The sequence below is a fragment of the Amblyomma mixtum genome, chromosome 1, assembly GCF_055824585.1.
Source record: "Amblyomma mixtum isolate Tamu chromosome 1, ASM5582458v1, whole genome shotgun sequence".
In the NCBI taxonomy this organism is placed as follows: Eukaryota; Metazoa; Arthropoda; class Arachnida; order Ixodida; family Ixodidae; genus Amblyomma; species Amblyomma mixtum.
Window position 1 is genome coordinate 262,904,814 of NC_143012.1, and position 72,089 is coordinate 262,976,902.

At 47.4% G+C, this 72,089-nt stretch overlaps 1 protein-coding gene across 1 annotated transcript; it reads left to right on the top strand.

The window, feature by feature from the left end:
• The first annotated feature begins 13,938 nt into the window (after positions 1 to 13,938).
• On the top strand, positions 13,939 to 40,841 carry LOC149371598 (uncharacterized). The gene is made up of 9 exons (XM_089580694.1): positions 13,939 to 13,992; positions 18,956 to 19,082; positions 22,190 to 22,278; positions 26,722 to 26,823; positions 28,185 to 28,244; positions 33,418 to 33,537; positions 34,770 to 34,820; positions 36,359 to 36,412; positions 40,572 to 40,841. Exons 1-9 carry the CDS (start codon positions 13,939 to 13,941, stop codon positions 40,839 to 40,841), a joined length of 927 nt encoding a protein of 308 aa, XP_089436820.1.
• Positions 40,842 to 72,089: the final 31,248 nt, after the last annotated feature.

Sequence of the window (72,089 nt, forward strand, 5' to 3'; positions counted from 1 at the left end):
GGGTTAGAAGTAACCAACAAAAGATGTGCGCAGGCGCCAGGTGCGGTACTTTTCTGCTCTTTGTAGTGGGCCGAACTATCAGTTAAAATGGTTTAGCAGCAGAGATGCTCTGCTACAGGCGCGAATTGTTACGCTTGCCCGCAGAAATTCACGCTTCCGCTCAAACACTGCGAGCTGCTAGCATGCAGTTCTGGGGTTGAGTGGTAGCCTAAGCATTGGTTTAACAATAGAGTGCTACGAGAGGTTTTGACGTAGAGATGTACGTACATCAAACGAAGTGAGGCAAGTTCTCGTGGAACAATAAAAGGTACCTAAGAAGTAAAGCAATAAAAAATGCCATGCGAACAACGTGGGACACTCGTGGCGAACCTTCGCCAATAGAACAAAGAGAGTAATGGTCTCTGCAGGAGAACACTGCTTTATATCTGAATAACACCTCGGGCTGTGGAAACCTGTTCGTTTCGGCAGAGGCAGCTGTGAAAGAGGCGTGCTTCTTTCATGGAAGGTACGCGCCCGCTAAAAGTAAGAAAGAAAGATTTGTGTGGGGAGCAAGGATGTCCACAACTCCGGGTAACCCGTTTATTTCTCGGAATGAAAGAAGTGGCACGCCGTTTGAAAAGAAAGAAGGGGGCGCATGGGTATATGCCATGTTTACTGAGGAGAAGAAAGAGAAGAAGGGGAATCTGTTTCCGCCCTCTCAATATTATTGCCCCTTTTGTTCGCTGTATGGTGTTCCATTCCGCGTTTACTACTTTCGGACAGAGAATACAACACGAGGAAAATTTTTCTTTGAGGGGACAGCCATTGTTTCCATCTGTCTTTAAGGAAACACCTCCCGCTGTTCTCCTTTTATTTCGTTATGCCGTTTGGCTAACAATGCAAATATAACAGCGAATACAGACACACAGCTCACAACTGGTATGGCTTGGTTTCTGGGTTTTAAAAATGCCTTTGCAGGGCTCTAGAAACTGTTCGACGAGAAAGTTCTAATTTCCAAATTCAGTTGATTGCGGGTGAACGCTCTGTACGCACCATCGTATTGAAATCGCTATATTAAATGCTTATATTGCCTTTTTTTTACGCTTTTGAGGCATTTTTTGCCTTTTTTCACAGTTATTGTTTTTTACGCGGATGCACCGCACACAAAGAACTGTGACGACTACTGTTTTAAGTTGTTTCGGGAGAATCTCATGACCTGAATAATGCAAAAAAGTTTTTTTCCAACTGTACTCCTTTTCTCCAGTTCTCATAGAATGACTCGCCTCCACTGCCTCCTTATTTCCGCGATAAACTTCTCATGTGCTGGAGAATAACAGATGAATACAATCTAATAGCACTAATGGTTAGATTTCACGAACAGTGCGCTCGGTTACGCTTTTAAAGAAAGTTCAGAAATGTGTGGTTTTAAGAGCATGGTCTCAAGACACACACACTTGCACCTGGGAGCTGTTTCTCAGGCTGTGAGCAGCAGCACGTCTGTGTCTTACGGGGCAGTGCCGCAAAAAGCACAGTCCCGACAAGCGTCAGCAAGCAACACTCGAAGTCCGGGCGCTAACGCTAGCGTAGTCAGCGACGCCTCAGTGACGACTCTCGAAGTACAACGGATTGGGTTTCAAGCTGCGGTAATTAAGGAGAATTTGATGATTCGATGAGCCAATATGACACATTTAAGTAATACCTTTGGGAACCTCTATTACAATATTTCGAACCCCTGCGCTTTTTGCAGACGCTAGGCCGTCGGCGCAAGACTGGGGTAAAATACGCACTATCGGCAGGCAAAGTACAAAATAGACTACAGAAGAAGAGGTAATTTTTTGCTGTGTGACCAGCCTAGCAGGAACGGTTTACACTGCCGATAGATGGCAACTACGAGGGGGTACCGAAAAGAAACCGGACTAATTTTTGTTTGAACTTATTTGTTCACATTTTAAGCACAGACCTTCAATCTCCTTCAAAGTATTCCCCACTTGCAATGATACGCTTGTCGAATCTTTCATTCCATTTTTCAAAACATTGTTTAAATTCATCTTTTGTGATGCTTGACAGTGCCTCCGTCGTTTTTTTCTTCACCTCAGCAACATCAGCGAAACGCTTTCCATTCACCTATTTTTTTCATTCTAGGAAACAAAGAAAATAGCACGGGGCAAGGTCGGGAGAGTATGAGGGTTGAGGAATAGGGGCCATGCCATTTTTGGTCCAAATTTGTCGTAGAGAGAGGGCTGTGTGAGCAGGGGCATTGCCATGATGGAAAAACCAGTCACCCGACCGCCACAAATCTGGCCGCTTCCACCGCACACTGTTGCCCAATCTTTTCAAAACATCCAAGTAGAAAGCCTGGCTAACTGTCTGACCCGGCGGAAAAAATTCTCAATGGACGACTCCTCTCACGTCGAAAAAACAAATCAGCATTGTTTTGAGGTTTGGTTTCACCTGACGAGGTTTCTTGAGGCTCGGTGAATTTGAAGTTTTCCACTGGCATTATTGTTGGTTTGATTCAGGATTCGATTCAGGAACACTTGAGTTGTCCCCATAGCATCGTCCTTGTACGTCTTTCTTAATATTTCAAGAACTTCCATTCAACTTTTTCCGAGCAAAAATCACAATTTCACCGGCGCACGCTGTTCACGAAAATCAGCCATTGCAAAAACGACATTCACACAAAACAGTCGTCACTCTAAAACTCTGCCTAAACTAGTCTGACCTCCTTCAACGACGGCACTCGGCCTACTGACTCTGGAATGTTCGTTCTATGCGCTCCTAGTGCCAAAACGCGGTGCCACTGAAGCTTTGCCGACCAAAAAATTTAGTCCGGTTTCTTTTGGGTACCCCCTCGTATAGTAGACCGCTTCAGTCGTTCTCATCACTGCATCACTGCTATGATAAGCAGTGCATCAATAAAGCTTAATATTAGTTTTCGTAGACCACACAGTTTTCTTGTCGATACTACGCCTAAAATGCACCCCACGGTAGTTCCAAGACGCGGAAGGCAGCGGAGTGGGTTGCGGTCGTTGATCCAACATATGATTAGAGTTCCATCTACGTTCAAGTGTTTTTTGCTCTTCGTCTATAGGTTAGCCACCACTACGCCTCTGTTATCGCCGAAATCATCGTCACCGCGGCGGATGACAGCGAAAAACCAGAATCGAAAAAAAACAGTTGTTATAGTATATCGACCCTACATTACTGTTTTCGAAAGGAGACATTACACGATTATGAGCGCTTTATTTGTTGGAAGGCATGAAGCCAGCCATAGGCAAAGATGGAAAACACTCCTAGGGCGCATTCTGGCTAGCTGCGCGGCGCAGGCATCGTAGCTGTGGGATTGTGCGAATGCCTTTGAGACAACCGTGTGGCAGACCTTGCTCAATGAGGCTCTGCAAAGCATACTATGCAGAAGGCATTCGCCTTCCAGGCCGCTCTTCGCCTCTTCGAAGCGCCGGCATTCCTTGATTGCAGCGTTAAGAAACGCGCAGGTATTGTAGACAAGGAGGTTCAAGGCATCGTTACCGATGCCGTTGAGGACGGGCCAAACCTTGTCGTTTCGTACACGACTTCGTGAACTATGATGCACAGGTCGAGGACATGTGTAATGTATGACACGAAAGACTCCTTGCAAGCATGGGCGTGGCAGGCGAGCTCTTTCGTCGCAGTTAGTTGCGACCGACAGCTTTCCCAAACAAGTCGGGAATCTTCTTATAGGCCTCCCAGCACCTCACTTTGATTTTGTGGGTGTCAGATCGCACGCGTGCTCTGGCCTTCAGGTAGAACATGACGTTGGTGAGCATGAATGCGATCCAACATATTAAGTATGCTCGCACGCTCATACGTGCTAAGCCAGCCCTCCCAAGTGAGGTCTCTCTGTGGAAGGCATACCAGGATCTCTAGGATGTGAATTCAAGACCGTAGCGAAGGCGCATGCCGGTGCAGTGTACCCTTCGTTCGGCGGGGCAGCAGAGCTTGTTAACGGCAGACCAATGTGGAGCTGCATGTTGACGCTTGCTGGAGAATACATCGGCACCAAAATAATCCAACATAATTAAGAGTACGTGATTAATCGATAGTTTTGAATGATGAATCAAATATTCTCGTAACCGATTCGCTCGATGAATTCAATAGAGCAGATTCAAAATTATTCAGTCAATAAAATGCGCTTCTAATTTCTGGATAAGGTTTTGAGCAATAGCCACTAACTCGGAATCGGGCAGGCTGTAGTCTCGGGTGGCAGACGTCGAATCAGGGAGCCGTCTGTGTGAATGGTGTACCGGTTCCTGCAGAAATTTATTATGGCACCGAATTGTCTGTGCTAATCTCCCATTCAGCTGCCTTCTGAGGAAAGCGGTAACACCCACAATATACCCCGTTCGCTGACACTAGGCTTGCGCCAGTAACTGGCGTGTGCACTGCGCGAGTAAGCACTGCCGGTCTTCAGCCCCAGTCAAACCTCAACCGGGGAACTGAAAATGTCACTTTCAGCAGGACATTTTAACCGCCGCTCATCCATTATCGATTGCTCCTCGGACCTTGTCCGACAACAAGTACCCGTCTTCGATGACGGCCGCATACCGCTTCCCCTCAACTGATTTCGCACGCCAGTCGCCTGAAGGTGGCGTATGCGTCCCTGTGTTTCCTTTTCCTCTCGTCTCTGATGGTGACTACGTTGCTTCCTCTATTGTTGCTCTTATTCTTCAGCGCACCGTCTTTCTGTCGCACATCTTGCTGCATGTCACCCAGAACCGCACCTACTTCCCTGTCCTTAACTTCAGCTTTTCGAGCTATGCTCTCCTGGAAGCAATTTTACTAGCTGTCCAATCCACACGACCGAATGCGCAATTTCTGCCATACACCTGATCCCGGTGCTGACTTACCAAAATCACCTGCATTTCCTACATCCAAATCGGATCCTATTACTGGAATCCGCTTTTCGATAGTTGGCTGCCTGCCGCCGCCTCTACAAGAAACTAGCTCGGGAGGGAAGCGCCCGCGGCGACGCAGTCCGGTCTGTAGCTCGCAAAAAGTTATCCAAAACGCAAGGTTCTTAGAAACTCGGTCGTGACAGCCGCCTCTACGATGCCCGCTTCTTGCTGGGCTTCCTTGTCTGCCCCTGATTGCCGCTGTAAAGATCAGGACTCTGTGAAAAGCACCTGCTGCATGCTACGGGCCATTCCCTATTTTTAACCCTGCGGTCCCTGCCCGCTGTACAACGCGCCGAGATCGCCCATAACAGGTTGCTAAACTTAATACCAGAACTGTAGTTGCCAGCGTAGTGGGTACATACAGCGTGCTTTTGCATTGAAAGGGGGGGGGGGGGGGGGGCGTTGAGTTCTGTTGCGTACGGTTCCTGAACCGTTAGAGGACGATGAAGGGACTCTAGGGCTTCTTGCCTCGAGAGTTTCATAACGATCCGATCGCCGAAGCCCTCATTAGAAAGCACCAGTGGTCCAAACTGCTTCACAAACCTGGTCGACGTGCTTTAGCTCATCTTCCAAGGATGTTTTAGTCGATTGAGGCTCCCACTGCTCGTAAGAAGTGCCTTCTTCACAGGTTCAGGTTTGTCTACACACCCCTACAAAACATAGAATTGTGTGGGAATTGCGTGAGACCAGGGAAGGGTGCCAGGGATGTGTTTTTGTATGTTTGGAAACCAGATCGTCTATATTCGGCGCCAAGCTACCACTTCTAATATGCTTAGTTCTTTGGGCAGTGGAGGGTATTTGCTACGATTCAGAGGTGGTGTTTCTAACCGCTAGCTATATGTGGCCGGGAGTGTGGTGAGTTGAGGGCGTGAAGGACACGATGGGTTCACTAAAGGGCGAGGAAGGTTATGAGCCACCTTCGTTTCCGTGTAACCCGGCACGACCCAATATCCAAGTAATTCGGTGACCTTCTTGTGGGGGGGCGGGGGGGGGGGGGGTATAACTCTGATGTAATCACTACACGCTAGCTGCGGGCCTGTAATAAGGCTGGCCGTTTTCTCCTCTCTGTCGCGGTGTTTAATAGCGAAGGCCGCTGCTAAGGCTTCAGGTGTGGTGCGGCTTTCTACCCAATTGAAAACTTGAGCTAGTTGGTTCTATACGCTGCCTACCGCAGCTGTCGCTGTGCGCTATGTCACTATGCGGGGGTGGGCAGGAACGTTGTACTGATTTTTTCTCGAAAACGCTGCACTCAATCCTTGCGCCTTTACATGTGCATTTCATGGTGCATGTGATTAGATAACTGGTGCCGCCATTTAGTGATGCATAATCTAATGCGGTAGCGTTTGCTTTGCTTCCAAAACTTTTCGATCAACCGGGATGCTAGTCCTGTCAAGGATGGTTCTGCTTACTACCCTGGATTTGAGCATTGTGTTCTGAGAGACAAGGATCGCATCTCTTTGTTCTTGATAGGTGTTGTGAACACCGAGGGCTTCTAACCACTCGTTTTAAGTGGTGGTAAAGAGGCCTAGGACCTCATGGTGTCGATTTGGGCTAATGCATAGGTTCTGTCGAGTGATGCGCCTTATCATGCCTTATCAGCAGTTGTTTTGATTGTTTGAATTCTATGCAAAGAAATTATACTGCTTTGTGTCCAGGACCTGAGTACCCGAGCTAACCCATGATCTGAATATAGAAAGAAGTTTGATTGCACTGACAATGTAAAGTTTTGTGTTGAGTAAACGTGCACTTTCAAAAAGGTCTTCAACTGAAGCTGTAGTAAATGATAAATTTCATTGAAACTGAGGCAGGCGGGGTAGCTGCCTTTTGAGGCCATTTGGACGTTATTTATTACTCAAGGTGTAACAGCAGACTGGGGCCCTAAATACGGTTACTTCTTGAAGGCGCCTTGAGTTGGCCGGAATATAAAGCTAAATTTACATTACGTAGTAGACATTACACTTACTCGACGCATTTTGAACCGTTTGTGTTTTTCTACAGCATGGAAAATCAGGATATAACAATTTTATGTCTTTTTCAGTATTGTAGCTCGATATAGGCACTGAGGAAGAATGAAACGAATGACCTCAGCCAAGACCAAGCCTACGCTCTGCCTAACAGGAATAGCGATCTATCCTCGTTTAGTTTTCATTATCAGTCGTGCGGGCCAGAAGAATGATGAACGCAAATGAAAATGCGGAGGTTATGCGTCAGAATTGAGGTCGGAAATTTTAGAAAACGCCGGCAGACAATATGCGCTCCTTCCTGACACTACTGTGTGTTGACTGCGAAAAGATGACTAGCTTACTTACAGAAAACTCGTCGGTTTATCAGTGCATGTTACACTTTCCTAGAAAGGTGTTCATAGGTCAACTGTCACCGAGATAAGAACCAGCAGATTGCGGTAAAGAAGAAGCAAACCCACAAGATGCGTCGCGGATCTTTCGTAAGGAGCCGGATGTTCACTCTTGCGCTGTTTTGATGACCCGATGGGCTGGAAGGACGCTACTCGCCTTCTGGCTCGTTGTTGATGGATGAAGATGGAAGCGGTCGATTTCCTCCACTGTCTTTGCCAGCGGCGTCCCGCAATCTACTGGCGCTGGGGACCCGTGACGGGAAAATTAACTCTCTCTGTAACCATTGGGAGTTTTTATTTGTTTCCTTATTCATTTTTGTCGTTCCATAGCCTTGCTTATGAGGCTTTCTTCATCATACATTTACTCATATCTTTCTCGGTGCGATGTTTCTTGCTACGTATGAAACAGCAAAGGTTGCTACACACAAAGTGGGCATTATAAAGTGCTACATAATATATTAGTCAATGTGTGGGAAGTGTCCCTGCTACGGTGGCTGCACATCGCTCCAGTGAAAAATCTCGCCATCCGCGTAAATACGTTCCTTATACCAAGAGAACTGACTTCATACCATCTGAAGAAGCTCCCGAAGCTCGTGCGCCGTCTGGCTGTGTGGCATTGACAGAATGTCCCACAGTCATCCCTGCAACTGGACTGTGCTCCGAGACTAGGCCTAGGGCCTCCGGTGACGCGCTGGCGGGGGTAACTCAGCCGGTGTCGCTCGTCGCGACGGCTTCAGCGGCACCTCTTCTGACAACTGAGCCTGGGTCCCAGCTCCTGGTTCCTGCTCCCGGTCCATCAGCGGCAGCGCACATCCCGCCTTCTCCAAATGTTTCTCAGCCCGTGAGCGATCAGCCCTCTGGGCGGAACACGGCAATGGCTACCCAGCCTCCGCTTTTGGACGGGGCCTCAACCGCGCTGCGTGAGGAGGAGAGCTCTCCAATGGACATGACTTCAGCACCTGCACCCGTAACTCCGGCTTCTCGCGGTTCTCAAAAGCGTCCATCAGGGGACACTGCACAGGATTCATCTTCGGCCAACAACAGCTCACAAGGCAAGCGTTCCTGCCTAGCAAATGCCAGCCACGTTGTATCGACGCCTGGATCGACATCGTATAAAGTGGCCATTAAAGCTCTGGCAAACACAAGCCTCACAGACATCCCGAACAGGATCCTTCAGGCAAACCTGGACGCTTGTCTTGGAACCAAAGGTTTTCGTGGCTTCACGGCTAGAACGAAATCCAATACCATCGCTGTGTGGCTCCCGACTCTGGCTGCTGTCGAGCGTCTGCAAACGCTCAAGTGTATATCGATTACAAGCGAGATTTCGGTGCCTGTCCAGGTGTACCTTGTAGAAGGTTCGGACCTACAACGGTGTGTTGTGTACAACGTCGACGTCGCCGAAGACCAGGCAACCCTACAGCGTGAGCTATACTGCCCTTCGCACCGTGTTATCCAAGCGCGGTATATGGGCAAAGGGCGCTCCTGTATCGTCACACTGCAAGGCCCACCAACTCCTCCAGAACGCCTTTACTATTATGGCTGTATTCTGCGACCTCGGCCATACAAACCGAGCGCTGTCTACTGCTACAGTTGCTTCAGATCTGGCCACATGCGCCGATCATGCCCTTTTACAACTCAAGATCAGGCTACGCCACAAGGCACACCGTCTTACCGTTGCGGACTTTGCAAGACCGACGACCATGAGATCACCTCTCCAACCTGCCCAACAAAACAAAAGGCAACTGAAAAGGCTCGGCGTAGGATACATAAACTCGTGCCTCCACCTGAAAATGCAGCCCCGATACAGACATCCAACAGGTTTGCGGCCCTCCAGTGGGATGACGACGACTGGCCAGAGCTTTCTGAGTCCAATCCGCCTGCAGCCTCTGTTCAACTGTCTTACAGAGATTAAGTGCGCAAGGATCGCCGTCGCCTTCAGGCTACAAACAATACCAGCATGCTGGAGCCACTGCCTGAGGACATGGCAGCAGTTGACGACCAAATCGCACGCCTTTTAGCCGAGGTTTCTAAGCTACGACAGCGCCGTGAGCTGCTTGCTCGTCGCAGACCAACAGCAGAATCCAACCCCGCGCCACTGAGTGCTGCCGCACCGTCGACTACGTCCAGCCCTCACGCATTGTTTGCTGACTCTACCAGGTCTTCTGCTGCACTGCGGGATAATTCTACAACATCCCTCCTCCGATTTATGGTAACCCAGTTATCTAACCTGACATCCGTTCTTTTACAACGCTTGGACGCTTAATCGAAAATGGCGAGTACACGTTGTTGCGGCGTGCTCCAGTGGAACTGCAGAGGCCTCTCCACAAAGGTGGGAGAGCTCAAATATCGACTTCGCATGAACAAGCTCCAGGTGTGGGCCCTGCTACTGCAGGAGACCAATGCCTTGCCATCCATTCCGGGCTTTAATGGATACATGTCTCCATCAATGACCGACCGTCGTGTGCACACTGCAGCCCCTCCAGGAAAGGCGGCGGTATATGTCGATACGCGCTTTCCTCAAGTTCGCCTCTCCCTAGAAAAATGGTGCACCTCATATCAGGAGGTAGTTGCAGTGGCCGTGAAGTTTCCCAAGACAACTGTTGTGGTCGTGTCATGCTATGTAAGGCCCGCCGGTGGAGCTTCCTCCCGCATTAATCTGGGGTGGTTATTAACTCTGCGACGACAACACCCAGGGTGCCCTATTTTAGTCGGTGGTGACTTTAACGCCCCTCACCCAGACTGGGGATACCCCACTTCTAGCCCCCGTGGTAGGCGTGTGCGGGACGCCTTCGCGGATGCGTTGCTTGTATTACTCAACCATCCCGATTCAGCAACGCGGGCTGTGCACCATGCTCGCAGTCCAACGTATGCTCCGGACCTTACGTGGTGGTCCGGTCCCGGCACTCCCTCGTGGCACCTGGAGCCTGACTGCTGGGGTAGTGACCACCACCCTATCATCATCGGTCTTCATCCGTTACGAGCCCGCCGATTACGCCGTAGGTGTTCTGTGGTCAATTGGGACACCTTTCGCACCACGCTCGAAGATCTCTCTGTGCAGTCATCTACACTACGTATGGACTGCATACAAACTGCGCTCAACAAGGCTACAACGGTCACCTGGACAGACGTCAATCGTCCGGCGCCGGATGTGGGTCTGCTTAACTTGTGGGCTGCTCGCCGACAAGCGGAGATGGCAGCTTCCCGAGACTCGACTTCTGCACAAGCACGCACAAGGCTGAATTACCTTACTGCCAAGGCTCGCAGATATGAACGTGATCTATCGCGAAGGCAGTGGCATGCGTGGTGTGACCAGTTTTCAACACAGTCATCGAATGCTTCTTTATGGCGAACATTTCGCGCTATGGAACGTGGTTCTCGTCGTCCTGACGCAGCGGCCACAGCATGCTTCGCTGCTAACTTAGCTCCGGATGATTTCGCAAGAGAAGCAGCGCGGAAGTTTTTTCCGAAGTATGACGTGTTGCCTCCAAGGACCGCAGGAGCCTCCTTGGCTGGCATTCCAGCATATGTCGACAGGCTTCCATCTACAGCCGACGCCGAGGGTATCGCAAGCCCATTTTCCATGCCCGAGTTGCTTGCAGCAATAGATGAGGCCCGTCGGAAGACTGCACCCGGCCCGGACTCCATTCCGTACGAGGTGTACAAGAACATGAGTTCCGCTCTACTGCCTCAACTCCTCGCCACCATCAACAAGGTATGGATAGAAGGCGTCGTACCAGAAACTTGGAAATCGGCTATTGTGATCCCCATCCCAAAGCCAGGGAAGCCGCCGACAGACCTTGGTAATTTCCGGCCTATATCACTTACGCCCACTTTGTGCAAGCTTACTGAAAAGATGCTTGCCACACGCCTGTCGTGGTGGCTTGAGCACCACGGTTTCTATCATCCCGCCCAAATCGGCTTTCGAACGTCCATAGGTACAGAAGATGGATTGGCTGTCTTGGCGTCATCAGTTCTAGCATCAACACGCAGCCACAATGTGCGTACCGTACTGGCCATGGACGTTGAAAAGGCGTACGACAATATCAGTCATGCTGCTATCCTGGAATCACTTGACATGCTGCATTTCCCCGTTAGAGTGCGCAATTTTGTAAAATCCTTTCTGGAAGGCCGACACTTTGCCATACGCCTCAGTGGTGAGGCCGTCGGATCCTTTGTGCCTCTTCGCGGCGTGCCCCAGGGATCGGTACTATCGCCAACATTATTTAATATTACTTTTATCCCCCTTGCTTGGCGCTTACATGAAGTGACTGATATTAAGTTTTTATTGTATGCTGATGACATCACTGTGTGGAGCACCCACCACGACCTGTTGACTCAAGCCTCCGCCCTACAGTCAGCCCTAGATATAACGTCGACTTATGCCTCTTCAATTGGTCTTCAGCTTTCAGTGAGCAAAACTACGTATGTGTCTGTTGCCAACCGCTGGGGACGCCGTAAACTCGCTGCGACACCAATTCGTCTCCATCTATCCGGAACTCCACTTCAAGAAAGTTCGATAGTCAAAATATTGGGCTTGACGATTCACGAGTCAGGAACAGGGACGGCTTGGCTTTCTCGAGCTAAAAAGCAAGCGATTCAGGCGTTAGGTCTGATTAGACGAATTGCTCCTAAAACAGGCGGCGCCCGCTCTCATGTTGCAAGGCAGTTGGTGCGGGCGGTTGTGCAACCGCGCCTCGTGTACCAAGCCCAATTCCAGCATTTGACGAGGGCTCAGTGGGATCGCCTTGAAGCCGTAAATCGAGAGGCAATGAGGGTCATCACTTGCCTTCCCCGCATAACCCCGATCGTGGCGCTCCAAGAACATGCGCAGCTGAATACTCTAGATGAGCTGGTGCAGCAAAGACGTGATGCTCGCCGGCTTAAGTCTAACCTTACACACGCAACGTGTGCACTCAGGGCGTATGCTTCCTCGCACTCCATTCGACAGCCGCCTCCGCCAGTTCTCCCTCCCTGGCATTTTGTGCAGCTAAGCGATAATAAACCAACAGATCTACGCCGGCCATCATCTACCCTCGCGGCGGCGTCGTTTCGCGAACGAATTACACAAGAAGACGCCCATCTGCCGCATGGCTCCATCGTTTTATACGTTGACGCAGGCATCCAGGCTTGCGAAACCACTACTGCAATTTACTGCCCTTGCAAGCCTGCCCTCAACAAAACGTCTAGGTTTCGCTTCTCAGAACCTCCTTCCTCCTTCTGTGTGGAGATGCTTGCCGTTCAAGAGGCACTATGCTCAGTGGCCGCCGTTCCCCTACTACCTACGGCTCGCATTGTCATCCGCACCGACGCTCTTCAAGTCATACGCCTACTACGACGCGTCAGTCGCACCCCAGGCATTTGCCAGGACATCCATCGTCTCGCGGCACGCATCCCGCAGCCAGTCCGAATACAGTGGGTCCCACGAGACCTCCTGAGTTCGCAAAGCCGTGCAGATTCTGCGACCCACCTTGTGACCCCAACTTCGTCTTCGCCTCGAGTCCTAACACTGGATGACACCACCCTCCTTTTAACAAAAAAGGAACACCTCCGGCGCCGACACGTGCTCTAATCCCTCCGTGTGCGGTAACCCTCCCCCGTGGTCTTACCCGTGCAGAGGAGGTTGCGCTTCGGAGGATCCGGGTCGGGGTTGCCCTAACTCCAGCCGTTACACGAAAGTGGCCGCAATTTGAAGGTGTATTTCCCCGCCCCGGGTGTCCAGTCTGCAAGAACAGAAATCTTGAGGCTGACATTCACCACCTGCTGTGGGTTTGCCCGGCGCTGAAGCCTACAAGAATTCGGCACCTGGCGGCCGCGGGTCTTTCGCCCGAGAACAGTGCGTCATACACCGCTTGGACACAAGGACCTCATCATCGTTCACTGCTCGATTTCATTAGATCAGCGAACCTTTACTCATTCATTTAGGCATCCTCATTTATCATTACATGCCGTTTTATGCCCTGAGGCAATAAACATCGCATTAAAAAAAAAAAATTAGTCAATGTAGAACAGAAGACAACTACTTCACATGATGATTACAATCTCTCTTAAACAAAAATTTATTCAAAAATAAAAAGAACATGGCGGCCACCACATTTTCACTTGACTTTTTTTAAATTGAGATTGCTTTAAAATTACTTTTTTATACGAGTAGCAATGAGCCTCGGACTTCATTTTTTTGTTAGTTACTCTCCCTGAAACTGCCGGCTAGGCTGGGCTTCTCTTTGTAAGCGTTCTGCACACGTGCCATAGCTGCTATCCGCCTCACTGTGTATTTCTATCTGCCTTTCTGTTAGCGAAACAATCACACATTTTTAGTTTCTTTTTCGATCTTGTATTACGCTGTCATATTATTTTTATAGATATTAAAAGTTTAATGCGTAGACCATCTAAGAGACGAATGCGCTGCCACAATCCTCTGTCCCTTTCTAAAGAAGAAGACGAAAGAGAAGAAGACTTGCTGATGCTGCAGCGGTGAGTTTCTTTGCACTGCCGCTAACGGAAATACCGATCAGTTATTTTGCTATCCCATAATAAGAAACTTAGCATAGAAAAGAACGCAAGGAACCCAGTGAGAACCTGGTCTATATAAGGCTTCCGTCTCAAATGGTTTCTTTCAGATATTTGACGATTGCTAAGCTGTTTGTATCTGCATCGCTTTTTCTAGGCCGCGAGATGTGCTTCATCAATACTCCAGGTACAATCAAGGTTTTGGCGGCCTTCTGCTTTGTAAGTCAATCTAGGCATTCTTTATACTTGCAAAAACCATTCATCTATTTTAACATAGCGCCGCGGTGGCCCAGTGGTTACGGTGCTTGGAGTCTGACTCGAAGAAAGGGGATTTGATCCTGGCGGCGGCAGTTCCATTTCAATAGAGGCGAAATGGTAGACGCCCGTGCACTGTGCAATACCAATCCATGATTAAGAACCCCAGTTGGTCGAAATTATCTGCAGCTCTTCACTGCAATGTTACTCACCCGAGTCGCTTTGGAACGTTAAACTCCATGCACCAGTTTTTTGACAGATGAATCGAAAAGATAAACATCACTTGCATTAGCAGCTCAGGATGCCCTAAGGTGCTGAAGGGGTCAAAACGCATGTAACAGTAAATCTGGAACGTGCCAGAACATTGAAACGTTCTCTCAGCTGGGATTAACTGAAACATGTGGCAATAACTACACCCTTGGGTTTGAGGGATCGCTCTGGACCGTCAGCAGATATTGCTGCGCAACCATTTGATAAATAACCGTAGGCGCGGCTTAACAAATTTAGCCACGAAGACCCATTGGTTGAGAGTTAGACAAGCCACTTCTAGGCCACTAATACACATTACTTCGCCCTGATTAAAAGGAGACCTTGTGTCTTATGTTGTATCATGTGGTCTAGTAGGACTTCTGTCGTATGCTAATTAGTGTGTATAATTAATAGGTATTTACCTCAGCTACGCATAGGTTTTGTTCCTCTTTTTTATGCGCGATGCAATTAGCGGAATTTACGCATGGCGTTGCAGTCAGTTTGCAGCAGGCTAAAGAAATGAACTAACTTTTTGCAGACCTTCAAAAAGCATGTGCTGTCATCTTGCACAATTAGCCTTTCTTAAAGTTATCATTCGTATGCAGTTATGGGTATAATATTTGCTGGATAAAGAATTATTTACACTTACGCAAAAGCAAGTTGTTCTTACTGGGACAACGTCAGCTTCATTGTATTTGCTATCGGGATTACCTGAGTACTATGTACCTGTAGCGCTTTTATTTCTTTGTTGTATTAAATACTATTTAGCAGGCCTTTAGAGAACCATTAAATGATGTGCCGACGACTGCTTCATGTGTCGTCCAGTAAATGCCATGTCGATATGTCAGGTTTGCAACGCGACCTAGGAAAAGTACCTGTGGTGTTGCTGGCGGAAAATAACTTTAAATCGCGAATATTTTAACTGGTGTTACTAGTGGTAAATGACTTTAAATTTCGCAAATTTTAATGTGCCGCTTAGGTACAAAAAGTTCCTTAGGTTTATATAACATAAATTACTTTGTACTCCGAGGCAGAACGCGTAAAATACGTCAGGAATACATTTACTGAAACGCTTGACTGGTCTAATCACCTTGACTTGATTGCCGCGAAAGCTGAATGTCTCCTTCACTTTTAGTCTGAATGTGCTACTTCAAGGAGTCAAACTCAACCAAGAATCTTGTGGGGTCCGTGACCTTGAAGGTGCGGAAGTAAAATAAATATTGCCGAGTCTTGGTTTCGAACCCGCGGCTGTGTGAACAAATCAGCTTCGCTGGCCACTCCAAGAGCATACTGTGCTTTCGCATTTGTCGATCAACCCTTATTTTAAACTGCAACACACTCTCGCGCTATGCATTGCACATCGCTGCTTTCATCAACTTCCATCTGCGGTGCGAGTATATCAGATCTGCTGAAATTCTTTTTTTTTTCATCAACTTCCATCTGCGGAGCGAGCGTATCAGATCTGCACAAATTCAGTCAGTTCCCGCCGCAGTGGCTCAGTGGTTACGGCGCTCGGCTTCTGACTCGAAAGACGCGGGTTCCATTCCTGCCGCGGCGGGCGAATTTCGGTGGAGGCGAAATTCAAGGGGCCCGTGTACTGTGCGATGTCAGTGCTCGTTAAAGAACCCCAGGTGGTGGAAATTTTCGGAGCCCTTCACTACAGCGTTCCTCATAGCTTGAGTCGCTTTTGGACGTTAAACCCCAATAACCCAAACCAAATTCAGTCAGTGCTTAACCTCAGTCCAGTACATCACCGTAAGTGCCGATGGCCCAGCAAAGCATTTCTATAACCAACCAGGCTAAAAAGATACTTTTGAATGTCTGCTCGGTTAAACTACGCTGAAACCATGTCCAATTTTTGACGAAATCTTAAATGTTTTACGTCTTCACCAAACGCGGACTTTTACTGGACTAAAGTTAACCTAACTGAGAAACTGTGTTCCTTACAAAAAAATTCGCAGATAAAATAGAACATATGTCTAAACAAGCAGCACGCTTTGTAACAGGAAATTATAACATCACTATAGAGGATCTGAAATAAGAGTTGATATGGAAAAATCTCTTCATGCAGAAAAATACTGATTCAAAATTTCCTGAGAGTACGTGCAAGAATAAAGCTGGTATTGACATAGCGCAATACACTAGGGAGCCGCATTGTGTTTGATGCAGGAGCAACATGCTCAGATAATTATACGTGAGCAATGCCGCAATAAAATGTTTAAACGTTAATTTCTCTTAAACAACGATTTAATAGAATCTGTTACTTACTGAAGTGATGTCTGCGCCTGATTTTGAAAATTTTATTCACAGAAAAACACGTTCTAACTTTTGTTTCTTTTTGACAATATTGATTCATTCACAGAGCTGAACTACGGCGTGCACTGTTTAATACGTATTTCCATTTTACTGTTTTCAAGTTTTTGTACTCTTTCCTTGCGTGTTCTTCAATGTTTTTCGTTCAGTTTTTATTCCCTTCTGGATCAGCGGTAGTGTTTGTGCAATTTACCACGAACTGTTGACCATTGCTGACCCTCTGTACATAACCCCTCTAGCATAGTGCTTAAGTGGATCGATGTAGGCTTACGGAAAGAAGAAAAAATAAGAGGTGCTAATTCAGAAATAAAACAGCAAATTACCATTAACACTCTCGCGTCTTACTTTAGGGCGGAGATTCAGCGTCTCCATAATTTCTGCGAGAAATTTCCTGTGGCTGTGCTTTACTCCTCAAGTTCGGTGTATACTAATAAAGTGACAAATTGGAAATAGAAATAGCTGCATCAACATCGTTTATGTACGGTGCGTAAAAGAGGGGCTCCTGAAAAAATACAATCTGAGAATATGTCCGTCGTAGAGAAAAACTCCAAAAAATACCAACGGAAGCTATGGCCCTTGAAAATTTGTCCCATGAGCACATTAGAAACAAGCGGCTGCAAAAGTTTTAATGCCAACAAACAATGATTTTGGTTTAGCATTGTGTTTTGACGGTTATAGCTGTCAGATTCTATCGCTACGATGGCTGTAGTTGCTATTTGAACTCCAGCAATGGCAACTCTGACAGTTACAATAGTTATGGCTTGGTCTCGGAGTTGAGAGTTCGGTTCAGGTTACTTCGTGGCTGGTTCCTCGGCTAGAAAACTGGTTCAAGTTGCTGGAGAACATTGCATCCCACGATTAACCAAGATTACATCAGAAAACGCTTCTTCAAAATTAAAAGTGGAAGTGTAAGAACTGGTGCCATCAGACGCCATGTGGCATCAAAAGAAACATATTGGTGACTGTGACAGATGGAAGTGCACTGCTTTTGCAACAGCGATAAGTGTCTGCTCACCACTTGGTAAAATTACTTCGTGGCATTATAAATTCTTGGTTTCGGGACCCTGCCTGTGAATATATAAAGGGACTCTTGATTCAGCTTATGTTTCCGGAACTATAGGCGAGTAAACCAAGTGGGCGACGGGGTAAATTCGCGGCGAACGCCTCTCAAATATCCCCTTATGATGTACTACGCACGTCCCTTCTACCACTCCAAATGGAGATCATTGGTAATATCGCCATTCCCATGCCAGCTCAGGAAGCTCGGATGCATGGCCTGTCTCAGCCACTGGAAAATTCTACGCTTCTTTGTATCTAGTCTCCCTTCCGTCTTCTTTAGAGCAATCAAGTGACGACTGGGGTTGGTTGGTATTACACGTTTCTTCGTCGTTCTGTTCGCCGCCTCTTTTCCTGTCGCAATTCGTTGCGCTGAAGTTAGGGCTACCCACTGCAAAAAAAAATTATTTAGAGTAGTCTGTTTCCCTGTCGAATATGAATCCCAGACTTACCTAAACTTACTCCCTCCTCAAGGGTGGACGGCCATCGACGCATGCGCTCTGTAAAAAAAAAAACCGCGACCATGAAGATGGCTCTGGACTGAGTGGGTGCGTCGTCGCCATAAAACCCTCACACAGCTTTTCAAAGCACTCGAACAGTGTACCTGCCTCTACATTTCCGTCATTTGCAAGTCGCCTTGAGCTCGAAACAAGACCTTCGCGTTCACACACATTACCATGCATTGGGGTTTAACTCCACGTGTCCTTAAAACCTACATCGTGTCCATCAGGCATCAGCAGTCGTCATAAATGCAGAACAGCGCGCACCGCTCAAGCGCTCTACACAGGTGCATGGACGACTGAAGAAATGTGTTAGATCAACGTTTGCTGACGCTGTGCCACCTCAGGCCATTTGCTCCCGGTTTTTTTTTCAGGGCTATTTTTCATACTTCCGCAGAATGGCGCAGCGATGCTCTTGAGAACCGCCGTTTTAAAACTATTTAATCGGATGACGTCACGACACAAACGCTTCAAAGTACAATAGAAGCCTCGATTGGGACGAACTATCAACAAAAATGGCTTGTTTTGGTGGCATTTGATAGCGACTCGACTCTATTACAGCACTTCTATCACATATAGCATATATTTGAAGCAGTATCAAATACCTGTGAACTGCAAAGAGTACCTGAATTTAAATATTCTTTGTAAAATGCTTGGTCTCCCTGAAGGTTACCTGGGAGTTCTTTCAATATTGAGGTATTGACGGGAGCATTATTTTTCGCATTATCTATGTTCCAACTCATGTTTGAGACATTGTTCAACGAAATTAAATTCCCTGTATTTCTGCTCACCTCTTTTCTTCTGCGAAGTGCGTGAACATGTCCAACCTGATATACCTGTTCATTCGCTACTACGACCTCGTGCCTCCCGACGCGCAGCGCATCAGGAGAGACATTCAGAGATTGATCCCCGACGTCAAAAACCTCGACAAGTACCGTAAGTGCACCTCTAATGCTCATCAACATGCATGTTGACTCGCAGGCAGACACTGACGTTTTCCAGACGTGGTACACATCCTAAAATAGCGCAGTGCTCCTTTCATTTGAACAGATCAGCTAAAATAGTGCCGTTCAGCGGCAATCCAGGCGTCATTGGCGTGTCGAATAAAGCAGGTGTCTCACATCCCTATTACGTCGCGTGGTCTCTTGATGCCATCACAGCCTGAACTATGAAAGCTGAACGCATGCCCACTGGGGCTAGTGGCAATTAAATAACCATTGGATTAGAGTGGCTGCGCAGGAAGAGCAACCAGAGGCTCACAAGCCCCACCGGTTGTTGTGTTTCAAAGAGTAACTTTCTGCGGCAGTTGTGCGTCACTTAACTGCTAAAACACTGTCGCATTAGTGGTGTGTCGACTTTTCAACGGTCGATGAATGTCAAGTAGAGAATGATCAATTCACGGTATATTGTCATGTAGGTAGCACCTAGGCTGCAGTGGTGTATATGCGCAGATGGATCTTTAATCCTAGTGAGTGGTATTCGTAAGGATAGATTACACATCATGTTCTGTAGAAAGAAAGAATAGCATTCGTGACTCCAAGTTGACACCCTATGAGGGCACCAGGCCACTGAAGCGACCCATTGAGGCTATCTTGTCATCCTCTTATGGCATACCTTTAGCGCCCCTCTTGTTTTAGTCTCACTCTTAACATCACGTTAAAGCTGCTGAAGCTTCGTATAGATTCACATGTCGTTCATAACCAGTTATTCTTGAGTGTTATTTTGAAAACAAAACTGTAGCAGATGTTCTATAACGTGTTCAACTGGGGTGTCAGACTGCCATCGGCTTTCATAGTTGATATAGTAGTAGGGCACCTTAGGTTTCGCGCTTTTTAAGGCCAGGCAAAAAGAAGGAGGTGATGTTTCCGTGGGGAAAGAAGAGACAACATTAACTACAGACGAGGTCAGGCCAGAGCGTGCGATCTTCGAGGTGCAGCGAAACTGAAGGCTGTGGATGTACAGGAAGGCAAACGAAGCGGTTGAAGCCTAGGATAAGAAATAACGTTTGCTTTGTCTCTCCAAGAGTACAGTAAGCTGTGTGAAGAACTCTGCGCATTTTCTGCTACCTACGAAGGCAGCGCATGTATGAAGTACTTCCATTGTGTTTTTCGGCCTGTTAAGTTTTTTAATTTCCTTCCTTGCTCAGAGGCAAAAGCCTTAGTACGTCGGTAAAGTTTTTGCTCACACTACGCGTGCGTTGATTTCTCTTTGGTCATGGTTGATAAGACAAACAAGATCGCAACATAAAAAACAGGTGGGTGCTATAAATATTTCTATTGGAAAGACGCACTGAATGAAGCCGGCTGAAAAGCCGTCCCACGTTGACGGAAAAGCCGTTGTTACATGGCAGCAGGATCTTGTAATGTCACAGATCTCTTATATCGCTCAATTGAGGTGGAGACAAAAAGGCTGAATTTTGCATCGTAGTAGAATGGATAGATGGGATAGTCAGTGTGTGTTCATTTTTGGTTAGAAAACGGCGCGAATGGACGAAATACAGTAAAAAAAGGAAACACACAGACGATCACTGTTTTAAAACGGCTAAAAGGGCTCTGATCACTTGAAAAACACTGTAGTAAAATGGATAGTCCGGCTAGTTTGTATGTGTTCTTTTTGGGTAGAAAACACCGCGAACAGACAAAAGACAGAGAACAGGGAAACACAGAGACTCTCTTTTTTTCTGAAACACGCAAAGGAGCCCTGTGCACTGGAAATACACTGCAGTACAGTACTCATTTCTTTGCGTCCTTGTTCTCTGTCTTTCGTCCGTTCTCGCTGTTTTCTACCAATAATAACTTTTGCATGTGCATATTCTGGGAGTGGGCTGTGAACGTGAGGTTAAGCAGACGAAGCTCTCCTGTAGAAACTAACTTTTTGTTTCATATAAAACGAAATATTTTCTGTCTCCTTAAGTGTGTTTCTTCGGCTGTGCTAATTATTGCCAAAATTTTCAATTGCTTCAGCAACACAGTGAAATGTTGTGTGTAAAGAGGTTAAGGATATCTCCAACACCAATTTTGGTGTTGCGGCTCTGCGCTGAGGCGTAGAATGTTCTTATTTGTCATTTCAGCCTTCATGCTAAATTTTGAATCCGCGGGAAATTTCATCTGAGCGCAAATTAATTTGGAATCAGTTCGTATTATGGCGTCAGAGTGATCTGTACGGAAAATCATGCGTGTTTGACGTCCTAACCTACAATATTCTTGATAATCTTTTGCCATTTGCGGAAGGCGAGAGCTGCGAACTTGTTTTTTTATTATTTCAGAATAGTTTTTGAAGATGTCAGTTGCATTGTTCGGTTTGGCCACTAAACGCACTCATGAGATTTTATGGCAGCCTCTGTGCCGTCATTTGTTGTTTCTGGTAACTTCATGTGTTGGTGGAAACCAAGTTAATACTTTTTGATGCTTGTTGCTTGCTGAACGCACCTTCTTTTTTTCTTGAACGCAACTTGTTTACTTCTTGAGCATCTCGGAAACGCGACGAAGAGGAATGGTCAAAGAAGTAAAATCCAATGTGTACTGAAAACTTTTGAGAATTCTTTTTCGTTAAGCTTTAACTCCCGTGATACAAATTTTTCCAGTGATGCAGCTGGTGCACATCGTTCATAGGAGATACTAAAAGACAACCAACTTCATCCCCCCAAAATATTTCTTTGCTCCTATTTCGCAGCTGGCTTGCACTACACGAGCGAATTATGTGTTAAAGAGAAAGGAACTTTGTCACCTGAAATGTGACATTTTTTTGCAGAAACGACACGAAATCCTCATTTACGTGAATGTGGCTGTGTCGTAAGAAATGCTTGACAACAATTTATGTACTGTGCCATGTACCCGAGCGTATTCTAAAAGGGAACGTACGTTCATCATAAAATTACAAAGGGTAAATATCGTCCACATTATGCAGCAATCAGAAACGCGAGCCTGTAGTTATTTGTACATGATCACTTGCATCTTTGTCACTGGGCAGAACTGTATTTTTATGCCTTTCTCTTAATTCTGCCTGGTGGTTTTATTTTGCTCATTTTATTTTCTGGTCAACAGTGGCTCCAAGAGACTCGACTGTCTTCCTCAGCTCTCTCGCAGCTATCAGCGTTGTGTTCGATTACATCCTCTACGTCGGGGTAGAACAAGTGAGTGAACTACGACTGATTCCTCCTCTGTCTAAATGTGCGCAAGTATATAGATATCACCTGGCAGCTTTTAGCTACCACGAGTGAAGTAAAATGCTCAGCGGTACTGGAGAGCTCTATGTTTTGGCAGTGAAACAGCATTTCAGGCTCTGTATGCACTCTGTAGAAGTGACATCACCCTATCACAAGTCATTTACATGCAGCAAATGGCAATTATCCGCTCTACTCACAACACTTCTCTCAACCAATGGGAAAAAGCGGACCTGATCATGTCACTTCCGTCCAGTCAATCAGCAATATTTATCACTGAGGCACACGTTTTAACATGAGGATTTTGATGGTGTCGCATTAAAAGTTCTTGCAGCCAAGCGTCCCCAGCGCTCAGTCATCATTTGTATTAGAGGTGGTGGTCTAAAGCATGAGACAAACCACATGCATGCGAGCAAGGCCTGGCACGTATACACAGGATTACTCCTCCATGTGAGACGCACAAGTTCTGAGTAAATATTTCGTGCATATTAAACAACAATTAAGATGCATCATGTTTCGTATTTCTCGTATGTCTCGTATTTTTGGGATGATCAAACCAATAGCGCAGTGCGCGTGTCCCTTGCCTGACGCATCCCTTCCAGTTCTCGTAAAGTGGCTGGCAAACCACCCGTGCGGCCAAACGCGCAGCGTTGCTCCAATTACGATGTCAGTTTTCTGTACACTAACATAAGGAGTGTTCTTTCTAAAAACGTAGCTCTTTCTTCTTTAATTGATTCATGCTGCTCCTCGGTCATCTCGCTTACCGAGACTTGGTTAAATGACATGGTTCCTGATGATGTCGTTTTCGCCTGTGACTCCGAATTCAACATATTTGTTTGTGACCGCACGGGCCGTAGATGTGGCGGTGTCCTTCTGGCTGTCAATAAAGTGCTCACTGCTGTGCCTATCGAGGTCACGTCGTACTTAGAATCGGTATGGGTTCGGTTGAGTTGTGGTCCCACGGTCGCGATCATTGGCGTCATTTACCGCCCTCCGGACATGAATTCTTCATTCGCAAGTCAGTTTTCTAATTTACTAAGCGATCTTACTTGTCGTTTCCCGAATTCAAGCTTACTTTTACTTGGTGACTTTAACTTTCCGGCTATTAACTGGTCGTCATTAACAGCTCCTGCCAATGATCCCGAAGCTCAGGCTTTCCTCCAGTCGTGTCTAGATTTCTCTTTGGAACAACTTATTTCTGAACCTACGCGTCGTTCCGCCACTACAGCCAATATTCTCGATCTTATCTTGACAAGTGATCATTACCTTTGCGCCAACATTGCGCTCCTAGAAGGCCTTTCCGACCATTCCATAATCACGGGTAACCTGAATTTTGTGCCCCATAAAAAGGTAACTCGTACTAAACAAATAAGGTGCTACAACCGAGCAATCTTCGGCGAAATCAACGCTCAGTTGTCAGTCTTTGCTGATCATTTTCTTCGCGATTTTTCGTCACGCTCCGTGGAAACGAACTGGAACCTGTTCAGCGTGAAACTTGCTACTCTCATTGACAGATTCATACCCGTCATCAGTATCCCTTGCACTAACACAGCGCCTTGGTTTAATAGGCATCTACGTCGCCTTAATAACAAGAAAAAGCGCCTTTACAGACAAGCCGACAAGAACAGACACTCCGAATCTTGGCAACGGTACAAACTATGTGATAAGGAATATCAGTCTGAGCTGATATCTGCACGTAGGCACTTCTTCACACACGATCTACCGGCAATGCTAACAAACAATCCACGGAAGTTCTGGCAGATAATAAACCCCGCTAATCATCCTGACATTACTCTTACCAACGCGGAAGGCAGCAGTGTTCCAGTGGCCGAATGCGCCGAACTTTTCAATAACGCATTCACATCCGTTTTTACCCGTGAAGATCTCCCTCTACCTCCTATTTCTGTCAGCACTTCTAATACATCAATGTCCGAAATATTTATCAGTGAGACCGGTATCTTATCCTTACTAGGGAAGCTTAAAACAACATCAGCATCAGATCACCTTGGCTTTAATAACAAAATACTCAAAAATTCATCTGATGGTATTCATCGCATCTTGTCCGCTATTTTTTCACAATCTCTATCATCAGGCGTGATTCCGCTGGACTGGCGCCTAGCTAAAGTTGTGCCAATTTTCAAGTCTGGCGATCGTACCTCACCACTAAATTACCGACCCATTTCATTAACTAGCACTGTTTGCAAACTTCTTGAACACGTAATTCACTCGCAGGTAATTAACTATCTTGAAGAACATAACATTATCTTTAAATATCAACATGGGTTCCGTAAAGGCTACTCATGCGAAACGCAACTTGCCGGATTCATTCAAGACATACATTCATCGATTGGTACTGGAATTCAAGTAGACTCCATATTTCTTGATTTTTCTAAAGCTTTCGACAGAGTACCTCACAACCGGTTATTAATGAAGCTAGCACTGCTTAATATTCACCCTCTTGTCATTGCATGGGTTAAAGATTTTCTCTTTTCCAGGTCTCAATTTACAACTGTCAATAACCACAATTCGTCTTTCAGCCAAGTACACTCTGGCGTCCCACAGGGAAGTGTGCTTGGCCCCTTACTTTTCCTAATTTTTATCAACGATTTACCAGATTCGATTTCTTCCCATATCAGACTTTTTGCTGATGATTGTGTAATTTATCGCAAAATTTTTTCTCACACCGATTGCCAATCCCTTCAATCTGACCTGGATTCAGTAACAGCATGGTGCTCAACCTGGCTTATGCAACTTAATCAGTGAAAAACTAAATTGATGTATTTTACTAACCGAAAGTCACGAATTCAAACTCCTTAAATAATAGCTCACTCGAGCTAGTCACCACGTATAAGTACTTAGGACTTCACCTTCATTCAGACTTAGCATGGAACCACCATATTAACCTTATGCTTGCATCTGCTAATCGGTCATTAGGTCTCTTAAAACATAACCTAAAGCATGCTCCTCCTCACCTCCGTGCTCATGCCTATACCACTCTAATTCGACCTAAAATTGAATATGCCTCGGCTATTTGGGACCCTTACCAATCTTACCTAATAAATAACATTGAATCATTGCAGAACCGCGCCGTTCGTTTTATTTACTCCGATTATTCACGTAACACCAGCGTCACAGCCTTAAAGAAACGCGCAGGTCTCCAGGATTTATGTCTCCGCCGTAAAATTGCACGACTATCACTTTTTCATAAACTTTATCATCATCCATCACTTCATAACGACTGTTTTTCTTTGCCTCCTTCGATTTTTGACCGCCGCGATCATCCCTTTAAAGTTAGACGTTTCACGTGCAGAACATTTATCTATGCGCATTCATTCTTACCACGCACAATATCTGACTGGAACACTCTGCCTTCATATATCGCAACCACCACTGATCCTGATAAATATTTTAAACTTATATCTTCAATAACTACTGCTTAACTCTTCGCATACATTGTTATTTTATTTGTTCATGGCTTCCTTTTTTGCAGGGTTTGTTACTGAAAAGATTCATTGTATTAGTGTTTTGTTTGTATAGTTTTAATCCTGCACTAATCTTCGTTCTTTGCCGCGCTGCCATTCTTTTGATTCTTTTGCTTACTTATATGTCATGCAAAGTGTCTTATTTGTGATTTTTTTATTCTTTTGCTTGTCATCCAAAGTGTCTTATTTGTGCTTTTGTTGTTTGTTTTATATTTGTGGTTTTATTGTTTTTTTTTATTCTGTTCAATTGCCTGTGCCCCCCCCCCCCCCCTATGTAATATTCTCTCGAGGGCCTTTAGAGGTATTCTGTATAAATTAAATAAATAAATAATGAAATTTGATCAGTGACGTTGCTTGCAAATTCCTCTACAGCTTGAACTTGTTAAACAGAAAACAACAAAATTTGCTCACTCATTTCTTCGGCTGTGTTTACATCACAAAAACTATTCACGACAATAGCACGTTTTGTATTCCTTCGACAAAAATTTTTCGGCATGAATATAAGGTCCTTCTACGAAAATGTGGAAAATATACATAATTAAATGAAATTGTTCATGACGGCGCAGTTAAACATATAAGATACTGGGCAGTTACGTAAAACAGGCAATTTTAAAACATACCGATTAAATTCACTTTCCGCCGCTTGCTGCTACTTTGTTATACTACTGCAACTACTGCTATTACTAAAGGAGCGGACTACAACAATGCTGCACCGAGAACTTTACGATACTACATCTGCAAATAAATCTCCGTCAAACGTCTCCTGTAGAAGGCCAACGCTAGACGCCTATGTCCTAGGCCAACTTTTGATCCTTTTGTCGTGTCCTTTTCTAGACAATGAACATACACCGAGCCCGCTATTTTCATTTTCGAAATACGCCGCATGACACCTTCCACGTTTGAAACGTAGCTCAAATCTTGTCCTCTGCAGCAGCATCCCGGTCTGATACTGAGCGCGTGGCTGTGGGGGATCATCGACTGTTCTCTCGACGCCGCCATTGGTATCGCTTCAGGAAACATGACCATCATGGATGTAAGAGCCCCGTTCACACCTTTGTCCTAAGAGCACTTACCAACAAGTAATCAAGCTCCAGCTTGAACGACTGCATGCAGTCTATACACTGTGCTGTTTATTTCTAAATATATTGCGGTGGAGGAAATATCCAGGAAAGTTGATAGTGTAGCAGTGAAGTTCTTCTAGCATCTTGTGTAACATTGTTGATTTTCACAAAGACGTTTTCCACGCTTTCTGTAGGTGCAGAATAACAGATGCTTTAATGTATTCGACCAGCTCCCAGCCTCTATGCTAATCACTAGTGCTCGCTTTCGCGGTTACGTGTTTACACCTGCCTACCGTACAGCATTCTCACTAGCTTCCTGGCGCAGAGAAATTAAGTTTTTTACGCTAAAACTATAACAGGTACCCAGATACTAATAACCTGGTTATCGAGGTTCAATCTGCATTTAAGCAAGAGCTTTTTTGTTGATTAAATCTCAGAAACGTTCTGAGGTCCATCTAAGCAGCCGGAAGCTCTTGCCGCCGCCACAAACACACAAAAGCCAAGAGCTAGGATCAAGGGTCAGTTTCGCAGTAATGCGAGTTGGAGAATGATACGGGAGTAATTGTAGCTTATAATGGATGCACGTAGTCAAAACAAAACTTTTTGTAACTAACAAGCTAGGGAAATCGCAGGTCAACGCTCGAATCAACCAGTCTACTTGGAACTAAATAGCCTTTCAAAGACCGCTGACTTCTCACAAAATGGCACCCCTTTCTTGAAGGCTTTCACTTCTTTCGTTTCCATTGGTCACTAGAAAACAACTTCTATCAATAACAAGGTTAAATCATTGTAACCGCCATCCCCACTATTATCGACAATAGGCGGGCTCCGCTCGTTTAAAGACCAATCCCCCTTCTTCTGATACCTAATAACTCCTTTTTAAGACGACCACTCTCATTCTGTCCTAGTAATTTTCCCAATCTGAAGTTACATCTAAACTTCGGCTTTCATTGCACTCACTTTAATGAAATTGAACGGAGTGATTTGACCATGAAATGATTGGTTATCTGCCTGCCGTTTGAAGTGTCCAGCCGAGTTCATTTCGGATAGTTGATTTGTATCAGCACAAAATTATATATGTTCTCAAAACCACGCTACTCGCATTACTATCTCCACCCAGCTTTTGATTTCTGTGCCAGTGCTCCTTATGCAGCCCTCAACAGAATTTTAAGCGCTTTCTTTGCTTTACAAAAGGCGAGTTTGTGCTGCTGTTGGCCAAGCTTGCACAACGTGTTCTATAATGTCTAGAGTTTTCTGTGCTAGCGTTACGAAGAACCAAAATATGCTTCCTATATAATCGTTCATTCCCACGGTGATATTAAATCATTTACAGAGCCTTGCTCGGCCGCCGGAGTTTGTCTCTACAACGGAACCGGTAGAAAGCTCTCTAGACGTAAGTATAAATATCCTGAATAAAAAGCTCAGTACCTCAAAATATCGATTCAGGGTGGCACACTCTCCGTGTACCGACTGCGTCACTAGAAATGTTGCGTACATTTAACGTAGATCTCGAAGCACCCCCAGATTTGTTAAATTCCCTCGCCTCAAATAACTCCGATATTTCAGGAGCTGATACTGTAGCTACGCTGCTGTCGGTATTTGCATCACCGGCGATGAAGCTGTAGTCATGAGAGCTAGCTCGAAAGCTCGAGCGAGCTCCTTTCAGTAACAGGTCAAGGCAGCAGCGTCGACCCGGCTGGTAGGGAGATTCTGAGAGACGGAGGCGTTCTGCAGTCACTGGACCACCTTCAGTAACCGGATCACATCACTCCCGTCATGTTTTTGTCAGGAGCTAGGCAATACAATATTTTTTTCTTTAATAAGAGGCACAAATTGTCATGGACTCATGAGACCCACTCTAAACAGGGGCGGGGACAGCGGGACCAGAGGCGTTAAGGTCGCAAGAACAGTCCACCGTATCACTTTCCTTCTCGTGACAATTCATCCAAAGCAGACAGCAGCAATTCGAAGTGGAGCACTGCACGGGCCTCAATATCAGGCCCAAGCCCGGCCCGAGCCCGGGACCTGAAGCCCGAGCCCGGCCCTGGCCCGCGGATTCAAGCCCGCGCCCGGCCCAGGCCCGCTAAATTATCGCTCTAGCGAGCCCGGCCCGGCCCGTGAATCCCGGAGTGAAGCCCAGCCTGGGCCCGGCCCGGCCCGTTTCACAGTAACGCTTGAGGTATACTGCTCACTCTGAGCAAGTATACTGCTACCAGACCGATAAAAACTGGCCGACAAAGGTTCTGAAATCACAGTTTGGCTTGCAGAAAGTTGGTTCTTTTTAACCCAGAACGAAGTGATTAAGAGTAGTTTTTCGACAGGAGATCTCGAGTAGGTGCGCAAAGGTAAACTCGGATCTTCCGAGAGTCAAATAAAAAGGGCTGCATACGCGCGTAATAGACTACGTTGCGTAACAGACTACGCCCGCGGAGTATAAACATTAAAGTTGCCTAGCAAGCAGTAGGAAGACATTTTTTTAGTGAACGCGATCTCACAGGTAGGACCCATAGCCGAACTCATCGCCTTTCAGCAGAAACGAAAAACTGAAGGCTTGAGTATTTCACGGTGTGTGTTTTGAAGATATACAGGGTCTGCTCTGAAAGTAGTAGGACTGGTTTTTTCCTGGACGAACGGGCGGAGGAGAGGCGTTCTGCGCGTGCAGGATCGTTGAAGGGGGATATTAGGAATGCTGGGGAAAATCGGCAGTTGACTCTCGGCTGTTGAAGAGAGCAGGTCGCTTGTACTGTGAACCCCTATCGAAGCGTCTCGTCACACAGAATCATGGAACGTTTACTGGATCAGCGATACGCGATCAAATTTTGCGTAAACCTTAGTAAAACGGGCAAAGAGACTCACGACATGATTAAGGAGGCCTACGGTGACGCTTCCCTGGGTAGATAACGTGTTTTTTGAGTGGCAGAAGCTGTTCAGAGAAGGTAAGGAAAGAGTGGAAGACGACGACCGCTCCGGATGCCCTTCGACCAGCAAGACCAACGAAAATGGGTAGCGAGTGAAACATTTATTGAACAGCGATCGTAGGATGAATATCAGAATATCAGAATGATTGCTAATGACTTCACCATTCCTCTAACCGAAGGTTTTGATATCGTGACAGGAAACTTAAACATGAGGAAAGTTTGCGCGAAGTTGATGCCGGGAGTGTTGTCAGAGGAGCAAAAGGCCAACCGGAAAGCGATCTGCCAGGATCTTCTTCATCGTGCGAATGAGGACCGAGATTTTTTGCCCAGCATAAGGCGGCAACGCTGCCTCGGCCTTCCTATAGCCCCGACTTGTCCCCGCCAGTCTTTTTTCTATTCCCGAGAATAAAATCGACGCTCAAGGGGAAACATCACGGATTGGTAAAGGCGGTTCAACAGGCCGTGACAAGGGAGCTAAAGAGCATTCCGGTCCAGGCGCTCCTGCAGGCGTACGAAAACTGGAAAACTCATAGGCAGCAGCGTGTAGGTGAGGAAGGGTGCTACCTTGAAAAATTCTTATCGTTTGTACTATTCTCATGAATAAATTTTAAATACAAAATGAGGCCTATTACTTTCAGAACTGACCCTGTATAAGCGTCCTAAACTCATATGTCCTTCCAGAATGCATTTCTAATAGTGTATAGGTATGTTTTGGGATGACGAACGATGAATTAGGACCGGTTAAATTTTACTCTTGCTGGTGGAGCAGAAGATAACGCGCGAACCACGTGATAACTTACAGGGCAAAACACTTGTCATATCAGCCAGGCTGAAGAAGCGAGGTCGTTATAGATGTGGTTATGATATGAGATTTACAAACTCCCGCGAGCTTTTGTGGGTATTCCATTTACGAGACGTTCCGGTCAGCTGATCAAAAAGAAAACGAAACGCGCTTTAGTTTGTGAATTTTCTCAGATGAGAAAAATATAGCTATAAAATAAAAGTTATGTTTTTGAGGCTTAAGAACCCAAGGGGAGTCAGGCTGTGAGAGACACCGAAGCAGAGGGCTCCGGATCATGTCGACCACCTGGGTTTCTTCAACGAGCAATGATACTACAAAGTACATGGCTGTCATGCTTGCCGCCTAAACAGAAATGCCGCCGCCGAGGCTAGGAGCAAACCCTGGTTCCCCGGCAAGCGCCTTGACCACTAAGCCACCGCGGCGTGGAAATAAGAAAATAAATAAGTCAATGAATAAAGATTAGTTTTTTCTCAGCGAGTACTATAACCCGTAGCTCATCCATGTCGCTGCTCAAATGCCGCAGTTGTGTACTTCACTCTGCAATAGTGAATGAATAGTTGGACACCAGCCGTTTTTAATGGACCCAATCCCGGCTCGAGTCCGCAGCTTTAAGCCCGAGCCCGGCCCGGGCCTGCAACTTCAGGCCCGGGCCCGGCCCAGGCCCGGCAAAACAGATCATGTCCCGGCCCGACCCGGCCCGCGGGCCGGGCCGAGCCCGGGCTTTTGGGCCGGCCCGAGCCCGTGCAGTGCACTAATTCGAAGTAGCATGTGTTCCAATTCGAGATTTAACTAACATTGAAGAGTTCAAACCAAGCGGTACTCATTTCATAGTTATGCAATATATATACACGGTGCTTTAGCTAAGACCTTTTGGAATTTAGAAAAATAGGCTTTTTCGGATCGAACACCGCTTTTTGTATCATAAGATAGTCAACAGTGTACTGCATCGCAGTACAGCTATGATTTGCTAAGTGATATTGAGTTAACTTTAAGTATTATTGTTAAGCTCCACAATTATTGAGAGGCTTGTAGCTCAGCGTGATATCCATATCAGATTTTGGATTTTTTAAAACGCGTTACCTTCTGCGGTGCGGTACAACAAATTTTGGCTAGGTAGAGCTGAAATAATTGCGCTTTGGTGAAGCCTGTAGGGACAGCAACCTCTTTAGTTCAAGTAACTCCTCGAAGTAGCCAAGATTTGTTGGGCCACACCACCGACGTTCACCGCGGTCTCGAAGTTCTAAAAACTGATACGGATATTACGCGTGGGGGGCTACACGCCTCTCAGTAATTAAGGAGATTAGCAGTGGCGGTTAAAGCTTTAACTATTCAGTATTAGTAAACCAGACTGCTAGTTAGCTCGGCTTAGCTGTATTCTGATGTACTACACCACTGACAATGCTATGACGGAAAAAGGGGAATGAGGTACCATGTATTACCCAATTGCCCTTTTATTTTTGCACAGTTAAAAACCGGTAGCTGAAAAATCCTTTGGGTGATGCTACCAGGTTTCGATATGCGTATAAATAGCCGTTGTTTGCCGACGACAGAGCGTCACTCACGCGAATGCTGCGGCGCGCACACATATTATTTCTAATAGAGATGAGTGGTGAATTTAAGCTTCTACTTCAAGTGAGTTGGGCTCTGCCATTGAAGTTGGCACTACTTAACATAATGACGCTGTGCAATCAACAACCAATCTGTGTACTCTTCGATATTGTTGCTTATCTTGGAAGTTTTTGTCCAGTTGTGGCGCCTGTAAAATACGCTTTGTTATATCATTCTCAAACACTTAAATCTTGGCTTATTTTTCCAAGCATAATTAGAGCAATCAGAATAGGCCCAATGTTATCTATTTTTTCGTCAACACTTTTCTTCCTGATGCATACTTACCGAGGTTCTGAGGCTATAGACGTCCGCTAATTTCCACTTGTTATTCAGTAGTTTAGAGCAGACGCATGGCAGCAGAACTAGAATGACGTTCTCAATTTTCTTTTTTGTATATGCATTTATATACCCCGGCCAAGGATAACCGCATTTTATAGCAAGAAAACGTGAATGAGAAAGTTCGTATAAAAATTCTTTGTTTTTATTGGTAGACAAAGCTCCTTGCCTCGCAGACTAAAAGTGGTCTCCGAAGGATTCACATAAAGTAAAAAAAAAGCCTTACAGCCGTTTATTTTCAGGGCTCGATGGCTGACAACCGCTGAGTATTTTTCTACATGACTAATGAAATAACGTCAATCAAAACTACGACTTCGCGGAACTGCCGCTGAATGAACAAAAATAGCCGGAGTATCGAATGAGTGATTGGGTGTACAGATATCTAAGGAGGAAGTGTAATCTGCATTAAGGAAAGCCAGGCTAGAGTCACCGTTCTCTTGAAGCGGCAGTTTTGTTCATTTCTATTAGTTGTTTCTTGTTTCGTTTAGGGGTGGGAACTGGGTGGGTGGAGTAGCTGATCGGCGCGTAACTATGATGACTCCGGACTGAAATCCTGCCAGTGTTCATTTAATGGCTCGCATCGAAAAGAATAAATGCGCGTGTTCATTGAAAACTATTGTCATACTTCGTTTAACGTAAGCTACGCTGAGCTAAAAATTCTTGACAATTGGTCTGAAGGCATCATAACGAGCTGACAATGCAGGCATGTGGCCAGACTTTGCACACACTGTTTTTTCACTGTCAACACGAACTCGTGCGTGCATTGTGCAGAGCGGAAGCACCCATCGCTCTCTTCGTGACTAGTATATCCGAAGAGATTTGAGAAGGTTGCAGTATATGTATTCAACACGAGCAATTGTTAGCGCTTGTTTCTTATTTTTGGTTCTTATGTTTCATGCCAGTTATATCGCAAGAAGTATGGCACCTCTCCATTGCCATTGCCGACGACACTAAAACCTTCGACCACACAAGAGCTACCGCTAAGCAACGACACCGAATACGTTCACGCCCGGAAGAAGCAGGCAAGTTAATCAATGTTACCAAACGTGACCTTCTATCGGTTTTTGTCTTCGCTATGTTATTCATTTCATGAGACGCTAACGGCAAAGCTATATATTTAGTCCGATCTCGAAATATTTTACCAAAGAAGCCAAAGTGGTAAATGTGAAGCGTTTAATCTGCTCTTTTAACGTGGTACCTTTAAGGGTCGCATTGAGGAGCGAAACCGCTGTAGTTGGCGTTGGGGAGTCGGGAAAGTCAGGAATGGTCCAGAGGGTCTTGACATCAAAACCACAGGACATCGCGCAGGTTACTCAATCGCCCTCCGACGACCACACAGTGCAGCAATGATGATGTCATTACATAGTTCCTTACCGGTGAACCCAGCTGTGACGACATACCGCCGCCATTGCGTAGTTCCTCCGAAGAAAGAAAAGCAATTGCGCTTGAAAGAAAATGCTCGAGCCAGGACTTCAACTTTGGACACTTTGGAAGTGAGCCGGGCGCGCTAACTTTCGACCACTGAGGAACATCCGTTCATCGTGGCTAAAGGGGGTCTTGTGCGTCTTGTGATGAATAAATAAATTTAAAGTAACCAAAAACAAAAATAAATAATATGAATAAAGAAGAGCGTCCGTGTGTGCGAAGCTATAAGCAAAGAGGGCCCAGGCACCGTATGGGGACCATTAACGCCAACGCTTCATACCCTCACGGTGGACCTTGTCTGCTCTGAATTTTTTTTAATATGGGAGAAATAACCGCTTACCACGTTTAAACCAAGCACGCATTTCTGAAACTAAATGCAAGTAGCAAGTCAAGCCGCTATGGTGAGCTCCGGAAAAACAATTTTGTCAACATCCTTCTAAGCGTGAACAGAAGATTTCCTAGAGAAGAAACGTGAATTATCGAGCCACTTCCCTTCCCCATCATCCGCCGCTAGAGTAACAAGTTTGCCAGTCCGATTCGCTCGGTACGTATTGTATTCCGCCTCTCCTAGCGAGAGATGGCACATTCCGAGGGAGGGCAGAAGGAACAGAGCTGTCAGCGTTTTCTGGGGCGCGCCTCCTTATGGCATTATGACCACTATAGCGCTGCTCCTAAAGCTTTTCGCTATAGTGAACAGAATGTGGACGTGCCCACCTCATTTCTTCTTATTGAATGATCTTCTAGGGCACTATGTTTGGGCTAAAAGTGTGAACTTTATTGTCACTCCATTTGGTATTCATATTAACACGAAAGTGTACGCACATCGCAGGTGGTTGGCAACCAGGAAGCAATTGCAGGCACCGAACTCTACAGACTCACGGTGAGCGCACTTTCAAGGAGGCTTGCATATGAAACTAGAGGACATGTGAACGTATATGTAATGCACGCAAGCACACACACACACACACACACACACACACACACACACACACACACACACACACACACACACACACACACACACACACACACACACACACACACACACACACACACACACACACACACACACACACACACACACACACACACACACACACACACACACACGCACACACACACACACACACACACACACACGCACGCACGCACACGCACAAGCACGCTCGCACAAACACACACACACACGCACGCACACACGCACACACAGAGAGAGAGACGCACGTGCACGCACACAAACACACGCACGCGCACGCACAAACACACTCCCACGCGCGCACGCTCACGTAGAGAGAGAGATACGTGCGTGCACACACGCAAACACACACACACACGCACGCACGCACACGCACGCACACACACACACACTCAGATCACCTTGTTAATATGCATGTAGATCCATTTTTGGCCTGCAGGTAGAGCACCCCCATTCATATTTCCCTGAGGTTGGTTGTCTGAAGGAATCACAGTATAATTTTTGGATGAAGCATAGGGTCGATCTTTCCAGCGTGCAGACGTCCTGAATGAATCTTTATTATTTTATTTTTATGTTTACGTAGATTACAATACACACCTCTCATTGTTGATTTTTTTCTCTTCATTGTGTGCTCTTTAAGGGTTACCCTGTACTAGCATTTAGTTGGTCCAGTGGGCTTTTATTTTTAAATTTAAATTATAAAATGTTATTAACTGCTCTTTTCGTTTTAGCATGTAAGTTGTTCGGATTTTAAATGAAAGCTTCTTCATGCCATTCTAAAACAGTCATATTCGCAGTCTTTCGCTGATGCGTTTGCAATATAGGCTTGTATAAAATTCCTAAGTTTCTAACGTTTTGAAGACCAGAAATTATTATTCTGTGTCCTCGTACTATTCTACACGTATCTCATTAAAGTAAAATTCTCCTGTTATACTGCACAAAGTGGCCTAGATTGGCGGCCTAAATTGCAGCGTTCATAAATTTTGCGCGTGAATTAGGTGATCTATGCTTAGTGCAGAATCGTAGCAGATGGATAATTAAGAAAAAAAAAATTCGTTACCACTTCTTTGGGAGTTTCTGCGGGTGAAAGTTTGTTTCGTGTCGTAAAATTAAATATAGCTGATTGAAATATATAGCTCAGTGAAAAAAAATGGATGGCCCGACCCGATAGGCATCTCCAATTGCACATAATGGTTCATGTTCTGTTTGTTATATGCGTCGAATATCTTTTTATTGTTTGTGTAGCGTTGCAAACAAATAACATTCCTCGAAGTTTCATGTACTTACTTGGACAAAGTGATATATGTTGACGAGAGCAGATCCCTTACAATTGAAAACTGTGAAACAAATGCCGTCATTAATAGTGAAGAGAGGTTCCAGGAATTTAGAAAATTCTGCAGTTATTCAGTCCCTAATTTGCACCCCTATTTTCTTTAATACAGGAAGAACAAACTGCCGTTCTCGTGCTTTACGTCATATTTCGTCTAATATTCAAGGTACGTAATGGAGCCAATCGTGTGACTTCGTCACCTTCTTTGTTGATACTATTTTATATGCGCAGCTATCGCACGTGCTGCTTACCACGTATCAGTTTCTTAAGTTGTTTGCTGTGTTCAAGCAAAGAGCTGGTCCCTTTGTTTTTTTCAATCTACGACTACTGTTTTCAGCTTCTCATCGACAGCTTCCACCCCTCTTAGTGCCCTAGGAAAATCAGTCTTTGTTACAGTTTTAAAGTCTCATTATGTTCGCCCTACATCTACAAAAGCGCTAAATGTACAGCGCTACCTACGCAGCGAAATGGAGCTGAATGATACCAGAAGCTCCTCCTGTCGAGCACGATTCGTCGTGTAGTTACACTGTCTTACAAGCTAAATCTAGTCAAGCTTTTAAAAAAGGGGAGCACCGTAGCACCAGTGAAAGCAACTGAGATGCAGTGCGAGTCGCCTGGCCTAGTCGGCAGTATTTTTTTTGTTCTTCAAACGTTTTTACGTTGTGAAGACTACTAGCCCATCCTTTTAATTATTGGCTTCAAGAACAAAGTTTCAGTAAAAAAGATGATAATACTGAAAAATATTTGACTGAAATGCTTGCACAAACCTACAGTCCACGCAAAGTAGTTTTTTACCGGCAATAATCCTTAACTCTTATATTTTAAATTTAAAAAAAAGATACCTACTGCTAACGGTGCCACTTCAGTGTTCTGAGACGCGTCTCAAAGAGAAAAATCCGCTTTTTTCTGGAGTACTCTGCCCGATGAGCCTTTGTGTGTACACTAAGGCACAGATGTGGACAAGCAGCTCCTTACGTGATAGCTTTCTTTAAAGTCCAGTAAGTAAAGCTACCTAAATCGCACCTTGATGGAAACAGGACTGCTGGCTGTTCTTCGAGACGATCTACAACTTCTGTATCGCACTTTGTTCCCCAAACCAGTAATTGGAATGTTAGCTAACCAATCGTAAGTAATTAATCACACTTAAATAACTGAAAAAAAAATGCTACAGAGCACGCCACGTGACACTGAGTGATGGAGTAAACGTTTATTGAAGAGGATGGCGTCTGGAGCTCGTGGAGGTGAACCCTCAGTCCAAGGCTCCAGAGGCGTGCCGACCTTATGGCGACGAGCAGCGCTGCCTGGTCCTGGTCGACGAGGCGTGCGCTGGTCAGCTTCACACAGCTGCAGGACCTCATTACCCTCAAATGGTTTCTCCACGCTAGTAGACTGCGTGTTTTGGTTACCTTTAGCCGGGGCCCTTAGAACAGTAGAATGGGAAAACATAGGAATCATGACTGTTCTTCACTGCTGACACATTACCCTTTACATGGGTCGTTAACGGTGTTAAAAAATTAGAGGGACACTTGAATCACCTGAGGAGTAGAGTGCGACTGCCTTAGATGAACATTTGCATGCTATATGTATGTTTATGCGTCTCTACCAGTTCTTCCACAACATACACAATGTTGTTACTTTTTTCGTATCTTGCTTTGCACACCCGCAGTCATGCACTCAGTGAATCCGCCAAGAACCTGTTCCGACCTTCTTGTCTCACTCTTTCCCGGTAGCGCTCTTCCCCCTTGTTTCTCAGTTTTGCATTTTCTCTCGATGTTCAAGTTACATTATGACGCCATCGTCATCTCGACCAATCAGCGACTTTTATAAAAAACGCTGGGCATGACATTGCATGATGTGAAATGCCACGGTGGGCATATGGCTATTAAATCTATTTTTTTATATTTAATTTATTTGCCACGTGTCGCAATGGCCGAGCTGTGATTACGTCACCATTTGAAGGGACCTCGTAACATCGACGCACTATCGATCGATCAGCGACTTTTGTGTTTAACCCAGGACGCGATATTGCACTATGTGAAGTTTATTGCTGCCGCATTATTTCCACTCTAGGATAAAACTGCACCGAGTCATCATCATTCATGCTTGCATAGCAGCCCTTTCTGAAGAACATGCGATAATTGCAGAGAAGCGGCTCCATGAGCATTATACGATGAGAAAAACTTGTGTGCATTTTTGTGAAAAAAAGCTGCAAAGTGGGAGTCTGAGAGCTCGTTAGATAAACACTTTCACTGTGTAGCTGGATATGATATAAATGTTGTACGGTGCAAAGTTCACTCATCTAAAAGATATCGCCTTTAAAACTTCTGATTTATTATGCTCTGTTGTGTCCCTCTCTTTTTCCTACGCGAATTCAATCTGCCAAGGAAATTCAGCCACCATTAGTTCTAACAAAAGCAGGCGTTCGCTTCCCTGTGCGTGTAATTTAAATGTGTATACAAGAAGAAAAGTGTCACCTCACCAAATGTGAAGACATCAAGCTGCCATTCCTCATTTATTTATTTTGTTGTGATCTTCAGTGTGCACCTTTTTTAATAGTAGTCATCTAAACGAAAGCAAACGTTTTCAATGCTATAAAGTTATTATTTATCAACCTTTGTTATGGGTGCTTTTCCTATTGAGCCAATCAGTCTAAAAACTACAAGCACTCTTGACAAATTTTGAAGATCTTCTTAACAAAAGGTACCGCATATAAAACAGATATTATTCCTAAATTAATTCTTCGTGAAGCGTTCCCCGCTGCGTCTGAAAATAATGGTTGCATGCCAGTTTTCATATGTAAAGTAACAAAATAAAATTTTGATGGTACGTAGGGCTTGACATCCGAAGACATACATTGATTATGATGACGCCATAGTGAAGATTTTTAGAGTAGTTAAGATCATGTGAGGTTATTTTATATGATCAACCACCGGAGTTAATATGATTTTCACAGCTTCCCTCCATCGAATTGCGCCCGGCGCGGCCGAGATTTAATCCTACTATGTTCGTATCAGCAGCAGAAGGCCAATGCCACTGAGCTGTCGCGGGCGGTAAAAGATTTATGTCCGAGACATTTATGATCACCAGACGTCCAGTACTACATGGCTTCCTTTTCAACAGTGAATAGTTGGGCGTTCTTGCACATCGCTTCCATATAAATTCGGCCGCCTCTGCCGAGATTTGACCCACGTGTAATCAGCAAACGCACTCCAAAGCGACTGAGCCTTCGCGGCGGATAAAATCTTGAGATATGTGACGCTTTCCGCATAGCATACATGCACCGCCTTTTGTTATGCATCAGTTGGCGTTGCCATCCCAGTTGAATGCATTACATTGCCCTGCCTGATCGCTGCTCCTGTGCATGCACAGCTATTTCTCTTTAAGCCTATCGTACGCCAGCAACTGAGCGTGTCCTGTTGCTGTTTTTTGTTTTTGTTTTTTTATAAGCGTTAACCTGTGTCCGAGGATGGTTTTTTATTTCAATTTAAAATGTTCGCGTCTCTACCGGTAACTAAGAGGTTGGGGTTCCTACCAGCGTCTGCTCGACATAAACCTAGGTGCACTGAAATGTACGCCTGTCCTTAAAAAAGGTGAGAAATTATTATTACGCTAGCACTAGATGCCTCGCTACTGAAAAAGCCGTATTGTCTGCTGATGAAGCCTCCCCCTACCAGCTTCCTTCAGTTGTTTTCGCACTTGCTAGCAACAGGTGGGTCACAAAGCCGTCACGTATGCTAGTGAAGCCTCCTCTTCCCAGCTTACAAAAGTGGGGCGATGAGAATCACCACCTCTAGTTTGAAATGAGTGTGGACTGCAAGTAGGAAAGTGTAGACGAAGAGAGGGTGACAGAGACAGGTTGCGGGTGTGATGCGGAGAGAAGAAAACTCCCAATTCTTTTTCGTGCTATAGCACCAGGTGGGTCGCCAGAAAAAAAGCTGTTATGTGTCTAGTTGAAGCATGGTGCTGTCCTGGTGAATAGGAGAAACCGGTTTCGCAGCAGCTACAACCACGCACATAGGGGGAAACCATAAATGCCAGCTGTAGACAAGTGGAACGGAGGATAGCGCGCCTCGTGTAGCCTAGGGCAGATGAAGCAAACCAGTTTCGCGGCAGATGTAGTGAAAGGCAAAGGCCAAAACTGCGTGGCGCCAGCTGTAGCCTGCAATATTTGTAAAACCGTCATAAGTAACTAATGCATAGTGTCAATACGTATTGCGACGGCGCACTTACGTCTCTAACGACGTAAATAGGGACTTAATTTTTTCCCCTCAGTGTCTTTTGATTTTTCTGGGTGAAAATAAAACGTGGCTCAATGTGGCGCGCAGATGGGGGCCTTGGCGGGCATCAAGGACTATGCCAGCTACCTGGTGGCCCAACGCCAGAAGCAGCAGCTGGAAAAGCACCTCGACTACGAGACAGAAGAAACATCAATCAAGGCTGCTTCTGCCGCTGAAGTTCAACAAGTGACTGTCGAGTCCTGCGTCCCCATACAGCCAGCGTTGTCGCCTCCGGAGCTCGTAGAGCAAATGCCCCCGCCACCTACTCTGCCTCCATACCCTCTGGTGGACAGCATGCCCGTCCCTCACATTCCGTAGCGGATGTCACCCGGGACGGAAGAAATACGCATATTGTACTCCGCCCGTTTTCTACTTTTCTGCAGATTAATCGTCCTCCCACGCCTCCTCCGCAGCAATGACAATAAGATATATTTAAAAAAGTCGGCCAAGACACTTCACATCGTTCACGTGTGAGAAGGCGGAAGCCCTCACGCTGACTACGTGAACGCAGTCGTTCTCTGTTCATAGTACACGATCACACACGACAGGCTGCTATGACTACTTGCGGTGAAATGACGTGGTAGAGAGAATCACACTGCCATGCAGCCGGCCACGTCCTACCAATACACTGCCACTGCCGCTGCGCCACCGCCGCTGCGCCGCCGCATGCACTTTGGTCCGAGCGCAGCTCTGTGATGTAACCCGATGACATCCAGCCCGCAATTCTCCCTCTAAGCCACCGCCGCGATGGCGCGCTAACTTCGTAAACGCAGTCGCCGCCCAACCACTGCCCGCGCCATCCTCCCCCAACAGGTACCACACCAGGCTGCTTCCGGTTGCGCCGACTGGCTGCATTGGGACGCCATCCAGGAACCATTCAGTGCTCGCTCTCTCTGTTGTTCATACACACACACACACACACACACACGCACGCACGCACGCACGCACGCGCGCACACACACACACGCACACGCACACGCACACACACACACAGACAGACAGACAGACAGACACGCACGCACGCACGCACGCACACGCACGCACGCACACACATACACACACACACACACACACACACACACACAGGCACGCACGCACAGGCACGCACGCACGCGCACGCACGCACACGCACATACACACACACACAAACACATGCGAACGCGCACGCACACACGCACACGCACGCACACGCACACGCACACGCACACACACACGCACACGCACACACACACAGAGACAGACAGACACGCACGCACGCGCACGCATGCACGCACGCACGCACGCACGCACACACACACGCACACAGGCACGCACGCACGCGCACGCACGCACGCACGCGCACACACACACACACACACAGGCACGCACGCACGCACGCGCACGCACACGCACACACACAAACACATGCGAACGCGCGCACACACACACGCGCGCGCGCGCGAGCACCTTAAATGTTAGATCAGGATATTGCTCCTACCTACGATTTTAGGCTTAATCTCAACACAGCCATTCCTGCATTCTTTGAAGGCAATTTTACGTTTATATACTCAACACCTGGTTTCCGTCGTGGCTTCATTATGAAGGTAGGAACCTCGAGTTCACCGTGCATGCACATATTTCTCACTTGGCATGTTCAACGTCAAGATGCATCCTTCCCTCGGCCAGGTACAGCCGGGTATCGCCGTGTGTGCAACATCACAGCATGCCAACTATTTAATGAGCGAACGGCCCACCGTGGCAGATGGTGCACAAATTAATGTCTGCTCTCAAGTGAACAGCAACCTGGGCCGCCAAAGGCCCACCGCTGGGAGCACCTGTAGTCGCATGGCAGTGGCACCTCGCTTAACTGCTGCATCGCTGCGATTGGAGGAGTATGACGACTGCCAAGGATTAATATGAATGTAAAATATAGAATAACCTTCTGCATATACAGGAATTAACCCATAACTCTATCGCGTTATACCTTTAATAAGGAGCTTAAGTGCTCCTCAAGCCTGAAGAAATTACCATTAGCAATTCGGTTCTTGATCGCCCCAAGAATCGAACGTGACCGGTCCGGAGCTTGTGCGTAAATTGAGCAATTAATGCCTGACCGGGCAAGGTAATGTGTCGTCTCTCGGGAGTACATATTGTAACGTAACGTTACAAAGAAGTCTCCTGCGCCGAGGAACACCGGCAGCCAGTCAGGTCAGCACGAGACGGAGCAGAGTCACTTCGTCTTTCTCCAATGGCCCGTTGCGTTCTTCCTCATCTTCTAAGGAAGGCATGTGTCATTGCCCCCCTTGTTTGCAGCATCGTCTCGATGCGGCCGACTAGGAGCATACTGGTGAGCTACGGGCTGACAGATAGTGGGCTAGGTTGGTGCAGGAGGAGCACAACACAAATCGGGGCACTATCAGTCTCCAGATCGGTCAGCAGGGCGGCCGTGGTAGGGTTTCATTCGGACGACGTGTACAACGTCAGTGAGCTTGCGTCGTCTGCGGCTTGAGGGGTCTCGGGTGGCAGATTCTACTTCGTAAGTAACGTCACTGATGCGGCGGAGGACACGGTATGGTACGAAGTACCGGCGCAGTAATTTTTCAGACAGTCCGCGATGGCGAACGGGTGTCCAAATCCATACATATTCTCCAGGCTCGTAGGAAACGAAGCGCCGTCCCTGGTTGTAGCGATTAGCGTCGTGTTGCTGTTGTAGGTATATGCGCTGCCGTGCCAGCTGCCGCGCTTCTTCTGCACGCTGAGCAAAACTACCGACGTCCATATCAAGTTCACTTTCGCAGTCGGGGTATACGGGCAACATCGTATCCAGGGGAGTGGTCACTCGGCGGCCGAAAACAAGCTCGAAGGGAGTAATCCGCGTAGTCTCTTGAAGTGCCGTATTGTATGCGAACGTGGCGTATGGGAGAATTTGATCCCAGGTCTTATGCTCTATATCCACGCACATGGACAGCATGTCGGCCAGAGTTCTGTTTAGCCGTTCTACCAGGCCGTTAGTCTGCGGGTGGTACGCCGTGGCCCGTCTATGGCTAGTGTGTGTAAGATTCAGCACTGCCTTTGTCAGGCGGGCCGTAAAAGCTGCCCCACGGTCGGTAATAATAATAGCCGGGGCGCCATGGCGCAATACGATGTCGTGAACAAAGAATGCGGCGACTTCGGTGGCAGTTCCATTTGTGAGCGACGCGGTCTCAGAATACCGGGTCAGGTAATCCGTCGCGACAACAATCCAACGCTTTCCATTAGTTGACTTTGGAAAAGGGCCAAGAAGATCCATTCCCACTTGTTGGAAAGGAGTTTTCGGTGGAGCAATAGGTTGAAGAAATCCGGCTGGTTTCATGGGGGGAGATTTTCGACGTTGACAGTCACGGCAGGTTTTAACATAGGATCGTACTGAAGGTAATAATTTCGGCCAATAATACTTCGCCCGAATTCTGGCAAACGTGCGACTAACTCTTTTTTTTTTTCTTTATTGCCTGGCTTTGACACAAAAAACTGGACAACACAAACAATCAACAAAAGACAATAACTATGTACACACGACTTGTGGTCAGCCAGCATAAATCTGGCTTCGTCCAATTAAAACTCACGCAACGTACAGAGCGGCTCTATACTTGAGAGCCACTCCGGAGGCTCCGCAGCGGCTTTCTGAATGGCCAGAAACATCTCCATACTTTCGCGAAAGTAAATTCTGGCAGGTCTTGCGTCACTGTCACAATGCCAGCCTGCCATTCTGGAGCGCCATATACAGTGGAGGCCTGTCAGCATTATTAAATCGAAAGGCACCCCATCCTCATTTTCAACACATAAGAACCGGATGCCATACGGGTCTAGTGGAAATTCTTTCTTTAATGTTCGCTGCAATACATCCCAAAAATAAACCCCTTCCCAACAGTGTAAAAATACATGGTCTATTGTTTCCGGCTTTCTGCAAATTAAACAGTGAGATCCCCAGGGTAAAAACAATTCCTTTCCCTCTAAAAATTTTTTAACGGGTAAGGTCCCGGTGTGCAACTTAAAAAAGAAGGTTTTTGTTCCAGGCGGCACCTGCATTTTTTTAACTCTCTTTAAAACATCCTTGCCTGGGCCTCCACTGTACAAGGCCCTGTACAAGGGCTCGGGGAAAACTACATCGCACAAGGCACGGTACAGTTTCTTTCGTTTCACACTGGACAGAAAGTCATTGGAAAATCGCGCGGAAAGAAACCTTACACTGGCTACGACTTCCCGGTAAAAACCGGTGACCCTACTATATCAACGTGCGACTAACTCCGAAGTGGCCGGCGGATGGTTCGTCGTGACAAGCGCTCAAGATATCAGGCCGTAGGTCCATAGGTACTACGAGCAGGAATGTCTCTTGTGATCTTTCAAAATTGCGCTTGTAGAGAACCCCACTTCGTAAAGTGTATGACTGCAAGCCACGACGAAAAACAGGCGGTACCCGACCACCGCGGCCTTCTAGATACTCGATGAGCGGCGCCAGCTCCTGGTCCTTGCGTTGAAGGTCAGCCATATGGGATTGAGTAATGGCCCCAATGAAGGGAAAATCGTCGGCGTTTTCCACTGCAGCTGAGTCTAAGGGCGCGCGTGATAAGCAATCTGCGTCTTGGTGTTTAAGTCCCGACTTATAAACAACGGTAACATCATACTTTTGAAGACGAAGGCTCCATCGAGCCAAGCGTCCAGACGGGTCTTTGAGGCTGGCCAGCCAGCACAGCGAATGATGGTCGCTGACAATACGGAAGGGTCGTCCATACAGGTATGGTCGAAACTTGCTTATGGCCCAGATTACCGCAAGACACTCCTTCTCCGTCGTTGAATAGTTCGCCTCCCCTCGGGATAGTGTTCGACTCGCGTAAGCTATAACTCGTTCTACGCCATCTTGCCACTGGATAAGTACAGCCCCAAGGCCAACGTTGCTGGCATCAGTGTGGACGTCAGTTGCTGCGTTTTCATCGAAATGGGCGAGTATGGGGGCCTGTGGAGGCGGCTTCGGAGCTCCTGGTAAGCTTGTTCTTGATCGCCTCCCCACAGGAAGGGTATGTCTTCTCTGGTTAGTGCTGTCAATGGTTCAGCTATCTTGGAGAAATCTTGGACGAGGCGTCGGTAGTAAGAGCAAAGGCCCAGAAATCGCCAAAGTGCCTTTTTATAGCTGGGACGTGGAAAACTTGACACTGCGGTAGTCTTGTCGGGATCAGGGAGAACGCCCTGTGCACTGACAACATGGCCGAGAAAGCGAAGTTCTTTGAAAGCGAAATGGCATTTCTCCGGCTTGATCGTTAATTGTGCGCCTTTGAGTGCTTGAAGCACAATGCGCAACCGGTCCAGGTGTTGCTCGAAAGTAGGCGAGAAAACGACGACATCATCTAAGTACACTAAGCACGACTGCCACTTCAGACCTGATAAAACCGTGTCCATCATACGTTGGAACGTGGCCGGCGCAGAGCAAAGACCAAACGGAAGCACCTTAAACTCGTATAGGCCGTCGGGCGTCACAAATGGAGTCTTCTCTCGGTCTCTCTGATCCACCTCGATTTGCCAGTATCCGCTTTTGAGGTCTAATGAGGAGAAGTACCTGGCATCGCGTAGACGGTCGAGGGCATCATCAATCCTGGGGAGCGGATAGACGTCCTTTTTGGTCACATTGTTTAGTTTCCGGTAATCGACACAGAATCTCAGGGTGCCATCTTTCTTCTTGACGAGGCTTCCCAGGATGGAAAGGAAGCCTCATGGTTTTGAAACCATGTCCGCGCCGACTCTTCAAGAGCAAAGTAGACGTTGTGGAGCTCACTCTTATCGGTCCACCCGTTATAACATGCCACACGCTCGAAGGCCTCAAGCCAGTCCTCGGCGTCCTCGAACACGTCTCCACGAAAAGACGGTGGTGTTCGCGGCTGATGGCAGAGGATGTTTGCGGGAAGCCTACTCTCAGATGTCATTGCCGCAGGTGTTACAGGAGCCCGAGGCTGCGTCGACCTGGTAGCGGCCGGAAGGGGTCCAAATTCCGGGGGCTCTTCACGTAGGCGGCGTCCGAGGCGCTGATGTACCGGAGTAAGCTCCGTAGTGAGAGGTAGATTATGTGCTGGAAGCGTACCCGGCACTGCCTCCACCAGATTTGTAACGTAACGTTACAAAGAAGTCTCCTGCGCCGAGGAACACCGGCAGCCAGTCAGGTCAGCACGAGACGGAGCAGAGTCACTTCGTCTTTCTCCAATGGCCCGTTGCGTTCTTCCTCATCTTCTAAGGAAGGCATGTGTCAATATAAGGCAAGCGAAGCAGCACGAAATCACGTTAAGGTGCAAGGAGTATCTGTTCTCGCTTCGGCGAGCGCGGCTTCGGCCGCTTATCTGTTTTTTGAGCGGCGTCCGCTCCGGCGGACGCAGTTGTTGCTGCGACGCGCGTCTTTTCTTTCCTTTTTCTCTTTCCTCTGATCTCTTTACTCTCCTCTGTCTGCACGATGGCAGCGGTGGTGGCTCGGCTGGAGCCAGTAGCAGGCCCGTGCAATTTCCTTTTCATCCTTCCCTCAGTCACAACAACAACAACAACAACGTTTTTCGGAGAATTTTCTGTTTGCTGACGTTGCTTTCTGTCGGCATTTGCTGTGTGACGACATGTTTTCCGTTCAAGTTGTACGTCATGTGACCTTGCGATGCCATAGAACTCTTGCTTGTCGCTTATGGCCGCCATTCCTTCTACTACTGACAACAGTGATCAGTCTCATCCAGTGAAGGTGACTGGTAGACTGTTTTTAAGCCCAAGTGAATATATTATTCGTGTCATAAATGCATCTTTTTAGTGAACTTTTAATTGAATGCATTGTATTCAATGTATATTTTATTATATTTTTGATGAATAATAAATATCCCAAACGAGCGACAGTTGTATTTGAGACGCATTTCTAAGATTGTTCTAAATATTACTCCTAGGATACTTAGAAATCATTCGTATTGCAATTTAAGCAAAAGGACAAAAGTGCGAATTTAGTATTAAATTTATACCATATGTGCAAAATGCATATTTAGCACAGCCTTTTTTCGCTAAGGGGTCCTGCACTCAGAGAAGTAGTCCTCTGTTTGGTAGGGCACACCAGGTGCTCTACCCTCTCTAGCAGCAGTTTACTCCGGCTAAGTTGCCCCTGGAGTGAAACTCCTCCTTTGGCAGAGTACAACTGCAAGTGTACTCTCAACGGTCAGAAGTTGGAGGATGTTTATTTTCTTCGCTTGTGTAATGCAGCGCAGCCATCGTGACCCGCATCTCACGAAAACTAGAAGCGTCCCTGATTCCAGTGAACGTAAACAAAAAAGTCTCCCTTTGAGAGGCACCAAAGAATCGATGTGCCTGAGCAAAGGTTCTGGTTGGTTTAGCCACTGAGCCGCCGCGGTGGCTCAGTGGTTATGGTGCTCGGCTGCTGACCTGAAAGACGCGGGTTCGATCCCGGCCGCGGCGGTTGAATTTCTTTGGAGGAGAAATTCTAGAGGCCCGTGTACTGTGCGATATCTGAGCACGTTAAAGAACCCCAGGTGGTCGAAATTTCCGAAGCCCTCCACTACGGCGTCTCTCATAGTCTTAGTCGCTTTGGGACGTTAAACCCCATAAACCAACCTAAACCAAAGGTTCTAAAATACCATTTACTAGAGGCGTGGACTTCCGTAGATCCGTATCAAAAGAGGCCATCTTGTAACTGTCATGATTTCTCCGAAACATAGCTCTAAGTGAAAGCAATTTATGCCCTTCAGATCCGCTATTTATAGTTTTGGAGATCACTTTTTAAGCAACGACGTTCCCAGGAAAAGCGCTTAGCAGAAACGAGCAATGCTTCACATCAAGGAAAGGGCTGCAGTCAAGTTCCGTAAATCTTCTCAATTCGCCGAGAAAGATCAGTGTTTTTACATTGTGAGTGCTCGAATAAGCGCAAGTGAAGTTACACATGATTTTTAACGCAAAGAATTATGCAACAGGGCGGCAGTTACCTCGTTAACTCAGAGCGAGTCTTCAACTTACCGTGAACCACGTCCGAGTTAAGATGTTCTGTGCGCACGTGTACCGTACTGATTATTCTTTACCTCTTTTGTGCCAGCGCTAACACGGTTGGAGATCTGGAGAGTTGAATAACAGAAGTTCGCAAAATGTACGCAGGAAGGAGTGAAATACATGCATGTGTATCTGTTGAAAAGCACTGACGATCAGCTGCAGTCACAAGGTAGCGCGCTCGGCTTGCAATACAAACTTCTGTGGTGCGATTTCTGGCTCGGTTGCTGCTCTGTTTCTGCATACAAGTTCCTTAATAGAAGGAGTATATCTACTCCTGAAGAGGGTGCATTCTTTGCAGGAGTACAGCGACTGTGGAGACAGGAGTGCGTAATGAGACAAGCGAGCACACTCCAATGAAATTCGTTCCCAGCCTACTTCTGTTCTAAAAGCATAAGCAAATAGAAACGCAAACATGAAGCTACACAAGCACTAACCGGAAAATGACACATGGTCTGAAATGAAGCCAGTAGACCGTGACTGCGACTGTCTTCTCCTCCGCCAGATAGCAAAAAGGCAAAGTATGTTCGGCACGTCAGCCAAGAACCTTGCGTCCCCGTTCAGAAAAACCGCTACAACTTATGCTTAATAATTGTATAACCAGGAACATGACGCTTGTATGTTGAATTTGTTTTTGTTCTCTTTGTATAAATTGTAACCATTCCCCACCGAAATTCTTCTGGCCTTGATAGTATCAATTATAAACAAATAAATAAATTACGCGAGTCGGCGCGGCACCAAGCGGGCAAATCCCCGTTCAGGTTTATGGAGCAAGCAGCCGCAAGTACGTGTTCTACCTTGTTTAAGGTTAGCGTAGCTCGTTTGGCAACCGGCGTACCTACTAGGCAGCCGCCGGGCGTAGCGCACCGACCAGCTGTTTGACCACCGTTTCGATTTTGTCCTCTGTATTCTGCAACAAATTTTTATAGCTCCTTTGAGGAACCTGATATTAGTATTCATACAAACAGCGTTGGTGCAAACACTGAAAGTTCCTCATTCCACTATTCAAGAAATAAAGGAGCTAGGCTTTGTTATGGTGTCAATGAAGTGAGCGATGTAGTTGTATATATCAGCCTGACTTAATGGCACTATAGGTGAAATTGCGTGCGCTGTGGCTCTGGATGCTGGCATTGTATCGCTTGAAAATAATTTTTAACCGGTATGGATGCGCTTTTTCTGTGCACATTTTTTGCTCCCCATAATATAGCACCAACATATGTAGACAACGAATAGCACTTTATTTTTTCAGGTTTATGTAATAGAATCGCTGTTCCAGAATTCACTTCCAAGCAGGCACGAAAAGACTACCTGGTGACGGTGTACCCGTAATTCCGCCATTGGTCACTTCCGCATGACTCTACGCTAATGTTTCTCTCTATAATGCAGACATTCATGAGTGAGAAGTGCAAGTCCGTAGACGGCGCATGAACTCTGTGTGGGGGCATTGGAACGCACGCTCAAATTCCGGTGCGTATGCCGCAGGAACGTTGACGTAGTCCTCGTCGGGCCTTGGACGCTCGCTATGGCATTTGAAGTAAGCCTCCAGGAGGAAGAAGAGCTGCGCGTGCGACAAACGCCGCGTATGCGTTCCATCGTCGCCTATGTCTCGAAGGGCGTACCAGTCCTCCTTGGTCATGGAGCGAATTACGGTTCGCAAAGCGAGTGATGCAGCTGAGAGGCGGACCGTTGATTCGTAGCTGTGTACTGAGCCTGGTAGTGCGTCAATGTCTTTGTTAAAAGACTCGGCGAAGCAATGTGTTATCCATTCCACGTTTGCCTGTGTGTCGTTGTCCCAGTCATGTCGAAGCACGGCGGTCCACAGCAGTTCAGCCACAGGCACACCAAGCACTGCATTGTTCATCGGGTTGGGACCTATGGCTACGCGAAGAAACCTAAAGAAAGAGAGAAAAAAAGAAGACGAGCTCGATGACACAACGAGAGAGTCAAGGGTGCGAAATATTATTTGAAACTTGATTCCGAGGCCGCAAACCACGGCTGTTTTGAAAGTTTTCAAAGCCGTGGTGGCTCAAGGGTTATGGCACCCGACTGCTGACCCAAAACATGTGGGTTCGATCCCGGCCGCGGCAGATCAATTTTCCTGGAGGCAAAATTCTAGAGACCCGTCCACTGTGCGATGTCAGTGCACGTTGAAGAACTCCAGGTGGTCGAAATTTCCTGAGTCCTTCACATCGGCGTCCCTCATAACCAGATTTTAATCCGGCTTATACCTTCAATTATATCACAACATAATATCAATATATTCATCGCGTTCACCCCCGCCCATCTACTTTAGGCCTAAGAAAGGCGGATGACCGGCTTCTTCTACACCTTCTCATCAATACATTTCTGTGCCCGGCAGCACTAAAACATTTTGAACCCTCTTTTAAAGGCAGCTGCCGCACTGTAGAGTGGTGTCTTCGGACACCTATCATATGATGTGGGCCTGTCCCTCCAACCCGGCTATTCCCCTCGTCCCCAAACCAAACCGGGAGGACTGGGAGGATCTTGCTCGGCTGCCACCACTTACATGCCCAACAAGCCTAAGTCGGGCGCGTCCGGGCTGCGTCCACCGCCACGGGGGTCAAATATACAGACCTCTACCTAGAGTTTGTAAGAACCAGTCCCTTACAGGCTTATCCAAGCATACCATGCTGTCCCTTCCTATTAAGTGTTTTCAGCTGCATAGCATGAGTCCCTTTGGGACGTTGAAAACCGATAAACTAAACCAAACCAAAGCTTTACTGGCCAAGACAAGTGAAGGTCATCGGCGCTAAAATTTGACCAATTAGAGGAGCGTTGGTGGTGTGGCAGGCAAGTGACAGCTTCTCTCACTCCCTCCTCCACTCCTTTCCTTAAGGCGTGGTTCAGGTTTCCCCCTAGGTGTGACACAGATAGTGCGCTATTTCTTGTCCTGAAAAACCAATTGTCAGTTACATCATTGCCCCAGCTCAGTTGCTTCCAGTAGCGATGGTAGATGCCCGGGCTGTCAAAAATCTTTTCCTTCCTTTTAATTATTTTTAAATAAAAAACTGCTGCTACTACTACTGCTACAACTTTCTTCCTTTCTTCGTTCATTCCCTAATTTATCTCTTCCCTTACGGCGAGGTTTTGGTGTCCACCAAGACCTGACAGGTAGTGCGCCATTTCGTTTCCTCAAAAACTAAACCAAACAAAGAACGCGGCTGCCGGCGTTCACTGCGTTCACTAGCGTTGGTGTTAACAACGTTTTAGTCCGTTTATTTTGACTAAAGGTAATGTGCACCCTGGGTCAATGGACACCTCAATTTCGCTTTCATATACAGTCCGCGTCACCCTTCTGCAGAGCGCTCGAGCGGCGCACTTACCCCCGTAAAAATTAATACAACGTCGCAGCTTCTAGGATTTAGAGGCAACGCTTACGCAGAAGTAGAGCCACACAGATCTGCACTAAGTGGGAGAATTACCTTGCCCGGAAACGATGGCTTATTTTATAATTTAAATTTGTATTCCTCGGCGCACACTGCTCGAGTGCTCTACACAAAGATGGCGCAGACTGTACATGGGGTAAGTTTCCACCTGCAAAAATCTCTTTTCATTCATCATTCCGTGCTTAACAATGCTAAACCACCCGCATTTTTTTAAGTAACAGGCATTAATTGTTCTAAGAAGAAGTTCAGCAAGGTAACTAACTAAACTTCTTAGCACGCGTCCTTGGTGCTTTCTTTACCGACCTTTGCTCTCGACGAAACTTTGCGCTGCCTACTCGTTGGCAAATTTTCTCTTTTGTGATGCGTGGATAGGCAATAAACCTTTGGAAGCCTCGGAAAACCAATGCCAGACACTACAAGTCAACTAACAGGAGCAGGGAGCATACACTGCTTGTAAAGAAGTTGAAATGTTTTCTATCGCATTGTTTGAGGCAACTGCGCTCTACTTTGGTTTGGTTTAGGTTTGGTTTATGGGGGTTTAACGTCCCAAATCAACTCAGGCTACGAGGGACACCGCAGTGAAGGGCCCCGGAAATTTAGACCACCTGTGGTTTTTTAACGTGCACTGACATCGCACAGTACACGAGTCTCTAGAATATCGCCTCCATTGAAATTCTACCGTCGCGGCAAGGATCAAACCCGCTTCCTTTCGGGTCAGCAGCCAAGCACCAAAACCACTGAGCCACTGCGGCGGCTACTGTACTTTGGTAACGCAAGGCACCGGCCGCTGCAGCGAGATAGTAATTATGAACGAAATTTTCCCCGCACACCTAAGCGCTATGGTCGTCGAATATAATTCCGCGCTGGCGTACCACAAGAATAACGCAGGCTTTAGACTTAGCGTCACCTGTATTTCCAAACTTCTTCCAAAAAGCGTAGCGTAGGCACTAGCCCAGTCCGCAGACTTCATTCGTGGCCACTACTTGATGCAGTTTGCTGCCGGTGGAAGTCATATAACATTAAAGAGTAATACAGTTTTGGTATTACCTATTGCTATGCCACCGCTAGAATGCAGCCCGATGAACTGTAAGTTCAGCTGTTACAGAAACACGTACATTTATAACACTCATTTGTTCTCACCGAAAGCAGTAAAAGTGTAAGTAATTTATAGAATTTCAAGGCTGTAAAACCTATTTACACTTCGACTCCGGCGTTTTGACTGTTTTCGTTAAACATATGCATTTTGTTAAACAGAAATGAATATTTCAAGTTTCTTCATAGGTCAAAGCTCATCACTTCTAAACCCAGCCAGCGGCGCTTACTTCCGCTGTATATGCATTAGAATTTGAACGGGGCCATAACAGCACCGTGCCTAGGTGAGGAGAATACTAGGTAGCTAAGTGCATAGTAGGACGAAGTTAGGGAAAGCAAAAATGCAGGTGAAACATGTTTACGCGACAAAGATATAATAAATTTCTTCCTCTCCAGCCCCCTAACCTCAATGCCGAACATGTCCTACAGTCTTTCGCCTCTTCCCATGGAGACTATGGTGATGCGATCAGCTCAAGCTATATAACAAGAATAGCATTGTGCAAAGAGGCGTACCTATATAATGACGCAGGAACCTCCAAGTACAATCGCCGCCCAGTGTGTAGAGCTGGGTCGGCCTTGCTGAAACTATCCGGCAAACCAAGCCTATGGCGCTTTTCACGGACACGAAACTGAAACGACCGTCCCAGTAGCACATTGCCGGCGAAATTTGCTGCCGTCGCATTTGGAACCCAAGCCGCATCAGCATTTGTAGCTTCCGGCGTCAGCAGAGTGATGCCGGTCACAAAGTTTCGTACGGAATGATGCGTCTCACGGGAACCGTCGGTGATCAGAAGTCCTGACGAAGCTTCAAGCGCGACCGCTCCCAAAACACTTTTGTACATATCTTCAACAAGACGCTCCTTCTCTGGCGAGCCGTAGAGGTCCCAGTAGGCTGTGTGAACGAGTGCTGTCATGTCGGTCGTTACCTCCATGCACACACGTTGTGCATTATTGGCATCTAGCACAGAAGGGATGGTGAGGTATGCTCTCGCTATGGTATGAGCGACAAGGTAGGCAGCACCTACGGCCCAATTGCTCCTGTTCGTAATTTTTTGCCGAAGCATTACCAGCTGGGGCGCGCCTAGTGATTCGACGTTGACGTTGGCCACAGGGTCCACCCAAGAGAGGATAGATAGAGCTTTAACGAACTGCTCGGTCGGCCAAAGTTGTGAGATATTTGCTATCACGAATCGGTCAACGACGCCCCTCTCTGGGTAGAGCATGTGCAGGTGCTCTGCAAACTCGGCGACACGAAAGACCGTGAGGTAGGATGAATTTCCTTTTTGCTGGGGCCCACCGCCATTCCCTGGCCTGCTACTTTCTCCGTTGCGGTTAGAGGCCTTTACTGCTGCCGCGACGCACTCACGACACACAAGGTGCATCTCCGAGGATAACTTCAGGGCGTCGTGGTAAAACAGCAGCGTTCCGTCAGAACTGCTGTACTGAATCTCAACCACCGACCTGATCTGGTACTTCAGGTTGATGATAAACAGGAACAACAGGAAATTAGGCTCAGTCAAGTTGCGCAGCCACTCGCTCCCGATGTCCCAGAGGGCAGCGGCCATCTGAACGAAATGGGCGGGCACGTCATGGCCGTCTTGGTCTTGATACGGCTTCGCTTTTGACGCGGCCATGCAGCTGGAGTACAGCCCCTGGAGGAAAACGCCTGCCCGGCTGGCGGTCAACAAAGAATCAGAGGAGGCAAATCTATCCGGTAGTGTTGCACCGAGACCAGCGATCATTTCTTCGATGTTCCTAAGGAGCATTTCCGCATTTCCGCTTGCGTTCTTGACGATGCCGTCGCAAACGTGGGCGTACAGGTTGTTGCACGGTTTCAGCGTGTCGTTCACGATGGCGATGATCTGATGACCTTCGGAGGGACAGCAGAAGGGCAGATGCCGCGAAGAAGTCTCTGCTTTCGTTCTTTGCAGTACAAGCGAAAGAGCGAGCAGCGCCAGTAAGAGCGTAGTCGCAACCAGTACAATCACGGCCCGGACGACCATAGGTCGGGAAAAGCGAAAGGGTCTATCGCGGTTGACGTTGCCGCCGCCGTAGAGCTGGTCGTTTGGCTGGTTGCTCATTTTCTTCCTCTTCGCGGCGGTCACGGGCTCGCAAATAGCTCGCGAGCTATGGTGGATATTTGGAAAGACGTATGATGGCTTCAGCAAAGGCACATCGCTTTCTAGCCGATGCGCATAGATGAAGTTCCTGATGTGTTCCAGAAGCATTATCTTGTTCTCTAAAAGACACATAATGAAGCTGATGCATTTCTTTAGTATTGTTTGCTTCTATGATTTCTTGTAATTTTGTTCGCTTATTTTATCGCGAAGATCAGGTAGGGCAAGGTTTTCTTCGTGTGAGAAATATGAGCCACCTCTACATTTATGTTTTCAATTTTGATAGCTTTTCCCTTTGTCTGTAACCAGGACAATTGCTGAACGCCGTGAGTGGATGCGTACCTTTGTATTTGATGTACCTTGGACCCTAAATTTTATCATCCAAACTTCTTAGGTCAATCAGCCTCATTAAGAAGCTGCGAAATTGAATTCCTAAAGACAGTGACAGAACGTAACGTGGAGAGGTGTATTTTCCCCTCTCTATACATTTCCATCTGCCATCCAAGCCATTTGACAGGCGGCTCTGTAGAGGCCGACGACGACGACAGTGCGAAACAGAGGTACGAATTAAGAAGTGCTACAGATTCCTCTGTTTATATTTAAGAGCCGCTTGAGATAAACTTGGTTGAGTTTTTTTCCTGTTTGGATCTGCACTAAACCCTGGCCAATCCTCCACCGTGGGTATGTGCCATCGTTTTTGAGGCAACAACAAGAGCTAACGCTCAAAAGGAGCACGACACATAAGAACAACCAAGAAAGGCATGAAATAGTACTTAAAGTAAAGAAGAGAAGAACGAAGGAAATGAATTAAGTAGCAGACAAGAAATGAAGTAAGCTAATAAAAAGAGTAAAATAAAAAGGAATGATGGAAAGGGAGAGAGAGAGAGAAAGAAAGCAAAAAGTAAAGTTGACACCTCGCTGTTTTAGACTGGCGGTCTCTTCTGTTTTAGTATAATGAGAAACACAACTTAAAGCACCTTTATAGATTTCACATTGTGTCGACTCTGTGAACAAAAGGAGAAAATGAGTGCATTATTATCCCTTTTGATTTTTGGTGTTTTCTTAAAGTCAACGACATTTTGCCTTCTTGGTGAATGTCTGTGACCTTCAGGCAGTCGGTAGATCATGTATTTTGCAGTTAAGAACCTGTTAGTGTAAAATTGGCAATCTTAACAGTCATTGACACGAGTACTACCGTCGATTCATTGTGAGGTTTGAAGCTGAAAGCCTTTACACAGCGCGCCGTTTGTTACAGAACCTGCCTAGGCATCAGCTCACAAAATCTATGAACTTTTGATCAGAAAAACTGCCAAGTGATGACTGATACTTGTTCGATCGATGCGGAAAATACAAGGTGAAAGCAGCAAAAATGCGGATTTAAGTTTTCATCTGAAGGGTACCTAAACATTCGAAATTCGTCTTCTTTAGGTGGAAAAAGATCACTCCAATTAGAGTAAAGAAATAAACCTAAATAAAGAGCCTACATACCCTTTCACAATGTTCGTCACGCAGCGAGAGGTTCTGTAGTCGATGAAAAATTAAGCACTAGCACCAATAACAAATGGTGGCTAATGCAATCATCTTCTACTTGTCGCTCTTCTTCATATTTTCGTCCCACCAGAAAAATCATTTTACTCCGATCGAATAAAACAAGGGACCAGTAGCGGATGAATATCTGCGCAGGTCGAGCGAGTTGAACTGCCACAAATAGAAATAATAAAAACAAAAACGACTGTCACATTGTCTCTAAAAATGCGTGATGCTTCCAGGCCTTTCTAGCAGCGCCAAGCCGCGAAGGGTGAGCCTAGGATGGCCGCGAGTAGAGGATCTTGTTTCCATTCCGGACGATCGCTTGAGTCACTAAATTGCTCACGTCTCTATTGGACAAACATTGAAGACCGGAAAATGACGCTCTACAGATATCCATAGTTTATATTAAGTCCTTCTTAATGGACGCCACGAGCGCACGCAGGAAATTATAGAAGCCTGCTTCGTAGCCAACGGTGGCTGCAGCTTCGTATGCTATCCTTCTGTCTGACAAAAAAGAAGACAGTGTGTGCGTATCTCGCAATAGAGATCAAGGGGCCTACCTATTGCAGGCATATGTTGTTTATAGGTGGCTTTTTTTTTGCAACCTATGCGACCCACCAGTCAGGCGCCTGGATTTTTGATGTCTTCCATGTTTGTTTACGCTTTATACTTGTTTCTTTCGCAATAACACAGCACGTTTTGCGACAACACTCATGTCTCTCGATTCTGTTCCTATCCTCCTTGAATCTTTGCGGTGAATTTCAACTGTGAAGCCACTTAAGCACTTGCAGTTCAGTATCTTCTCAATGCACAGGTGTACCTCGCAAGGAACTTGAGTCATCCAATGGCGACGCAACTCCCCGAACCCCATTTTCTGAGGAAGCACAGTGCGGCCAATTAGTAGTCGGCGAAACCTTTCCCTGCTTGCGAACTCTGCATCCACTTTCCGAGAGTTACATCGACTTCGGAAAAGCAGAGGCGCTGAGCGTCTGTGTAGTTCGGCAGCGCGAAATCGATATCGCCGCCGCTTTCATGCCATGGGGGCCATTGCAGCCGCTGCTCGAGCTTCCCAGCTGTGTGCTTCGACCTCGTGTGCAGTTAATCCGTGGACGTTCGTTCTGACGAAAGGAAGACAGGGTACGCTACGAGGAAGGCTAGGGTGCGGTCGCAATTAAGGGCGGTGCTGCTCTTCCAAGCGCTTAAAATTCAATCAGCGACACACCGGCGTTCGCTTCTGCCTCTGGATTCTGTACGAGCAACCGTTAATATTTCTCCGGCGACCCTGAGCTCTAATTGTGGTCTGGTCGCGTTAGCTGGGGTGGCTGCTAGTCCAGTGGTGAGCCTGCAGAGGAATGCCTTGCACTGGCAGCGCTCTTACGACCACGGGGAAGTCGAAGGCCCTCCACGAACGCTGGACACTCTTTTTGCTTATTTAGAGAGAACGCCTGAGAAATTAAAGCAACAGAGAGAAAAGACCAAGAAACCAGTTTGCTTTTCGTGGATGTGAACCGAAAGTGGATCGGCTGTTTTTTGGCACCATCTCTCCTCGAGGGACATAAGTTTCTTCCGGACGAACAGTGGTTAATTCTCGCTCTCCAAGCAGCACATTCTGCCTGTGCTAGCAACAGGATCCGCACCGTCGCTGCCAACGTTTCCTCGGGTGATTGTCCGGTTTGTTGCTGAGTTTCTTGGCTAGGCGTACTTTCTGAATACGAAAAGCAGTGAAAAGAGCACACTTTTTGCGCTTCTTTCTTTCTTGGATTTGGGTGCCACATTTTTTGAGATAGACCCAAAAGAAAGCGTCGGGCAGTAGTGCTTTTTAAGAGCACCTATGTTTCGATAAGTCACTCGCCAACTTATTGCATGCAATTTTTCTGCCTTTCTTTAGCCTTCATGGTAATTCATACGCACCATTTTCTCGAGGCCGCTACGTATTGAAGCAGTGGCGCACCTCGCGACTGGTTCGGCTATGATCGCCATGGTAGCTTGCGTTACCAGCAGTGCCTGGGATAGGCTAAGCTGAAAGGCTGCGCTTTGTAATGACATTATTTCCAGCGCGTCTGGCTTGAGAAGAGGAGGGGGGGGGGTGTTTTCAAAAAAATAATATTCACCTCGCGTGGTGTTCCTGTTATTGCCAAAACCGAATAGAAGCGAATACAAAACCTAACAAAAAGAAGTGATTTGAAAACGTATATTTTGAGATTAGTACAGCATTCATACCAAAATATCGTAACATCACTCCTCTTTAAGGCGGATTGAGTTCATTGCGTACAAGGATCCTAAGACCCTAAGTCAATTTTATACCAGGGTAGGTTCGTAAAAACAAAACAAAGCGAACACTTGCTCGCCGTCAAAATTTTTGCGAACAGTTTTGGTGAAGGTGTGTGCTCTAGCTCATTTTCATTGTCTTTTTGCCGGCGCCATTAAGTGTATCAACGATAAGTTTAGCTAGCGAACCTTAGATAGTAAACTTATATGCAGAGTAAAAAGCAAAAAGATTCATAAAAAAGCGCCATCATTGAAGCAGACAACACCAAGGCGCCGTGGTGGCTCAATAGTTACGGCGCTTGGCTACGGACCCTAAAGAAACGGGTTCGATCCCTTCCGCGGCGGTGGAATTTCAATGGATGCAAGATTATATAGTCCTCTGTACTGTGCGATGCCAGCGCAGGTTAAAGAACCCTGGGCGGTCGATATTTCCAGAGCCCTTCACTACGGCATCCCTCAAACAAGAATCCTTGTAGGACGTTAAACCCCCACAGAGCAAACCATACCAAGCCGACAGCACAAATACCCTTATTATAGAGTCGAGCAGTTACTATATTATAGTCCATTTCCTAATAGCTTCCGGACCGGAGCAAAGTTGATGTAAAAAATATAGGCAAGCAAGAAGCAGGAGGTATCTCAGATACGTGTCCAGGAAGGTGAATTTGGCGCAGAAAAATTCTGGCATCTTGGTTTTTTCTTTTCTGCAATGCTCGTTTTTAACCATCAATTTAGCAGCACTCGTTCGCAGGGATTACTTTTCCACGCGACGAAATCATGCGGATACAGACTCAGCGAAAATTAAAAAGTAATATGCACTAGCCTTTGACTAGAAACGAAAAAAAAAATGGCTGAGGCTTAGCTAAGGTTAAGCCTAGTCAGATGCGAAGCATATTGATGGCTAGGCTTGGTAATACATGGCTTTCCTTGGTTGAATACTTGGTCATTTTAATACAACCACTAGAAGCCTTCGTCGTGGGGGAAGACAACGGCATGGCTACAGCGGAACGCCGACTAACCCCGAGACGCGCGTTGGGTGAGCGCCTGGATTGCCACGGAAGCCGCGTCCGTCTGCCCGGTGGAGCGAGCGTTTCACTTACACCGATTGTGAACGCGCGTTCGAAATGCGCGGGAGTGTGACGTCACCATACCACGTGGTCTGCACGGCGTGCAACCGCTGCGACGGCACAAGTTGGAGCCCCGTCTCTCATCTGTCGTGACGTCATTGTGTCACGTGGTGTGACGTCACCATACCACGTGGTCTGCACGGCGTGCAACCGCAGCGACGGCACGAGTTGGAGCCCCGTCTCTCATCTGTCGTGACGTCATTGTGTCACGTGGTGTGCACGGCGTGTAACCGTCACGAAGGGCTTGGGTTACCTATTGTAATATGCTTCGCATAAAAAAAAACACGGTTATAGCATGTTTCTGAAAACCTGTGGGATGTGCCTTAAAATGCGCATCTCGTGTCCTCAAAGTTCGACCTTACAAGATGCAAGGGGCCTTCATTTATCTTTTGGTTTATATGCGTGGACTGATTTTGAAGATACCTCAACTCGGTGATTAACTCTCTCGAAACCTGTGCTTAGCACGAAAACCTTCACACTCAAGAAAAGAAGAGGTGAGGCTTGGGCATGTTGGTATGACATACTTAAGGGAAATAAATAGCGCACAAGAGAAGACGGGACAAGCGAGGAGACACAGACAAGCTCTTGTCTGTGTCTCCTCGCTTGTTCCGTCTTCTCTTGTGCGCTATTTATTTACCTTAAGAACACTCAAGAAAAAACCAGAACACGGGCAGATTTCGCATAGGAAGTTTGAGTTTGTCGCAGGAGTCAAGGCATAGTTACTTTTGAAAATAATTAATCACGCTACTCATTACTTTCTCGGAAAACAGGTAAATATATTGTTATCACACTATAAATTGCTACCTATAATGTATTTATGTTTCACGTCCGAAAATAATGAAGTTCTTTTCAATTACTTAGATTTACCGCAAGGTACCACGCTTATCGATACTCCTGAAGCATTCCAGATTTGTCAATTTGTCTCGTTGATGTCAGCTACAATAGAGGCGGGAATTTTGCCCCACATTAGAAAAAAAAAGAGTGCTCTTGGCAGGCTAGACTAAAGCTCTGCTCACGGAGATAAAGATATTCCAGTACTGGACAAAATGAAAAATTCAGGGGACAGTTAGCCTCCGCTTTGAGAGTACCACGCGATAAGTTCAGTGGGTCCCTTCTGTCGCATGCGGTCTTGTTTCCTTACTACTTCGCAGACATGGACACTCTATTTATAAATGCAGGTTCCACATCGAGAATACAAACCAATACGATGCGCACTTTTTACTCCGCATGCCCCATCTGTTGGAGAGCGGCGGACATCAGAAGACGTGGTTTGCCGGCGGCCGACCCACTCCGGGCTAACTTGGCACGTCAATCAAAAAAAGGTACAAAACGCAAACACGTACTTGCCGAGTCGCTTAATTATCTACTTTCATGGTTATATCCTGTCTAATTATACACATACTAATTTTCACGCAGTAGTAAGTTACAAGTTTACGTTGAAAAACGCCATGGCATACGTAAAAAGTCCAGCTTGTACCCAGCAAGCAAGGACAATCTTTCCACCAATGTTTTCTTCTGTTCTTGCTGAGAAGTGCGTTACCAGACTTTTTTGTTTCTTCTACAGGAAGTCGTCGTTACAGCCTATCGCCTTGTATCCGAGCTCTGCTTCCTTCATATATGCCACTCGTTTTTCCCGAGGCTATTTATGAAAATCCACAGATCCACGTGGGACGAAACGTTTCGCGTAACGTCGCGAGTGGCGTAGGTTTTGCTGCACCACGCCAAAGGCACGACGTCACGTTTTCGGCTAAACAGGACCCTTAGCGCTGTCGCGTTAAATCTTTTTTTGACCTGGAGCACTACTGAATAATCACACACAGACAAGCTTCGGAATTCAACCAGAAGTGGAACTCGTAAGTCATGTATAATCGCCCTATTAATGTGGTGAATTTCGCAGGACGCGTTGGTCGTAGGTGCTGTAGCGGCATATCTGCCCTCGCCGTCCTGGAAATAAACTATGAACTTTACTTGCATGTCAGGATGACATTGCTGCCTATTTCTGCCTAGATTTCAAAATATTCCTGGTGGCCTAGCCACAGAAGCTCGTTCTGTGGAAAACTCATAAGTAGGATTGTCAGATGCCAGCCCACGTTGCGCAACAAGCGGAGAAATGAAGCAACTAAGAAGAAACAACTTACTCATGCGCTCGTAGTGCGTATCTATGCTTGCGGAAATCAAGATGTCATGACTATGAAACGCACCTTGTCACTGCCACGTTAACACTAGTTCTCAGCTTCAAGGTGGTGGTTCTTAGAGTCATAACACATACCTCACCGTAGAGGCCAAAGCCTTGCAGACACAAAGTAATGGCGCCGTTTTAGTAAAGGTCGAGCGATTTGAAAGTAATTTATTCTGTATGGTGCCATTATTAATGCATCAAAAATATTATATTCCTCAGACATGAAGATAATTCAGTACGTCACAAATTGCTAGCAAAAATATTTAAAAACCGAAGCTTTGTTGCAGTAATGAATACGCTGTCAGTCGGTGTCACTGGCGGAAAGTGGTGGCGCTGGCGTTTGGAGCGTCTTTTCAATAAAGCATGTGTTGTTTTCGCCATTAAGCAAAGAGGGAAATTGGTTCTCAAAGCATAGATAAAGCTAAAACAAACCATGTGGCGTAAAATGGCTGTATGGAGAATTTTTGTTTCAGGATTCCAAGAATAGTTGGAAGAGAAATTAAATGCGAAGTTTTCATTACCACGTACGTAGATTCGCTATCGACCTATATCTTGACAAGTCATCTACGTTCGCAAGTGCCACGACGACACATAAAACCTCATACCATCTTGTCTTTGCTATATTGCATATGGGGTCCTTATAGCGAGCATCGCTTTTCTTCATACTGCAGGGCAATAAGCTTTAGAAGATTATTACTCCTCATGCATTGAAGCTCTTGGAATAGCACCCTTTGGCAACAAAATCGCTAAAATATCAGATACCATACAGATATTTTAATGGTAGTTAAGACACTATAAGTTTTAGTCACGCTACATTGGGTTTTCAGAAATAACTCACGGCAATCGAGCACAAGTGGTTTAGTTATCTAGACGGAGCTTGCATACTATTGGCAAATATGATAGACTTTCTTTCATGGGTGCCCATTGAATCTAAGCACCGTGATAACGCTAACGACACATGCGGTTGCGTTTCTCACTTTATTAAGCCCGCAAGTTTATAGCAATACTAGTCCATGCGGAAAAAGAGATTCTTTAAAGAGTGTGCCACGCAGAAAAAGTCAGCAATTTATGTCCGTTAGCCGCGCGCGACTTACTCCATCATAAACAAAAAAGAACAGTTACGGCTACCAATCACTGGCAGTTAATCTCTAATTCGACACTCGTTTCTGCACTTCCCTTTTTTCATTTTTTATTTCTTATTCATCGCACCGAGGCAATTAAAGGGGCACTAAATGTTGTCGCTAGAACTGTCTGTTCTAATTTCCGGCTTTATGATGTTCTGCAAGAAGACGCCAGCTTTCAGAAGAGAGATAGCCGGTGCCACGCACGCCACTGAACCCGACGGCAAAGTTATTGTGCTTTTATGCGCTCTCTGTAAATTTTTCAGTATGCCAGGCCCTTTGATATTGCCCAGCTGCGAAGAACGCTCATATACTAGTTTATTTCCTCTAGCAAGCATTAACCAAGGCGCCTGACTGAAGAGAGCTGCAGCCATTCCTAACCAAAAATCCATTGATACGGACGCCCTTCTCCAGGGGGTTTAGCTTCTGCTCCTCGGTTTTAGTCAGTAGAGTTCTTTCTGACACCGACAGGAGAACGAGTCAGCGGCGGGGTATCCCCCAGAGTAGCATGACCTCTTGCATCTCTCCATGAGCGGATTCGTAATTCGCCTTTCTGCCAGTCACGTACCACCGGCGTTACTTAGGCAAGTGCCATGGCCGAAGACGGAGGCAGGAAAAGAAATACAAGTCGTAGGGAGAGCAGAGAAAGTGGAAAGATGACGGGACAGCAAAGGAAGCAAGACGGGAGAGATCAAATGGCAGGCAGCGTGCGAGCGTAATGACTGCCCGATGCGTGTAGGCGTTATCCTGGCTTAGCTACTGAGCTAGGCCATCCAGTGTGCCGTCTTTACCCCTGCTCTGCTCTGCAGGCCAAAGGGCAAAGCGGCTTACCGCCGTACTCCTGTGTTCGCCCTGTCATCTGACCATATGCCGCTCCTCTGCTTTCTGTTTCCATAGATGGACACGACACGCCACATGGATCATTTGCGTCGGGATCTCCAAATTAGATTCTCTTCCATTCCTCTCTGCAGCTCTGCCGTACCGATGCCTGTGCGTTCTTTCGAAATGTAACGTCGTTTGATCTCTGTCTGTCTGACTCCCATGCTTTTGTGACAGCTGAATTTGTCTGCACTGCCTTTCAGCTTCTACCACCTTTCTCTCCTGCGCACTTGTTTCCGCTTGGTTGCCCCAACCTTTTCACCACATGGTGTTTTTCTGGTTTTGCGCTTGCTGGCACAAAGCGTGAATAAGCATTTTACCAGTAAAATTTATGCTTATAGGTGCTTTGTGAGGTGCTGAGAATGAAAAGCTGTTCTCGTCCACAATCAAATTGTTTAATATCATGATTACCACCCGCGTGGCCCATGTTTCCTACGGGGCACCTTGACTTTATCACAAATTCGCTGCGCATATATCGGCACCACCACCTTTAGGTTTGCAAATGCATAAGAGAATGGCTACTGTGTTGTGTAGCCTGTAACGAATTGAACTTGAACATTTTGGTCAAAGGTGTTTTGAGGCCACGGACATGACGGCCAAAGTTAGTTTGCTCGCAGTGGCAGCAATGCGCACCCATCAACGTCGGTGGTCGTGAAAAAGAAGCTCTCACTTTACACACCTTACCACTTTGTTATTCCCGTTGTTTATAATTTTGCGGTAGCGAAACTTTTCACGCAGAAAAAGATTAATTAGGCGGGCCTTTATCTCTTAATCGCTGGCTTTTTTTACGTGAATATCAGATCCGCAGCGAAATGAGCTCCAGTTCTGTGAAAGAAAATTTTAGGAGTTTCAGTGAATACTGTGCAAAAACAATGCCTTGTGAATAATGAGGTTTGTTAATTTGTTTTCGAATTTCAGTTTTCACCATTAGGTCTTAATAGGCGAGAAAAAATATAAAGTAAACTCCGCATTGTAAAAGAAATTTCTGCCTTTTGTACTTTCTTCCAGGTTAACATTCAGAGAAAACGGGCATGAACTAGTTAGAGCTCTGAATGACGTTTAATTACTGATCACACTTCTGAAATTGATACTGGTCACATTAAAATAATCATAACTTCACAAATTACCTTAGAAATATTTCCCGAGGATTAGATAACTTACGCATCTTTGCTTCTTGGCCATGGTTATCCAAGAGCCGTTTGCCTAATACTATTTCATAAAAGACACCTAAAATTAGAGCTTTATGAACGACGGGGAATGAGGTTTGTGGGCTGCGAGTCTCAGTTTTGAAATATGGAGGAAGGGACAGGTAATATTTTCCCAGAACCGCGAAGGGAGTTCGCAAAAAACTCGCCAAAAGTATACGCAGGGAAAATTTTGATGATTCATGGATCTGAATTCATCCTGCTAATGAAGAATAACGTAGCCTCATTTGTGCTTCTTCGAAGTGCTTGGCGAAAAGCCATCCGGAAGCAAATGGCAACTAATGAAAGCTCCTGTACAGTAAGGCTTTCAAAAGGGAAGGACTATTGTTTGCTATTTTGTGCATAATATGCGCATGAATTCTCTACTCGCAAAATTGTCGCAAAATGTATATTTGTTTCTATCAACGACACACTATTGCTGACTACTTCCGATTCTGCAGGAAAGCGCTATCACAAGCTCTTATCGCGTGACTCGCAGAATTCTAATTTTTCTAGTATTGCCCGTTTCAGCATGAACACTTTTATTTTCAAATGATATGTCATAGTATCTACATTTACCAGCCTTCGACATGCACCGCTACCGCCGCGGCAGGTACCCGCAACCGAGTGCCAATCAAAATGCGTTTCATTCTACGCCAACAAGGGGTTTGCGGCCGTTTAGTGTCTCAAGATAGCTGTCCTAAACTCGAAAGAAGTCCCCCCTGGTAGTTCAGAACGCTGCTGGAGCTCCTCTTGAAGGGAATTTTTATTACCTACTGCTGTCCGGCTTATCGTTTCGCTGTGAGCGTTTCAAAGAGTTTCCTACATCCTTTTGCTGTGATTCCTCTATGTGGACATATAAGTACATCCAAGGTGTGCTTTGGCGACAAGTTGTATGCAGCCGGGGAAGGCGAGTTCTATGCGTCATATTGTAATGTGGCGGCCAGCCGAATAATGAGGCGTGGTGAACGATGAATAACATATGATTTAATGGCCGCTGGCCTAGCGCGAGCGCTCCGTCCCGCGCCACTGCCAGCTTCGTCTTCGTCACACTACCCGGGGCCTCCGAGCGATCGTCCCGATCGGTGACGAACAGACGGAGAAATGGCGATGGTCTTGAGTGGGTGGTTGAACAGTATGTAGAAGATGGTGCAGTGCTGGCCGCCACGATGAGAAAGATGAGAGAATGAGTCCCGGTCCATGAAGCTTCCGGGCCGCAGGTCGCCAGGAGCCGACCGCCATGGCCCTAAGACGCGCTGAACGGCCGGGGCAGGCGAACCGTGTCTTCATGTGTGTGCAGCGTCTTGGGTCGGTGGGGTCGGCAGGTCGCGTCGGTCAAGGGTCGCTTCCAATTCGTCGTGTCGGGTGGTCAGGGCGGAGGACGGGGCGGGGGAGCAACGGCGAGGTCTGTTCAGGTCGGAGAGGCCGGGGCAAGCCGGTCGACGGAGGCCAAGGACTCACGGCTGACGACCACGGCTGACACAGGACCCCGAAGCTCCCGGACCAGGATGCCGATGATTACCCGAGCGCCTCACACCAAATGTAACGTGGCGGCCAGCCGAAGAATAAGGCGTGGTGAACGATGGATAAGAGATGATTTAATTGCCTTGGCCTAGCGCGAGCGCTCGGTCCCGCGCCACTGCCAGCTTCGTCTTCGTCACAATATCAATTCATGTCGGCAACGTGGGAGGGCCGGGTGAGTATTCCGAGGGCATAAAGTCCGGAGGTCTCCGTTTTTGTAATCGTGTTTGATAATCTGCGTCCTGGGGCCGGCCTCTGCAGCACAGTTAGGTTGCCAAAGAAGAGTTCATGGGTTGCAAAGTGGACTTGCTTCGGCCGCAGTTAATTGGAGATACAGGGCAGACGCCCTCACGCATTCAGATATGACGCACTTCAAGACGTTTCAGGTGGTCACAGCTTTTTGGAGACATTCCTAATAGTGTGCCTAACAGCGCAGTCCACAGCGTCAAATAATAATGAATAATGTTCAATATTGTCGCATTATGTATTAAAAAACTGTTATGTCTTAAGAGGTTCCGCTCTACACATTAGTGTTACGAACACATGAAATGGGTGGGAGCAGCTCGATCAGTCTTTTTGCTACCATTCATGAGCTGAGCAATGTTGCGACAGGCTCTGGGAAAGCTGACTTTTTTCACTTACTCGCTGGCCTTTTTTATGCGAATATCATATCCGGAGCGATATGAGCTCCATATTTTGAGCACAGAATTTGGAGTCCCAAAAGAGCGTAAATATACTCTCTACAGCCAAATATTTCAAAAGGCACAGTGACGAAAAATCTAACTTTACGTTCATGAAGCATCTGGCCATAACTGCTAAGGCTTGACAAGATTTCAATAGCCAAATTATTTCACAGTGGCATAAACACCTTATTGCGAAAAAGAAAATCAAAACCTTCTGTCTTATTTGAAGCGTAATATAATGACAGAATGAGAAGTATGAGAGAGCAATAAAGATAAAAACATTTAGGTTAACCAGAACACTAATTAGGGAGTTACGAAGTGCCGCGACATGTACCCCAAGAGATGTAAACAGAGCAGGGGCAGTAACGTACAGCTCAATAGAGCACAGTTGTATGTTCTCTTCCGACTATATTTAGCCTCATTTCAGCTCACGGCCTCTATGGCAGAGGTACTGGATCGAAAAAGCATTCAAGGCAGTGCTAACTAACACCTCACCTGCAAGCGATTTAACGAAATGCAAAGAAAGAGCAGCAACTCAATTGCTTCCATGAATAAATGCGCAGAAGGATCTTTTTCGACGTCAGCACGCAGTGCTTTGGACGCCTCTAGCAGCAAAGGGCACGCTGAAGACAGAGAAACTGAGTGAAACACTAAACGCATGTCTCGGAGCGCGAAGGAACACCGCCTTAGATGAACATGCGAAAAGGCAGATACAGGGCCTGAATACAGCAACACAACACTTCGTGTTACTGAGCAAATCTTGCACTTGGGAGGAAACAAGAATAGGGCGAGGTTCCAGTTCATTTCCACAAACGTAAAAGAAGATGTCTGCTGCGTTCGCAACCACATGCTGGACCTATGAGAACTGAGCACTAAATATGAGGAGGGGCAATTAGTTTTAATAGTGTCGCCCAGGGAAAAAATGAAGCTTTACTGAAAGAAAACGATGATCGTCGATTTGGGTAATTAGGTCAATGCGGATATGTGCGCTAGTATAATGGGGGGACCGGTTCTGACCTTTGACCGAGTCGGACGTGTTTTTTGACGCTCCTTCGACTTCGGCCGGGCCTAGCTACGCCGTGCAGCAACCGGGTTGGGCCCGCATCGCCTGCACGTACGACCCGCAGGCAACGGACCTGGACCTAGGATAGCCACCTCCCGTGGCCCCCCGGCCATGGAGCCCCACCAGGAGGCCCGCGGCCGCGGAATACGCAAGCCTAGGACTGTGCCGGACGGACCTCGTTCGCAGAGCGCACGCCGCGACCGGTCTATCGAATCATCTCCGCTGCTAGAGAGGTGGCTAGAGTGCGTGCAACGCGCAACACAGCGCGCTGCCCTGACTCCGGAGACGGCGAAGGCAACGCTACGCACCTTGGCCCTTCCGCCACGTGCTGCTGCGATGGCGGCGCCCGCGGACCAACACGTGGGAGCCGCCATTGCCAGCCCGGTCCTGCAGCCACCACTCGGCGGCGGCTACATTCCAGCAGCGGTGGAAGCAGCTGTAGAAGAGCCAGAGGGGGACGACGCCATGGATCAAAGCATCCATCGCAAGCGGCGCCGTTCCACCCACTCTGAAGAGGGGGAGGGGAACAAAGGCAGCGGGGGCGAGGAATCTGCTGCTAAGCGCGAAGCGCTGCAGCTAACTGGACCTGTCTCACCTCCCCCTCCGCGTCCTGAGGGAGCGACCACAGGACAAAGAGCCAGGGAGGTGACAGCCGACAATGGCGTGTCTGCCAGTGCTGGCTGCTTTCCCCCTGCTCTCACCGGAACGCAAGCCCCCACCCTGAGGGACCAGCTGCCGGTGACGACATCGGCTGACGCGGCGCAGAAGCCAGCAAACCCAGCACGTGACCCAGAGGCCGCAGCTGCGGCTCTCAGACGGAGCGCGGCGCACGCTGCCAGCGTGCCTGACAGCAACGAACGCCACGCCCCCCTGGCATCCTCATGCTCACTGGAGACCGCCAGCCTGATCCCCTGGCGCCAGGCTTCAACCCGAGCACAGCGAAGGCGTAAGGCTGCCCTGCAGAGAGCTGCTGCTGCTGTGGCGGTCCATGAGGAGCTCCACTGGACAGTCCTGTTCCGGCCAGCGGAACGCGGCGTGGCCATAAGCAGGGAACAGGGCTGGGAGATTGCTGAGAAGCTGGGCCCGCGCCCTGGCGTGCTGGCGGTTCGCGTTAACACGTGGCGGAACGTCGTGGCGGTGGACACCGGCTGCGCAGCTACCTTCGGCTCGCTTCTGGCCACGACTGTCATCCGTGGCCTGGCTGTGTGCGCCAGGGAGCCAGCTCCTCGCAACCAGTCCTGTGGGCTCGTGTTCGGCGTGGACGCGCGCCGCTCAGCGGATCAGCTGCTTGCCGCAGTGGAGTCGGCGGTGGCAGTGACGTCGGCGTCGCTGTCGGGAAGCACGCTGCATCTCCGATTTGCGGCGCCGATCCCGCCGCCGCATGTGTTCATTTACAGGCGGCGCCTCGCTGTCCGGCCCTGCCGCCCGCGCCCACTGCAATGTTCCCGCTGTTCCAGCCTGGGCCATGCCACCGAGGCCTGCAGAGCTGCTGCCCGTTGTGCCCGCTGCGGTGCGCCACACGACACTGGAGCGTGCACCAGCGGAAAATCGCGCTGCTCAAATTGCGGCGGTCGACACCCTGCCACGGACCCTTCATGCCCCCACTGGCAACGAGAGAGGCATGTCGCCACGATTTTGGCTTCGTCAGAGGTGCCTCTCTCACGACGGGCCGTGCGCGCGGTTGTATGCGAAGAAACGGCTCCGCAGGCTGCACAGCAGCAACCAAGCAAGCGCAGCTATGCGCAGGTTGCGGGCCACAGCAAGCAGCAGCAGCAGCCCTCTCAGCAGCTCCGGCCTCAGAAGCAGCGGGGGCAGCATCCCAAGCAGCAGGCTGGTTCCCGCACCGCACCAGTGAGGCCCGCACCGACTACCTCCGGTGGCTCCCCTCTGGACGCACGCGACGCCTTAATCGAGCGCCTGCAGGCCGCGCTGCGAGCACTAAGCGTGCTCCTGCCAGAGGGCTCCGAGGGTCGCCGCATCTGTGAGGAAGCGACAGGCCCTCCTGCACTAAACAGCCAACAACATGGCTAGTCGCCGGGCAGTACCCCGCATTCCCACAGTCCTGCAATGGAACGTCCGCTCCCTTGCAGCGCGATACGCTGAGCTCCGCTCACGCATAACATCCGAACAACCAGAGGTGATCGCGCTGCAGGAAACTTACGTCCGGCTGCGGGATGGGGAGCCCCAAAGGCGGCTGCCCGGCTACATCGGTTACCATTCACCAACGAAGTGTGAGGAGGAGTCATGTGCATCGATCCCCTGCGGCGACCCAGCCCATCGACCCGGGAAATCGCGGGCCTCCATTTATGTGCGACGCGACGTCCAGCACGCGCTCGTCGGCACGGCGGCGGCGACGAGTGACGTTCAGGAGTGCGTGGCAGTGACAGTGCGCGTCGGGGGTGTTGACACATCAGTGGCCAGTGTTTATGTGCGCCCAGCTGTGGCGTGGAACGCGCTGTGTTTTCGTGCAGTGTCGTCGTGTTGTGCCCCGCGCCAGCTCATAGTTGGTGACTTCAACGCCCATCATTGTGCGTGGGGCAGTGCGCGCAACGACCGGCGCGGCGACGACCTGCATGACACAGCAACGCAGCTGGGACTCACTCCTCTCAACACTGGCCAGCCCACCTTCCGACAGCGTGGATCGTCAGGCTCCTGCATCGACGTTGCGTTCGCGTCCAGCGGCATCGAGGCGACCTGGCGTCGTGCACCATCACTCTGGGGCTCGGATCACTTCTCCATCACCATAGAGCCCACTGCTAAAGAGGCGCGCCCCATGCGTACGTACGCAATCGTGAATTGGGGCCGCTTCCGCCAAGAGGTGGACGCCGCCGCTGCGTCCGGCGCCGATTACTTCACCAGTCTTGTCCGGAGCGCCCTCGCAGCCACGCGTCGCGCAGAGGTGCGGGCAGGTCAGCCAACACCCGACAATAAGCTGCTCGATCTGCGCGACAAAAGGGACAAGGCGGAGCGCAGGGCGCGACGGACGGACAAGCCAGAAGACTGGACGGTCTACAATCGGCTGGACGCAGCGGCAAGGCGTCACTCCAACAAGCTTTATCGACGGCAGTGGGCTTCTCTCTGCAACACGATGGAGAAGGATCGCAGCTCGCGGCGGCTCTTCACCACCCTGCGGCGCATCACTACACCTCAGGCGAACCCTCAGCCCCTGGCCGCTCTCGCCATCTCGAGCGGCCAAACAAACCAACAGCTGGCTGAGCAGTTCGCTGACCGATTTGCGCCACAGCGTCCCGCGAGCAGTGCAGTGACGACATCGGGCCCCAGTTTTGACGCCAGGTACTCTTCCCCCGCCCCGGATGACGGCCCGTGCAACGCGCTCTTCACAGCGGCGGAACTGAACGACGCGCTGCACCACTGCACC

Coding starts and splice junctions, on each gene's coding strand:
- LOC149371598 (XM_089580694.1), top strand. CDS start 13,939: ATGTGCTTCATCAATACTCCAGGTACAATCAAGGTTTTGGCGGCCTTC. Junction 26,824..28,184: donor GAAACATGACCATCATGGAT/GTAAGAGCCCCG, acceptor AATCATTTACAG/AGCCTTGCTCGGCCGCCGGA. Junction 28,245..33,417: donor CGGTAGAAAGCTCTCTAGAC/GTAAGTATAAAT, acceptor GTTTCATGCCAG/TTATATCGCAAGAAGTATGG.